The sequence below is a fragment of the Scyliorhinus torazame genome, chromosome 29, assembly GCF_047496885.1.
Source record: "Scyliorhinus torazame isolate Kashiwa2021f chromosome 29, sScyTor2.1, whole genome shotgun sequence".
NCBI classification, from domain to species: Eukaryota; Metazoa; Chordata; class Chondrichthyes; order Carcharhiniformes; family Scyliorhinidae; genus Scyliorhinus; species Scyliorhinus torazame.
In genome coordinates this window covers 23,449,583-23,520,944 of record NC_092735.1, presented here as the reverse complement: position 1 = coordinate 23,520,944, position 71,362 = coordinate 23,449,583, and the positions used below count along the sequence as shown (strand labels likewise).

The window sequence follows — 71,362 nt, the reverse complement described above, 5'->3', positions numbered from 1 at the left end:
TGGTATGGGAAGAGTGGTCAAGATGGCGGTGCTCTTGCCTCAGAATCATAATGTTCTGGATTCAAAACCCCCTTCGGGCCTGGTGTCCCAAGGAGAAAACATTTGACACCAAGTCAGTCACAAAAAGAGACTTGAGATACGAAAGAACTTTGCCGGGGAGTTTTCCAACACATCCTGACGTCGGGATCTTCCACCCTTGGCAGTGGTTTTCCGGATTGCCGGCGAACCACGCAAAGCGGCCTGGACTTCGATGGGCCCAAAAGATTCCACCTGCAGCCCATGGCAAACACACTCCACCTCCGGAAAACACGTCGCATGGGGGCGGTGCTGAAAATCCCACCCTTTGTCAAAGAGTTAGGTTTCAAAGGAACATCCTAAAGGGGGATAGTGAGGTTGTTGGATCAAGAGATTCAGGGAGTGTTGTTCAGAGTTTATCGTAGGATCATAGAATTTACAGTGCAGAAGGAAGCCATTCGGCCCATCAAGACTGCACCGGCCCCTGGAAAGAGCACCCGACCTAAGCCCACACCTCTACCCTATCCCTGTAACCCCACCCAATCTTTTTGGACACTAAGGGCAATTTAGTGTGGCCAATCCACCTAACCTGCACATCTTTGGACTGTGGGAGGAAACCGGAGCACCCGGAGGAAACCCACGCAGACACGCGGAGAACGTGCAGACTCCGCACAGACAGTGACCCAGCGGGGAATTGAACCTATGACCCTGGAGGTGTGAAGCAACTGTGCTAACCACTGTGCTGCCACGCTGCCCCTAAGATACCGCTAAGCTCTAAACAGCTGGAGACATGGCCGCCAATGTTGGGACAATGAAAATCGAAGAAAGGATTGACTTGGAGGCCTATGTGATGATATGTGAACTATCATCTGTGGTTCTAATATAATAACCAAACTGTATATAAACATGAGCGCCTGTATGTATAGCTTGCAATTCTAGCATCCGACCAGAGGTGGAGTGGCGATGGGGGAACGTTACTGAGACACAGCCACATGTGAGGCAGAACGTGGATAGCAGACGTAGAGTCCAGTCGCATACTGAGTAGCTCCTTAGTCAATATTAATTAGTTAATCATAGTTGTATGTATTTAGCCTTAATCATAGTAGACATCATAGCTACCCTTTAGTGTTTTAATTAGTTAATAAACAATTTTGTTCATTTACAAAGCAGTATGCTCTCTGATCACTTCAACTACAAAGACATCGCCATCCGTGCATACGGAGAACATTACAGCAGAAGCAAGATTTTTTAAGAGTCATTTTTATTGTCTTTACTGCGTGCTAAACAATTACGCCATTGTGATCATTCTTTGCACCTTATAATCTCTCCTTTACCAGCCTTTAGCGATAGAAGTTAAAGCCACCATTAATAACGTTGTTTTCCGGTGGCGCAGTGGGTTAGCCCTGCTGCCTCACGGCGCCGGGGTCCCAGGTTCGATCCCGGCCCTGGGTCACTGTCTGTGTGGAGTTTGCACATTCTCCCCGTGTCTGCGTGGGTTTCGCCCCCACAACCCAAAGATGTGCAGGGTAGGTGGATTGGCCACGCTAAATTGCCCCTTAATTGGGAAAATGAATTGGGTACTCTAAATTTAAACAAATAAATAATTTTTAAAAAAACGTTGTTTTCATTCTGTTAAACTGTAAGGTCAACCTGACACCATTCAGCAGTTTCAAAGGTTAAAGTTCAACTTGCCTCTCATGAGGTACAGGTGTGTTTGCTACCATTGAGTCATGGTATGATAGTGACAAGCCTTTGGGTAGTGGAAGAAGGATGTCACCATCCTTAAATATTAAATATTAATATCTCTTAAATATTAGGCGCAAGGAATTGAAATTTCATGTCTTTATTCAGTAGTGTTGGATGTTAGTGGTTTTGCCTGCATGCGTGTACATAGAACATAAGGAACATAAGGGGCGGGATTTTCCCAATGGGAGTCTAAGTGCCGACGGCGGATTAACAACCGGACTGTTTTACTGTGGTGTCGGCGCCCGTTCCCTATTCTCCCCCCTCCATGGGGCTAGCAAGGGCGTTGCGCGATTTACGGGGGTGGGGCCTCGGCGTGGCGTCAGAGGCCCGGCGCATCGTAAAAGGCGCGGCGCCTTGGGTCCCGCGCATGCGCAGTTGGGCCGTCGCCAACTAGCACATGCGCGGTGGCCGTCCTCCCCAGGCCTCACCGCACAAACGCGGCGGATGGATCCAGGCTCGCCGGCGGAAGAAAGGAGGCCCGCCGACAGAGAGGCCGGCCCGCCGATCGGTTGGTCCCGATCGCGTACCAGGCCACTCCGGAGGCCCCCCCCCCCCGGGAACAGAGACCCACCCCCCCCCCCCCCAACAGACCGCCCCCCAAGCCTTCGCGACGAGTACCCACCGGCAGCGACCAGGTGTGGCCGGCGCCGGCGGGAGTAGGCTGTTGACGCGCGGCCGCTCGGCCCATCCGGGCCGGAGAATCGCTGCTCGCCGTTTGCGGCCATTCTCCGAGCGGCCCGGCGCGATTCTCGCGGCGCTGGTTTCGGGGGGGGGGGGGGGGTAGAATCGCGTGCGGGGATCGGGGTGGCGTGGCGTGATTCGCACGGCGCCCTGCCGATTCTCCCACCCGGCGTGGGGGCGGAGAATACCGCCCGGGAACTTGGATGTGATGAGGGTTTTGGCCAAGGGTGGTATCATGACCAGTACAGATTTGGAGGGCCGAATGGCCTGTTCCCGTGCCGTATTGTTCTTGAATGGAAGCAGGATTGGGCCACTCGGCCTCCTCTGTCAGCCAATAAGGTCATGGATGATCTGATTGTGGCCTGAACTCCAATTTCCTGTGCACCTCTCGGCCTCTTGGCTAAGATCAAGCGTCAAGCGTCAGGTCCAGCACAAGATGAGGGGCGACCCCTTTTCTTGTCAGCTTGGATCTTTTGTATGTCCCATGTATTGGCTTCAATTTGAATGTGAATTGTTTTTTGGAGCAAACCAAATGGATTAGGGGTTTGCCCTGTCCTCTCTGGGTATTGGCTTTGGAACTCGAAGGACGGGACAACATTAAAAAAATATATATATGTTTTTATTCTATAATTTTTACAAAACACTCCAAAAAGGAAAATAATACAAAGAAAACAGTGCAATATGCCAACAACACAAAACAGTCTTTATGTTTGTGGGATAAAGAGGCTTACTCAACACAAAACAACTTAACCCTCTTAACGATTAACAATTTAACACCCATCTCAAAGCAAAATGGGGCATGCGCCAAGGGAAAAGGAAATCAGCCCCCCCCCCCCCCTCCGGGTTGCTGCTGCTGCTGACCTCCACCTAACGGACAACATTAAAAAAAAACTCCAATAGAACACAGAACACAGAAAACACAGCACAGAACAGGCCCCTCGGCCCACGATGTTGCGCCGACCCTTTGTCCTAGATTAATCATAGATTATCATTGAATTTACAGTGCAGAAGGAGGCCATTCGGCCCTTTGAGTCTGCACCAGCTCTTGGAAAGAACACCATACCCAAACTCAACACCTCCACCCAACACCAAGGGCAATTTGGACATTAAGGGCAATTTATCATTGGCCAATTCACCTAACCCGCACATCTTTGGACTGTGGGAGGAAACCGGAGCACCCGGAGGAAACCCACGCAGACACGGGGAGGACGTGCAGACTCCGCACAGACAATGACCCAAGCCGGAATTGAACCTGGGACCATGGAGCTGTGAAGCAATTGCGCTATCCACAATGCTACCGTGCTAATGTCTTGCCATTATCCTTAACTCCGCTGTCGACCAGAAATCTAACTTGGCCTTGACTATGTTCAAAGGCCCAACCTCCACTTCTCCCTGTGGATGAGAATTCCAAAGCCTAACTAAGCTCTGAGGGAAGAAATTCATCCTCACCTCTGTCTTAAACGGAAGGCCCCTTATTTCAAAATTCTGCCCCCGCCAGCAGAAATGGCCTCTCAGCACCCACCCTGTCGAGTTCCTTCGGCATGGCCTATGTTTCAATAAGATCACCTCTCATTCTTCTTAACTCCAATGAGTGTGGGCCCAATCTTTCCTCTTCAGTAAGCCTCTTTATCCCACAAACATAAAGACTTGAATGCCCCCGCCCCACCTGTGTTTGGAAACTTGGAGAGAAATTCTTGTGTGAATTCAAACCCATTCACAAGTGGAAATCGGAGGGGGACTCTTTTGGTAAATAAGAGGGAAGAATAATCTAATATTAATGTTGCTTTCCTCCCAACATCGGAAACAGCTTGAAGTGCATAACATGGGTATGAAAAGTGGAGACACCCTGAAGATTAAAGGGAAGATTACGGATGATGCTAACAGGTGAGATTCTTACCCACCCTTATCTGATTCTTGAGAAAATGCCCCTTACGTGCAAAGAAATATCAGATAAATGTATAACTTTTGCATGCGGTTAACACAAACACTGCATATCTACACAGTCAGTGGAATCCTCACATACAATGAAAATTTGCTTCATGTCCTCCAACTATAAGAAGGCTGTGGGGCTATGTCCCATTTCATAAATCTGGGCCTATTAGCTTGGCTGGCACTTCTGGTGCCAGTGCTGAGGGAGTGTAACACTGTAAGAGATGCCAACTGTTGCACATTTTATATCTTTTGGAGCTATGCAAAGATGACACTAGTTTCTAAGTATGCAGGAACCTTGCCAGGAGTTTTATACAATGCTTTAAAATGTCTACTCCATGTGTCAACTCTCAGTTTCTAGTCGCTTCTCTGTGCCTGTTTACTTTTCTGTGAGTCAACGCCCAATCAAATGTAGTGAGCATAGATAAGAGGCGGGAGCACTCAGCCCGTGGCCGGGCTTGAGAATCGGCACGACCGGCGCGAATTGTGCCACGCCGCCCCGATGCCGGGACGCGATTCTCCATAGAGCGGAGAATCAGCGCCATTGGCGTCGGCGTGGTCGGCACGCGCTGGCCGGCGGCCTCTCTATGCGGCCCCCCCCCCCCCCGGAGATTCTCGGCTCGGGATGGGCCGAGCGGCCGTAACAGAAAACCCGAGTCCCACCGGCGCCATTCTAATCTGCTCTCTGCCGGCGGGACCTCGGCGTGGAAGGGTCCCGGGGGTGGGGGGGGGGGGGGTCTACACCAGGAGGGGCCTCCTTCGTGGCCTGGCCCGCGGTCGGGGCCCACCAATCGGCGGGCCGGCCTCTCGGGCTGGGGGCCTCCTTTCTTCCGTTCCGGACCCTGTCGCCCTACGCCATGTTGCGTCGGGGCCGGCAGGGAGAAGGGAGCCACTGCGCATGCCTGCATTGGCGCCGGTGCCACAGTGCATGCGCGGATCCCGCGGCACCCAGTTGACGCCGGGATCAGCAGCTGGAGCGGCGTGAACCACTCCAGTGCCGTCCTGGCCCCCTCTAGGGGCCAGAAGTGCTGATTCCGAGGCCATGTTGACGCCATCGGGAAACGTGACGGCATTTCCGACTGCGTCAACACTTATCCTCAGGATCAGAGAATCCCGCCCTAGGTATCAGACTCACATAATCATCAAGCACTAAACATAAACACCACGCCAACTTTCAGATGGCCTGTCTGTGCATTCGGATAGCTGAAGTCTACCCAAGAGGTGCAGGCTTCTCCCAGTGTCCTGACCAACATTCAGCCCTCAGTCAGCATCGCTACCAAAACAAGTCATTTGGCTACTCCCCTATTGCTGATTGCTATTCTTATTGTGTCCTGGTTCCCCTGCGAACGAGCCGCAAACGTGTGGAAATGCATAACACCTTTCCAGATTGGCTGCAACCAATGGCTCAAAGGTTTGAATCTCCTCCTTTCCTCCGACTACAGATTCATGGTGAACCTAGGGAGCAGCGAAGGCCACATCGGTCTTCACTTCAACCCCCGCTTTGACGAGACCGTGATTGTCTGCAACTCGAAGTGTGACGGCTGCTGGGGTACTGAGCATAGAGATGGCGGATTCCCCTTCAGCAAGGGGGTCGAGGTCAAGGTAAGGGGAGCTTGGACAACACATTCAACACCAGCGCTAACCTCACCAATTTGTAGAACCAAAAATAAAATGGTCAGTGGTTATTAATAGGAATGTCGTGTATTCTACTGCATTAACCCACACACTTTCTCTCACAAGTATTCTGTACTCCTGATTATTTAATTTGTTGAAGAAATAAAGTTATTGATGGCGTTTCAAAAATTTCAGGGATTGTTTCCAATGTCAATGTTTGCTCAGAATGTCTATTGATACCACCATGTCAGGCACTGAGCTGGGGATGGTGGTGGGTGGGACTTATAGCAGAACCACAGCAAATAGTCTATTTTACACCAATGTCATTTTAAGCGCAGCAAGCCTGCAGAGTCCAGTTAGGCAACACAATAGTATGACTATTCTGTGGAGTTTATTTAAATAGAATTGTGGGCGGCGCGGTGGCACAGAGGCTAGCACTGTTGCTTCACAGCTCAAGGGTCCCCAGGTTCAATTCCCGACTTGGGTCACTGCCTGTGCGGAGTCTGCACGTTCTCCCCGTGTCCGCGTGGGTTTCCTCCGGGTGCTCCGGTTTCCTCCCACAGTCCAAAGACGTGCAGGTTAGGTGCATTGGCCATGCTAAATTGCCCTTAGTGTCCACAAAGGCTAGGTGGGGTTACTGGGTTACAGGATAGGGTGGAGGTGTTGGGCTTAAGTCGGGTGCTCTTTCCAAGAGCTGGTGTAGACTTCATGGCAAAAATGGCCTCCTTCTGCACTGTAAATTTTATGATTCTGTGATTCTATGAGAACACTAAATCAAATAATCTACAGAGTCTATTTAAACAGAACAGTACAGCAAACAGTCTACAGAGTCTATTTAAACAGAGCAGCATGTTAGCATGGTGGTTAGCACAATTGCTTCACAGCTCCAGGGTCCCAGGTTCGATTCCCGGCTTGGGTCACTGTCTGTGCGGAGTCTGCACGTTTTCCCCGTGTCTGTGTGGGTTTCCTCTGGGTGCTCCGGTTTCCTCCCACAGTCCAAAGACGTGCAGGTTAGGTGGATTGGCCATGCTAAATTGCCCTTAGTGTCCAAAATTACCCTTAGTGTTGGGTGGGGTTACTGGGTTATGGGGATAGGGTGGAGGTGTGGGCTTGGGTAGGGTGCTCTTTCAAAGAGCCGGTGCAGACTCGATGGGCCAAATGGCCTCCTTCTGCACTGTAAATCCTATGATTCTATGAAAAGTATGGCAGTCGACAAAGTCTATTTGAACAGAAAGGTATGGCAAACAGCCTACAATGGCTATTTAAACAGAACAGTACGGCAAACAGTCTACAGAGTCTATTTGAACAGAAAGGTACGGCAAACAATCTACAGAGTCTATTTAAACAGAACAGTATGACAAATAGCCTACATTGTCTATTTAAACAGAACAGTACGGCAAACAGTCTACAGAGTCTATTTAAACAGAACACTATGGCAACTTGTCTGCTGTGTTTATTTAATCAGAGTCTCTACAAACTATAGCAAACAGAACTCATGACCAAAACTGCAGCAACAACCCCCCCCCCCCCCCCCCCCCCCACATTAAACGACTTGTGTGAAAACTAACAAGCAATTAGGGCAGCCCTATGATGGTTTGGGAGGGAGGGGAAGGGATGAGAGCAGAGGTGCGGGAGGTGGGTCGGGTATTGTTAAGAGGCCTGACACCAAGAGTGGGGGGGGGGGGGGGGGGGGGGGCGTGGGGATGCCCCAGCTCAGGAAAGAGGGAGACATGGCAGAAGTTCTGCTTTGGAAGCTAGGAAATTGGTCTGCTTAGCTGAGATGCAAGACTCACCCAATTAGGTCCAAGAATCTATTTGTCTTCCAATTGGTGCGGCAAGGCGGGTTGCCAGGCAACCAGGGTCTACAATAGGGACAAAAGCCGATGCGATGAAACCTCCAGGAATATGGTCCACCAGAGTTGGGAACAATATTGCGCGGGTCCACTGAGAGAGAGAGAGAGAGAGACAGGACTCTCGAGCTCGCAAAATTCTTACCCAAGCAGCAACATCAGTTCATCCTAAGGCCTCGCCGCAGGTTGTTTGGCGCATTCTCAGAAGTAGGCTGCAGGCCCAGTCTGACATTTCGGCCTCTTAACTCTTTCTTTCCTTCATCCCCACAGCTGCACATCACTTTCGAGGGAGATGGCTTCAAAGTCAAACTCCCAAACGATCACGTGATCGAGTTCCCCAACAGGTTGTCCCTGGATGAAGTCAACTACATGTCCGTGCACGGCGACTTCAAAATGGCCTCCTTCAAATTAGATTAAAATGGCGGCGGCGGCCCACCAAAGGAAGATGGAAAAAAAATCCACGGAAATCTGAAAGAAACCTCCTGGAAAATGCTGGAAACGTGCAACAGGTCTCTCGACTTTCTGAATGAGAAAGATCGATTTGGGGTGATGGGTGGGTGGGGTGGGGTACAGGGGTGGGGGGGCGGGGGGGGGGCGGGAACATCGACTTTCCAATCAAATCTAGCGGGTGATAAAGTGATTAAACATTTGCGGAGTTTGGAATTTGAGTCCACTCGAGATTTATCGGGTGGATCTCACTGTGGACTGTAAGGGTTTTGTACTAAATTGGTTTGAATGCTGTTAATTCAGACTCCTATACGTCGAGAAGTGTAAAATGGCCCCCATTAAGGCAAACCAAAGGATGGTCCGCGAAAAACAGCCGCGACCCTGCAGGTTGAGTAGAGGGAATGCAAAAGGAAAACCCGGTAGAACTGAGAAATGAACGGTACCAGTAAAGCTTGTCCGAACTGGTCATGCATATCTTAATATGGAACTCCAGTATGAGACGGTGGCCTAGTCGTCATGCCACTGGGCTAGCAATCTAGAATCCCCGGCTAATTCTCTGGGGGCATGGGTTCAAATCCCATCCATGGCAGCTGGTGGAATTTTAAGCCAATCAATAAAAGTCTGGAATTAAAGCCAAGTTAGTTTCTCAGCAATGGCCGCCATTGTTGTAAAAACCCATCCGGCTGTTGCCCTCCAGGGAAGGCAATCTGCCATCCTTAGCTGGCCCTCAGGTGACTCCAGGCCCATAGCAATGGGGTTGACTCGAAGGCAAAGGCCCAGCAAGCCACTCAGTTCAAGAGCAATTAGGGATGGGCAATAAATGGTGGCCCAATCGGTGTCGCCCACATCCCATGATGGAATAAAGCTTTCCTGGGATCTGAAAGTTCAACACTGGTTTTTCCTTCTGCTCGCCTCTGCCTATTGTGCACCTGATCAGGGAGTGACCCAAAATGGAAACTGTTCCTAATATTCCTAGAACAAGGAGCCCAGCACGTTTATATTCCGGCAACATAAACCTCCTGAACCAGATTCGATCACCTGTGTCTGTTCCGCTTAAGGACTTTGTCGATTGAAAGCATCAACCCACCTTTCTCTTCTGAGTGACATATGTATTTTCCTTATTGATAGAAACAACATTTCCTGTAAGCCATTTGTCAATAAAGCCTTTCTTTGTGAGTCTGACCAGTTTACTGATGGGTCTAGTTCTGAAATATCAGGGTTTGTAATTTCAAAGTGTTGTATATCATAAAATTTGAGGAAGTGTGGTCTTTCCACATCGACTAGACACATGGCGCAATATTTCAGAGTGTTATAGTTGGTGGGGACAGACTCGTCCGTGTTCTAGCTAAAGGTGTGGTATATCAGAGTGCAATAGTTAGGGGTGTGGTATATCAAAGTGCTATAGTCAGGGGTGTGGTATATCAGAGTGCAATAGTTAGGGGTGTGGTATATCAAAGTGCTATAGTCAGGGGTGTGGTATATCAGAGTGCAATAGTTAGGGTGTGGTATATCAGAGTACTTTAGTTAGGGTGTGGTATATCAAAGTGCTATAGTCAGGGGTATGGTATATCAGAATATTATAGTCAGGGGTAGGTATATCAGAATATTATAGTCAGGGGTGTGGTATATCAGAGTATTATAGTCAGGGGTGTGATATACAAGAGTATTATTGTCAGGGGTGTGGTATATCTGAGTACTTTAGTTAGGGTGTGGTATATCAAAGTGCTATAGTCAGGGGTATGGTATATCAGAATATTATAGTCAGGGGGTGTAGTATATCAGAGTATTATAGTCAGGGGTGTGATATATAAGAGTATTATAGTCAGGGGTGTGGTATATCTGAGTACTTTAGTTAGGGTGTGGTATATCAGAGTGCTATAGTCAGGGGTGTGGTATATCGGGGTGCTGTATCACATAGCATAGTGGCTAGCACTGTGACTTCACAGCGTCAGGGTCGCATGTTCGATTCCCAGCTTGGGTCACTGTCTCTGCGGAGTCTGCACGTTCTCCGCGTGTCTGCGTGGGTTTCCTCCGGGTGCTCCGGTTTCCTCCCACAGACCAAAGACATGCAGGTTAGGTGGATTGGCCATGCTAAATTGCCCTTAGTGTCCAAAAAGGTTAGGAGGGGTTATTGGGTTAGGTGGTAGGGTGGAAGTGAGGGCTTAGGTGGGTTGGTGCAGACACGGTGGGCCAAATGGCCTCCTTCTGCACTGTATGTTCTATGTTCTATTAGAGTGTTGTAGTTAGGGGTGTGTGGTATATCAGAGTGTTGTAGTTAGGGGTGTGTGGTATATCAGAGTGTTGTAGTTATGGGTGTGTGGTATATATGAGTGTTGTAGTTAGGGGTGTGTGGTATATCAGAGTGTTGTAGTTAGGGGTGTGCGGTATACCAGAGTGTTGTAGTTAGGGGTGTGCGGTATATCAGAGTGTTGTAGTTAGGGGTGTGTGGTATACCAGAGTATTGTAGTTAGGGGTGTGTGGTATACCAGAGTATTGTAGTTAGGGGTGTGTGGTATATCAGAGTGTTGTAGTTAGGGGTGTGTGGTATATCAGAGTGTTGTAGTTAGGGGTGTGTGGTATATCAGAGTGTTGTAATTAGGGGTGTGTGGTATACCAGAGTGTTGTAGTTAGGGGTGTGTGGTATATCAGAGTGTTGTAGTTAGGGTGTGCGGTATACCAGAGTGTTGTAGTTAGGGGTGTGTGGTATATCAGAGTGTTGTAGTTAGGGTGTGTGGTATATCAGAGTGTTGTAGTTAGGGGTGTGTGGTATATCAGAGTGTTGTAGTTAGGGGTGTGTGGTATACCAGAGTATTGTAGTTAGGGTGTGTGGTATACCAGAGTGTTGTAGTTAGGGGTGTGCGGTATATCAGAGTGTTGTAGATAGGGGTGTGCGGTATACCAGAGTGTTGTAGTTAGGGGTGTGCAGTATTTCAGAGTGTTGTAGTTAGGGGTGTGCGGTATATCAGAGTGTTGTAGTTAGGGTGTGCGGTATATCAGAGTGTTGTAGATAGGGGTGTGCGGTATATCAGAGTGTTGTAGTTAGGGGCGTGCGGTATACCAGAGTGTTGTAGTTAGGGTGTGTGGTATATCAGAGTGTTGTAGTTAGGGGTGTGCGGTATATCAGAGTGTTGTAGTTAGGGGTGTGCGGTATATCAGAGTGTTGTAGTTCGGGGTGTGCGGTATATCAGAGTGTTGTAGTTAGGGGTGTGTGGTATATCAGAGTGTTGTAGTTAGGGGTGTGTGGTATATCAGAGTGTTGTAGTTAGGGGTGTGTGGTATACCAGAGTGTTGTAGTTAGGGTGTGCGGTATACCAGAGTGTTGTAGTTAGGGGTGTGCGGTATATCAGAGTGTTGTAGTTAGGGGTGTGCGGTATACCAGAGTGTTGTAGTTAGGGGTGTGCGGTATATCAGAGTGTTGTAGTTAGGGGTGTGTGGTATACCAGAGTATTGTAGTTAGGGGTGTGGTATACCAGAGTGTTGTAGTTAGGGGTGTGCGGTATATCAGAGTGTTGTAGTTAGGGATGTGGTATACCAGAGTGTTGTAGTTAGGGGTGTGTGGTATACCAGAGTGTTGTAGTTAGGGTGTGCGGTATATCAGAGTGTTGTAGTTAGGGGTGTGCGGTATATCAGAGTGTTGTAGTGTTACAACACCCTGGGCGAGTGCGTCAACTCCAGTCCCACAGACCCCGGAGTTCCAACATAAGTGAATTAACCAATCATTTGTGTTTTCCAAAGATCGTTAACCCTTGACTGCTCCAATGAGTTACACACTCCAGATTTATAAGTAAAACATTGCCAAACTGTTTATTAATAAGAGGAAAAGGTGAGTAGACATTAAAAAATAACATAACAATGGCCTATCAGTCTACCTAATCCCAAAACCCCGTCCCACCCTCTCCCCACACACAAGACAGAAGTGGGTATGGGTTGGTGGGGATAAAAAAAACGAGGATTAAAGGGTAGTTTTGAGATGAGTCTTCAATGCTGTGGTCTCCGGGAAGTAGATTTACCCAAGATGTTCCGGGTTGGCGCAATCCCATTCCTCGGCCGCCAGGTGGCGTTTTACCCAAGAGATCCAAGTCGGTGCAATTCTGCCTTTTGACCACCAGATGATGCTGTCCACAGAATGCTCAGATCGGTGCCCTGCTGCTTTCCTACCACCAGGTGGAGCTTTCACCTCGCTGTGAGATTAGTACAGCTTTGAGCCTGGAATTTGCAGTTTTTACTGGCCTGCTTCCTGGCCAAGACTCTGGCGGCTTTATCAAGAAAACTCCCACCTTAAGCTTCAATTTAGAGCTCTTCCCAGCCCTTCAGACACCGAGTGAAAAGGTCAGAGACCCGGTGAATGACATGCTTGTTTTCTTGCTCCAGAAACATTCAACGACTTTGAGTGCTGTCTGCCTTATCCCTCGGAGAACTGGCTGGCGGGTTTAAATATCACCTGGCCCAGAGGGAGCAGGAGAGAGTGATTCTTGAAGGTGCCTACTAGCTTGTTTTCTTTCCAGAATTGAACAAAAGAAAAACACTCTCCAGAAGACTCGCCTTCTTTCCTGAATGTTTCTGAGTGGCTTCACCAACCACCGGCAACGATAGGAGAAGACTGAAAATTCCACATACACCGATTGGCTGCTTGCTCAAACAACATCACAGGTTCTGCCACAGCACCTAGAGGGGACATCGTGGCCTGGCCCACCAGGACAGGGGTGTTCCAGCCCGGCCTAAAATCTGGGGTGGGATTCTCTAATCCCGCGGCAGAGTGTCTACGCCGTCGTAAACGCCGTCGCTGCCAGTTCTGGCCGGAAAAGGGGCCAGCACGACGCTGGAGCGGTTCACGCCGCTCCAGCTGCTGATCCCGCGCGAACCGGGCACCGCGGGATCCGCACATGCAGTGGCACTGGCGCCAACGCACACATGCTCAGTGGATTCCTTCAACGCGCCGGCCCTGATGCAACATGGCGCAGGGCTACAGGGACCGGCACGGAGGAAACGAGGCCCCCAGCCAGAGAGGCCGGCCCGCTGATTGGTGGGCCCCAATCGCGGGCCAGGCCACATCGGAGGCCCCCCCCACCCCTGGGGTCGGACCCCCTCTCTTCCCCCCCCCCCCACAGGCCGCCCCCCCCCCCCCGACCGTTCCACGCCGAGTTCCCTCCGGCTGAGAGCAGGTGTGAACGGCGCAGGTGAACCTCGCCGTTTTCTCGGCGGGGGGGGGGGGGGGGGGGGAAAGTGTTGAGCAGCCCCCGACCGGCGCCGCGTCAACCACGCTGGCGCCAATAGTGCGGAGCGGAGATTCACGTGCTGTCGTCGGGGCGGCGTGCCGCATTTCGCGCCGGTCGCGGGGATTCTCTGGCCCGGCCCCGGGCTGAGAGAATCCCGCCCCTGTCGTCTAAACAGAAATCCCAAAGGTGGCAGTAATGTTGTAGCAGCTAACCAGAAGAGGGTAGATCAAAGCGGGCATCAGGGCAGGGGTTAAAAGGTGGACATAGGACAGACAAAGGGTTTTACAACATTACAATAATAATCTTTATTGGCACGAGTAGGCTTACATTAACACTCCAATGAAATTGTTGGGCTCCCGGACGGATCCGAAGTAGCGGATGCTGGGTCACAAATAGCAGCCATGTTCGAGAAGCTGCTGGGGGATGGGGCATTCCTCCGACCCTTGGAGGTGACAGGGCTCACAGAGCGCTTGCGGGGAAGCCGCGAATGGGAGACCCCCCTCCCCGAGGGTAATGGTGGTGAGATTCCACAGATATATGGATAAGTAGCGTGTTTTACAGTGGGCCATGTAGATACGGAGCTGCAAGTGGGACAACAGTATCCTACGGATCTATCAAGACTTGAGTGCGGACGTGGCCAGGAGAAGAGCGGGGTTTAACCAGATCAGGTCGACCCTTTTCAAGAAAAAGGTGAAGTTCAGGCTGTTGTACCCGGCCCGCCTCTGGGTCACATACGAGGAACAACATTTCTATTTCGAGTCGCCAGAGGAAGCGCTGGACTTCGCGAAAAGGAAAGGACTGGTGTCGGACTGAGAACTTTGAATTTCATAGATAGAATTTACAGTGCAGAAGTAGGCCATTCGGCCCATCGAGTCTGCACCGGCTCTTGGAAAGAGCACCCTACCCAAGGTCAACACCTCCACCCTATCCCCATAACCCAGTAACCCCACCCAACACTAAGGGCAATTTTGGACACTAAAGGCAATTTATCATGGCCAATCCACCTAACATTCACATCTTTGGAGGGAACCGGAGCACCCGGAGGAAACCCACGCACACACGGGGAGGATGTGCAGACTCCGCACAGACAGTGACCCAAGCCGGAATCGAACCTGGGACCCTGGAGCTGTGAAGCAATTGTGCTATCTGCAATGCTACCGTGCTGCCCCTGTAGCGTTTAGGTTTTGCAAAGAAAAAGTTTTTTGTTTCTTGATTTTTGTTGCCGGACATTATTTGTACTGCCTGCTGTATGGATCTGGGACCAGCTGCAGAGCTGAGTGAGGTAAAAGTTTGTATTTGCTCTGTTTGGGGGCTGGAGGTGTGTTTGTTCAGATGCTGGATCTTTTGCTTGACCTTTTCCTTTGAGTTCAACTGGGGTTTTTTTTCATCTCTGTCGGACAATTGTGTTGGGATTGTTTTTCATTTGAATATGTATGGATGAGCGGGGGGTGGGAGAGATGGGGAAGGGACAATAGGTGGGAGATTGTCTGGTGCCAGGGGCGAGGGCCACCAAGCTAGCTGGGCGGGCTAGCTTACGGAAGCGTAGTGGGGGGGTGAACAGATGTTAGGCTTATCAAAGGGGTTGATTTATTTAGTGCTGTTACTTGGGGGGGGGGGGAATGTTCTGCTGACGAGGGAGGGACTTGGGCCAAGGGACAGAGAGGAGGTCGGGGGCGGAGGCTGCCTGGGGGCGGGCCGCTGGAGGCGCCGGGCGTGGGCTGGTGACTGGCCCAAGAGAGGGGATGGCTGATCGGCGAAGGGGGGAGGGGGTGTGATGAGCTCATCAACTAGACTGATCACCTGGAATGTAAGAGGGCTTAATGGGCCGGTCAAGAGGGCACCCGTGTTTGCGCATCTGAGGGGACTGAAGGCGGACGTGGTAATGCTGCAGGAGACGCACCTTAGAGTAGCTGACCAAATTTGGTTAAGGAAAGGTTGGGTCGGACAGGTTTTCCACTCGGGACTGGACTCAAAGACCAGAGGGGACATTACAGACAAAATATGGCATGTTAACAACATCAATATTATTCGTGATGTTCTATGCAGTTAAATCAAGAAAACACACTAAACTACTACTATTCCCCCTCTATTAAAACAGTTTAGAAATGCTGATCAAGTTCTTGAACGGCACACATACCCCAATTATCATATATACATAACAATGCCTAACAATTTACATGACATTTCTTCCTTAATAACTATTGCAGCTCGTCAATGCAATATTGTTTGCTGCATTGGTAATAATTTTCCCGCCGTGGCATCAACTACAACAATTCTTAAACTACTTTCATTTATCATATTGGGGTTCCTCGTCAGTCGCTGCTGTCTGCCGAGACCCTTAATAACTCCACCATGTAGTACATACCCCGTGGAGACCACAGATCATCCATCAGCTGATGTCCAGTTAGAGATGTCTGACCAGAGGTTTCATTGCTCAGTAATAATTTGATATTTTGATTTGTTTCTAACCCGTAAAGTTTTCCTCCGGGTTCTGTCATTTAATTCTCTCAAATATGTAGCCAATTGTATCATTAGTTTCCCCCAATCCTGTCTGAAACATTCTTCTCTGGAGTGCAGTTCTCTTCCTTCTTGTGAACTGGTTAGTCTGTTATTTATTTTTTCCATCTGAAAAATCAAATGAACAGGTCAAGGGTGGAGAGGACATTATTCTTTAATTTGTACTTTCTATTTTTGTTTGGATATTCCAGAAGTGTCCTCTCCAGGACTTCCGGATTTCCTTTGCCACCATTTCTTTCCTTTTTCTTTTTGAACTGGTTTATTTGTACATCATACAATTAAGGCCTGTTAAGCCTCCTCCTTCTGTCATTGCACCCCTGAGTGAGATTCGAAGAATCTCAAACTCCTCCTCTTGTGCTCACTCAGTGATCCAATCTGGTCGAAACCTAACCCTGATACATTCCTGATATTGCTACTGCATTTACTTTAATTACTTTATTTTGATTACGGACGGATTTGTATGAAAGGTAAGTTCCAAACATGACATTTTAACTTGATCATCTGTCCTATCAATGCTGCTGACGGGTTTCACGTCACTGTCTTCCCACCAATTGGGTCATGTGACTCACACATCGACCAGAAACTTCTAATATTCTAGCCCCCACTAAAGCTCCCCATTCTGCCCAGCTAGAAACTTCTAATATTCTAGGCCTCCACGCTGGGTGCCATGGAGAAAGCAAAACAACTGGCTGGGCGTAATTAACACGGTGTTAACATGTCGGGTGCCATGTAGAAAATAAAGGGTTTTATTTTCCGCGAGGCGTAATTAACAGGGTTTTAATTAAACGTTGGGCGCCATGTTGTTGAAAACTCACCACTTTTCTTAGAATTCCCGCTATACCAAAAAGGGTCGATATTCTAAATGGTGAACAGGGATTCCCACTCCCTGACTCCGATGCAGGCTTCGGTGGGTGCTATTCAGGTCAAACTATATTTTCAAGTTATCCCCCGGTATAACCCATAACTTCACCGAAGAATTTTACCTACTTACCCTTTAGTAGCATCGATATCCTGGGTCCTGCGTTGCTAAGTAAGTAAAGTAGGCTAATAACCACTGTTTCAGGTTAAAACTTTTAAGTTATTTTATTATTATATTTTTTTTCTTTTAAAAGATGCAATTACTGTCTTTACAGAAAAGCAAAAGGATCTTGCTTCTGGATCCTTCTAGTTGGTTGAAGGGACCTTCAGGCCCAACTTGACAATCAATCTTCTTTAAAGTCTGGTCTTCTTTAGATGTATTCGCTGTTCTGCTTGGTTGCTATGTCCTATCTTTCCCATGTACCGAGCTGTGAGAGCTGGCTCTGCTGGCTATCTCTGAGCTGACTCTGCCTACTCTTTAAATTCTAGTCTTCCTTAGATGTATTAGCTGTTTTAGCTTGGCTGCTATGTCTTATCTTTCCCATGACCGAGCTGACTGTAAGCTGACTCTGCTTGCTTCTCTTGTCCCTTCTCTGCCTCTCTCTCTCTCCCTCTGAGTTCTGGTAGTTCCTGCTCTGGTCTCTGGGTTTATATTCTATTTCTAATATTTATTAAGCTTTTATGGCTTTATTGTAAAGTAACTTTTATTTCACTTTGATTTTAGTATCTTTGATCTAAACATTCTAATACGACTAATTATTCATTTTGACATGGCCTCACCTCTCAGGTCTCTGATTACATTGTTTCCTTTGTGATGTTCAAAGTTCCTTTGTGATATTCAAAAATGCTTCGGTTTCAAGAGGGGTGTGAAATTTGGTTTGGTTCCTGTCATTTCAATAGTTTTATTTTCCAATTGTGTCCCCAGCTCATAATTTTGACTTTGATTTTGGCTCTAAATTATGTTTCTCGTAGACTGATAGTCTCCAATTTTCTTTAATTTACCTGGTGTTAGCAGAATTTCACACCTATATATTTACCTCCTTAGTCATTCTTTTCTATCTGCTGATTTTATTTCAATGAAGGTGTGAATCATTGCTTTTAGCGTAATGCTAAAAATCCACTTGGTTATAACATGAAAGGTTTACATTTATCACTAACTCAAGTGAAACCCTCATCCATGCTTTTCCAGATGCTTACTAAGATGGTTAATTTCAATGAAGATGTGAACCATTGTTTTTAGCTCCATACAAAAGTCCTGTTTGGGAGAAGGAATCTGCATTTTATAATCCTGCTCTTTGCAGCTGCTGTTAACCCTTTGTGGGATCTTGCCCTGTATCCCCTCATGTTTCTCTCAGACCAGATATTGCCAACTTCCATGTTTCAAATTACACATCTTTCCATATTATCAATTACAGTATCTAGGCATTCAAGTGGCGCAGGAATGGGAACGGTTACACAAACCTTATCTGGCCCGTCTGGTGGACCAAATGAAGGCCGATTTTCGGAGGTGGGACGCGCTCCCGCTGTCACTAGCTGGGAGGGTCCAGACGATGAAGATGACGGTCCTTCCGAGATTCCTGGTTGTGTTCCAGTGTCTCCCCATTTTATTCCACGCTCCTTCTTTAAACGGGTTAACAAAGTTATCACGGGCTTTGTATGGGCGGGCGAGTAAAAAAGGGGATGATTGTGCGGAGCCGAGGAGAGGGCGGGCTGGCGCTACCAAACTTCAGTACCTACTATTGGGCGGCGAATATAGCCATGATCACAAAGTGGATGGTGGGGGAGGGTCGGCATGGGAGCGTATGGAGGTGGCTTCATGTAAGGGCACTGTCATAATATCCACTCATGTATATAATGAGATGCAGACAGGCAGTGATTGACACACAGGATGACCAGTAAGCACACAACACAGTGCAGCCAATCACCAGACAGGACACTACCACTATAAAGCCAGAGGGCACTGGGTTTCCCGTGCTCTCGGGACCCAGTCACTGAGACAGTCAGAGTCCACGAGCTAGCACAGTGCAAACACCATGCGGTAGCTAGTAAGTCTGGTCAGGCTAGTACAAGGTCTCCAGTCAGTTCAGTGTAGTGTCGACCCACAGCTGAATATGTATATCAGTTCTATCGTTGAATAAAACAGTGTTGGATCTTTTCCAGTGTTGGACGTCTGTTTCTAGCTTCCCTGCATCGAGTGCAGTCCACATCGAACCTACCTGCCTAACACATCAGGCACCAGTCTGGGGCGCTGATAACGGCGCCTCTGCCGTTCCCGCCGGCACAGTACTCCACCAGCCTCGTGGTGGTGGAAGCCCTGAGAGTCTGAGGGCAATGGAGGAAGCATGTAGGAGCGGAGGGAGCATCAAAACAAATGGTCATTAAAGGAGTCAATAACTCAACCCCAGTACCCCACCCCTCCCCCACGGTGCCCATGGGGTAGGGAATGCCCTGTGGCACCAGCAGACCCCAGAGCCCCCTCTCCAGGAACATCCTTTTCAGCAATATAGGCAGAGTCAGGCTAGATGACCCCACTCAGCCACCGGCAGCCTGGTCATATTAATGGCACAGGGTGAAACTTATTTTACTCAAGGGGCAGCATGGTAGCACAGTGGTTAGCACTGTTGCTTCTCAGCTCCAGGGTCCCAGGTTCGATTCTCGGCTTGGGTCACTGTCTGTGCGGAGTCTGCACGTTCTCTCCGTGTGTGCATGGGTTTCCTCCGGGTGCTCCGGTTTCCTCCCACAGTCCAAAGATGTGCAGGTTAGGTGGATTGGCTATGCTAAATTGCCCCTTCGTGTCCAAAAAGGTTAGGCGGTGTTACTGGGATAGGGTGGAGGCGTGGGCTTGGGTGGGGTGCTCTTTCCAAGAGCCGGTGCAGACTCGATGGGCCGAATGGCCTCCTTCTACACTACAAATTCTATAGTTCTATGGATGTGGGCATCGTTGGCTGTGCCAACATTCAATGCCCATCCCTAATTGCCCTACAATGAGCAGCTTACTGGGCCATTTTAGAGGCGACTGGAGTCACATATCACCAGAAAAGAATGACAGATTCCCTCCCTAAAGAGGCATTCGTGAAGCGAACCAGATGGGTTTTTTTTCCAGGCAATTGATCGACGAACATCAATTAAGTCCAGGATATTTTTATTGGATTCGAATTTCACCATTTTCCCTGGTGGGATTCGAAGCTCGGAGCTCTCCCCTGGATGCTTGGATCACCAGTCTAGTGACACCACTGTGCCACCGCCTCTCCATTCCTTTGCTTAGCCCGACAAAACCTGCTCTCTGCAACCTCGGCATGCAAGTATTGGGACAGAATTGGTGAAGCAAATCCCCTCAAAACTCTTGGAAGGAAAAAGGCCCCGGGCAGGATTTTCCGGCCGGAAGCCTGAATTCCAGGCCCGAAATCAACCGTCCTCTTTTCTGGCCCGTCCCGCCTCCTGACGATTCCCGCGGGGGGGGGGGGGGCAGGACCGGAATATTTAGGCCCCCTTACCGGCAAATGAGGAGTGGGAGAGCAGTTTCAGCCCCTCCTCACCTGGCCAGACCATTGGCATGATGGCATCCTCTGAGGTGAAACACTTGGGGCAAAGAATGGAAAATCGGCCAACACACAGGAAAGAAAGAATAAAAACTTTATTATTGATAATGGGTAATAAATGCACAAGGTAAATGATTTAAATATAGATTTGTATTGGTTTGTTTGCAAATATACCGCACACATTATGGAATACAATACACACAATTAAGGATTGAATGATGTTGCAAGATGGAATACTGTCATTATCCCCAGGAGAAAACCATTATCGATCTCACTGTGGGGCTCTTGGGATATGAGCTTCCCAGGTAGAGAGGGGGGCAGATGGTCACCCAGCTGGGTCTCGTTAGAGCCGAGCCTAAAGGCCGGCCCGAGCAGGGACCGGCATGTTGGTTGTCTCGACTGTGGGGACTGTGATTGTGGACACCTACTGCCGTGGGCAGAAGATTGTTAAAAGTAAAATATTGCTTCCCACCGCTGGTCATTGAAAATACAATGAGTGGCATTCTGTAGTGTTTTTCAGAACTCTTGTGAAGCATCAATGGAATATGGGGTCAAGTCACGGGCGGCGCCCCTCCCTCAGCAGAGTCTGCCAATGAGACGACCGTGAGGTGACTGCCAGTCTCCAAGTCTCAATTTTGCCCCCCCCCCCCCCCCCACCCACCCCCAAATCACCCTACCGTGAGCCGGGCTTGGTATCACCCTCTTTTTAGTGTCACCAAATGGAATATGGAGGTGGGATGTTCCATTTCTGCTGAGGGGGTGTGAGGCCCACTGCAGTGTACAGGTAGTTGCTGCCGGGGGCTCTTGCAAACTGCATTGCCAAATGTACCCAATAAAATGCTTAAAAACATGAATTGACCAACGGTGCGGTGTTTACCACACTATAAAGATAGTGTACAGAATCCCAAATGGGAGGCCATTTTGCTGGTGTTCTGTTTAGAGTTGGTTACTTAACAAGTCAAAATGAAAATGCTCTTTGAGCCTCGACGTGCTTCTCCAAACACCCAAAACCGTGTCGATTAGACACTAACCGACATGTCCCATTTCCTCTCAAAACCCTGCTTTCAAACACGTTTATAGTCACCCCTCATGACCTCTGTACTGGCTTAGTGTCTGTCGCTTTTACCCAATTTTTAATGCCCTAGCCATGAAGCCTCTTGAGATGTCTTCTCGACTGATAGTGTAACATAATCGTAACCCACTGAAGTCTAAATCGATCCATATTTAAACAAAACTGGAATACGTTCACCCTGAGGCAATGCCAAATCCTGAGGGAAGGTTGCTGTTTTTCTGATGTCTGTCATATCATCTTGGAGCAGGTACGAGGGAGGTGGAGTCCATCATGGGGCACATCCATGGCTTAGGCCCCTTCAGTTGAGATTGGGGTGTAAACTCTTTACCCTTGTTTAATGGAGGAACCTTTGTAGTGGAAGACAGTAGCAAGAAGGGGCCTTAAAAGAACAATAAGAACTTGCTGGAGTTTAAATTCTTTGGCTTTACAGAGATTGCTTGATATCTCATGACCCTCTTCCAGGGACAGAGAAAAATATTTGAGCCCACTGTATCGAAAGACCATCCGAATCGGAAGCTCCTGGATTTAGGATTATGTCCATCAATTCAATGGACCCAACATTGATGCTCCATCCAGTGAGGGAGGGAGATGTTTAAGAGAATTCGCTATGGTATGGTAATGCTCGTAAGGCACAGCTTAACAGAGGTGAATATGTCAAAGTAGCAATGTAACTCCAAAGGCTTTGGTGTGGAAAACTCTTTCAGGCTCCATAGAGTGGGGAAAAAAAAGCCACGGTTGTGAGTTGGTTTCAACATCCATGTCCCCAAGACCCACAGGAGCCCAACTAACCGCTGGCATTGTTCAAGTAGGAATGCATCAACATTTGTGTTCAAAATTGGTTCATGGACCATGGGGTCTCTCCCTTTTGCAAGTGAAAAAAGCGGCTTAAGAACAAAACAGGATTAGAAATTGGTTCCTCAACACCATCCTCCAGCACCCGCATTAATCCATTTCTTTTCTGTGTTCACCAAGATGTTATTATTTAGAATGTGGAACCAGGTATCCAGAGTCCATATCAAATCCTTCCTGGCCAGCTGGAGACAAAAGCTTCTCGTACCCTGCCCCGATAACCGGCCTTCACCCTTGACCTCAAAGGAACGCCCACCCGTGTACCTGTTCCATTGGCTGCACCAACCACTCTTGGCGCAACGTAATCGAATTGTGTTCACTATCACCAAAGTGCTCACCTACCTCCAAATCTAACACCTGTCCTGGTTCATTACCCAGTACCAAATCCAATATGGCCTCGCCTCTCGTAGGCCTATCTACATACTGTGTCAGGAAACCCTCCTGCACACATTGGACAAAAACGGACCCATCTAATGCACTCGAACTATAGCGTTTCCAGTCAATATTTGGAAAGTTAAAGTCCCCCATAACAACTACCCTGTTGCTTTCGCTCCTATCCAGAATCATCTTTGCAATCCTTTCCTCTACATCTCTGGAACTTTTCGGAGGCCTATAGAAAACCCCTAACAGGGTGACCTCTCCTTTCCTGTTTCTGACCTCAGCCCATACTACCTCAGTAGACGAGTCCTCATCAAACGTCCTTTCTGCCACCGTAATACTGTCCTTGACTAACAATGCCACCCCTCCCCCTCTTTTACCACCTTCCCTGAGCTTACTGAAATATCTAAACCCCGGCACCTGCAACAACCATTCCTGTCCCTGCTCTATCCATGTCTCCGAAATGGCCACAACATCGAAGTCCCAGGTACCAACCCATGCCGCAAGTTCACCCACCTTATTCCGGATGCTCCTGGCATTGAAGAAGACACACTTTAAACCACCTTCCTGCCTGCCGGTACACTCCTGCAACTTTGAAACCTTACTCATGACCTCACTACTCTCAACCTCCTGTATACTGGAGCTACAATTCAGGTTCCCAAGCCCCTGCTGAACTAGTTTTCACCCTCCCGAAGAGCATTAGCAAATTTCCCCCCCCAGGATACTGGTACCCCTCTGATCCAGGTGTAGGCCATCCCGTTTGTAGAGGTCCCACCGACCCCAGAATGAGCCCCAATTATCCAGAAATCTGAAACCCTCCCTCCTGCACTATCCCTGTAGCCACGTGTTCAACTCCTCTCTCTCCCTATTCCTCGCCTCGCTATCACATGGCACGGGTAGCAACCCAGAGATAATAACTCTGTTTGTCCTCAATCTAAGTTTCCACCCCTAGCTCCCTGAATTCCTGCCTTACATCCCTATCCCTTTTCCTACCTATGGTAGGTGGGGTGGGGTTGGGGGATAAGGTGGGGGAGTAGCCGAGGTGTTCTTTCAGAGGGTCTGTGCAAACATCAGATAGGCCTGATGGACTCCTTCTGCACTGCAGGGGTTCTACGATTCTAAAGAATTCCACTGGTTCACTACCCTCCGAGAGAAGAAATTCCTCCTCATCTCAGTCTTTGGGCGACCCCTTACTCTGAGATTATGCCCTCTGGTCCTAGACTCTCCCACAAGGGGAAACCCTCTCAGCAGCGACCCTGTCAAACCCTCTGAGAATCCGATACGTCTCAATAAAGTCGCCTCTCGTTCTTCTAAACTCCAATGAGCACAGATCCAACCTACTCAACCCCTCCTCATAAGAAAATCCCTCCATACCCGAGATCAACCTAGTGAACCCTCTCTGGACTGTATCCAATGCCAGTATATGAAATGAAAATGAAAATCGCTTATTGTCACAAGTAGGCTTCAAATGAAGTTACTGTGAAAAGCCCCTAGTCGTCACATTCCGGACCCTGTTCGGGGAGGCTGGTACGGGAATTGAACCGTGCTGCTGGCCTGCCTTGGTCTGCTTTCAAAGCCAGCGATTTAGCCCAGTGTGCTAAACCAGTATATCTTAGATAAGGGGACCAAAACTGTTCACAGTATTCCAGGTGAGGTTGAACTAGTGCCGTGTATACTTTTAACAAGACTTTCCTATATACTTCATTCCCTTTGAAATAGAGGCCGATATTCCATTAGCCTTCCCTGTCCCCCGCCTAACTTGCAAGCTAATGTTTAGTGATTTATTCATGAAGGCCCCCCCAATCCCTCCGTGCCGCAGCTTTCTACAGTCTTTCTCCAATCAAATAATATTCAGCTTCTTTATTCTTCCTACCAAAGTGCAGTAGCTCCATTCAGCGAAATTTGTTAACAATTGATGACATCCCCATGGAGGATGCACGGAACCTCCCTCCCTTTCCGTCCTCTCCTAGGCCTGTACGTGTCACTATTCTGTCGACAATAGATATCAGTAAATATTAAAACACATCTGTATGATACCTCATTCCCCCCCCCCCCCCCCCGCCCCCTTTCAGCTACGTGGCAAGTCTCCTCGAGAACGAGCAACAAAATGAAAGCCCGTTGCCTCTGGGAGAATCAGTGCTGTTCAATCTGGAACATTAGAAGCAACTCATGAAATGAAATGAAATGAACTCATGGAAGGAAATCAGCCATGATTGAATGGTGGAGTGGACCCGATGGGCCGAATGGCCTTACTTCCACTCCTATGTCTTATGGTCTTAAGGTTCACGAGACGAATACCAGGAATGGATGGGTTGTCTTATGAAGAAAGTCTGGAGAAGTTAGGTTGGATCCACTCGAGCTTTGAAGAATCAGAGGCGACTTGATCAAACCATGAAGATCCTGAGGGGTATTGTGGGTGTGGAGAGGATGTTTCCTCTTGGGAGAATCTAGAACTAAGGGGTCACTCTTTTAAAATAAGAAGGTCCCTCATTTAAGACGGAGATGAGGGGAACTTTTTTCTCTCAGAGGCTGGCGAGTCTATGGAACTCTCTTCCGGAACGGGCGGCAGAAGGCGAGTCTTTGAACATTTTTCAGGCCGAGCTGGATAGATTCTCGATTGACAAGGTGGGGTGAAAGGTTATCGCGGTCGAAAGGTTATCGGGGGTGGGCGGGAATATGGGGTTGAGGTTACAATCAGATCAGCAGTGACCTTATTGAATGGGGGAGCCGACTCCTGCCCCTAATTCGTCCCTTTGTTTATCCGCCAAGGCTGCCACACGGCACTGCAGTCATCTCTTCTGAAAGATGGCACCTCTGACAGTGCAGCACACTCCCAGTGCTGCGTTGAAGGGTCAGGCTAGATTACCCAATTGTGAGTTTTTTTCCAATTCAGGGGCAATTTAGCGTGGCCAATCCACCCGCCCTGCACATCTTTGGGTTGTGGGGGTGAGACCCACGCAGACACGGGGAGAATGTGCAAACTCCACACGGACAGTGACCCGGGTCCTCGGCGTCGTGAGGCAGCCGTGCTAACCACTGCATCACCGTGCCCGCTCTGTCAGGCTAGATTAAGTTCAGGATTAAAGTTGACCACCTGTTTTCCCAGAGACAGGGGGCGGGATTCTCCCGCAATCGGCGCGTTGGCCCGACGCCGGCGCCAAGAACAGAGCGAACCACTCCAGCGTCGGGCCAACCGGAAGTTGCGGAACCCTCTGCACTTCCGGGGGCTAGGCCGGCGTCGGAGGGGTTGGCGCCGCGCTAATCGCGGCGAAGGGCCGGTGCGATTTGGCGCATGTGCAGAACCGCCGGCGTGGCTCCGCGCATGCGCAGTGGGGGTTCTTCTCCGCGCCGGCCATGGCGGAGCCCCACAGAGGCCGGTGTGGAAGGAAGGAGTGCCCCCACGGCACAGGCTCGCCCGCAGATCAGTGGGCCCCGATCGCGGGCCAGGCCACCGTTGGGGCCCCCCCTGGGGTGGGAACCCCCTGCGCCCCTCTCCCCCCCCCCCCCCCCCCCGAGGACTCCACTAGACGGCCTACCAGCCAGGTCCCGCCGTGTGGGACCAGGTCCATTTCACGCCGGCGGGACTGGCCAGGAACTGACAGCCGCTCGGCCCATCGGGGCCTGGAGAATTGCCGGGGGGGGGGGGCCGCTGCCAATGGCGCTGGAGTACGGCAGCCGGCGTCGGAGCGGGATTCACGCTGCCCCCCCCGGGGATTCTCCGATCCGGCGGGGGGGGGGGGGTCGGAGAATCCCGCCCAGGATTACTTTGGAGCTGCTAAGTGGCGCATCAGAAATAAAATCAAAATCATGTGGGGGGACCGGACAGAGTAGACGGGGGAGAAACTGTTCCCGCTGGTAAAAGGATCGAGAACGAGAGGGCGCATATTTAAAGTGATTCGCGAAAATATGATGAGAGGAAAAGCTCTCACACAGCCAGTGGCTGAGGTCTGGAATGCGCTGCCTGGGAGTGTGGTGGAGTCAGGTTCAATCGAGGCGTTCGAGAGGGCAGTGGAGGATTATTTGAACAGAAACAGTGCGCAGGTGTTACGGGGAAAAGGCAGGGGAACGGCACTGAGTCACGATGCTCGTTTGGAGACATAATGGGCCGAATGGCTTCACTTTGCGCGATAACAATCCTGCAGGGAAGGATGTTGCAATTTAGCACCTTTGTGACATGAGGCTATCTCACAGTGACTCACAGCCAACGAAGGACTTTCTGAAGAATAGTCACCATTATGACGTAGGAAGCACAGTGGCCGGTTAGCAGACACCAAGCTCTCAGGTCACAATCAGATCAGGCATAATCCAACTGACTGGTGGAGTAGGTGCAGGGAACTGAACGGCCCACTTCTGATCCTAATTCGTGTGTTTTCATTCTTTGACGTAATGTGGGCGTCGCTGGTGAGGCCAGCATTTGTTGCCCATCTCTAATTGCCCTTGAACTGAGTAGCTAGCGAGGCCATTTTCACCCGAGGAAGGAGCTGCGCTCCGAAAGCTAGTGATTCGAAACAAACCTGTTGGACTTTAACCTGGTGTTGTAAGACTTCTTTTCAGAGGGGCAACTAAGTGTTAACCGCATTGCTGTGAGGATCTGGAGTCACCTGTAGGCCAGACCGGGAAAGGAGGGCAGATTTCCTTCCCTACCGGGGGGGGGGGGGGGGGGGGCGTTAGTGAACCAGATGGGTTTTTACAGCAATCGGTGATAGTTTCACGGCCACCATTACTGGGACAAGCTTTACATCCCAGATTTTATTGATTGAATTTAAATTCCAGCAGCTGTGGTAATTGGCAAAAGACGCAATGCCGACGGCGAGGATAGTTTTCTCACGCTGGTCCCACAGACAACCAGAATCGTTAAACTCATTTTCGCAACTTACCCCGGGGGCAGATTTGATCTCACACTCTCTGGTCCCAGCGAGTGGTCAGGGATCTGGAATGCGCTGCCCGGGAGTAGTGTGGCAGAGGCGAGTAGTGCGGCAGAGGCGAGGTCCATCGAGACATTCCAGAGGTAATTGGATTATTATCTGAACAAAAGGAAAGATGTGCAGGATTACGGGGAGAATCGGGCTGGGGTTAAGAGTGGCACTGGGTAAATTGCTCCTTCGGAGAGAGACCGCGCAGTCTCGACGGGCCGAATGGATTCCTCCTGTGCTGTGTCCGTTCTGTGGCTCTGCATTCCCCCCCCCACTAAGCTGGGTAGTATTGGAGACGAGGAATGACCAGACACAAAAGGGGTGTTCCCTCCTTTGCACCTAATGGGGCTCCCAGGGATTCTCAGAGTCATCGTGCCTTGGGTCCCAGGTTCGATTCCCCGCTGGGTCACTGTCTGTGCGGAGTCTGCACGTTCTCCCCGTGTCTGCGTGGGTTTCCTCCGGGTGCTCCGGTTTCCTCCGACCGTCCAACGATGTGCAGGTTAGGTGGATTGGCCATGATAAAATGCCCTTAGTGTCCAAAATAGGGTGGGAGGAGTTATTGGGTTACGGTGGAAGTGAGGGCTTAAAGTCGGTCGGTGCAGACTCGATGGGCCGAATGGCCTCCTTCTGCACTGTATTTTCAATGTTCTATGTCTCAGGGTAACAATCGGTCACAGTTTGCCTGGCACTTTGCAGGTCCCCATTCATTGATTCCAAACATCCCGCAATTCTGCTTTCCTGCCAGACGGTGGTGGTGTCGAGCAGCAGTCAGGCCCTTGTGCTGCGTCATGAGACCCTACACTCTTACAGAGGCCATTCCCTCCCACTGAGGCGTCTGCAGCAGGGAGGGAGGATTCCGAAGGGCAGGCAGCCATTCGACTTGGATTTTACGACAAAAGTAGCTGGATCGGCAGGGCCTGCCGGTAACACACATTCGAGGCTGGCAGTGTTGCCGCGCTGAGGGAATGCTGCACCGCCCCGGAGACTTTCAGCCAACCCGCTCTCTCGGCGCCCGTCAAAGGCCCTGTGAAAAAGGACGGCGGAGTTCTCCCCCGATATCCCGGCCAACATTTTTCCTTCCACCAACACCACTGCAACAAAACAGACAACAAAACAAGGCCAGAAACACGGTTCAATTCCTGTACCAGCCTCCCCGAACAGGTGCCGGAATGTGGCGACTAGGGGCTTTCCACAGTAACTTCATTGAAACCTACTTGTGACAATAAGCGATTATTATTAAAAACAGAAAACGCTGGACAATCTCAGCAGGTCTGACAGCCTCTGTGGAGAGAGAGATCGGAGCTAACGTTTCGAGTCTGGGTGACTCTTTGCTGGAACAGATCACCTGCGCCATTATCACATTGCCGTTTGTGGGTAAAAACGTTTGGACCAGGATCCTGGTTTCCCTGTTTTACTTCCTTCGGGGGAGCTTCCTGTGCGCAAATTGGCTGCAGTGTTTTCCTACATTGTAACAGAGACCACACGGGCGGCGTGGCGGAGCAGTGGTTAGCACTGCTGCCTCACGGCGCCGGGGACCCGGGTTCGATCTCGGCTCCGGGTCACTGTCCGTGTGGAGTTTGCACAGTCTCCTCGTGTCTGCGTGGGTCTCACCCCCACAACCCAAAGATGTGCAGGGTAGGTGGATTGGTCACGCTAAATTGCCTCTTAATTGGGGGGGAAAAAATTGGATACTTTAAATTTGTATTAAAAAATAAACAGTGAGCACGCTTCGCAAAGTACTTCATTGGCTGTGAAGCACTTTGGAAAATCTGCAGGTGGTGAAATCCAATCCCTTCTCTTCCCCCTAAGGCAGACTTTCGTCCGTTCCCATAGCCAGTAAATCCCGGAACAGGGAACAGGTCGCTTGTCGGGACAAGGCAGGGGAATGGGAATGAGAAACATTTCAACCATGATTGAATGGCGGAGCAGACTCGATGGGCCGAATGCCCTAATTCTGCTCCTATGACTTATGGTCTTATAACCCGAGATCGGGCCCAATAAAAATCTGGAGTTCAAAGTCGATTGATTACCTTAAAACCCATCTGGTTCACTAATGACCTTCAGGGAAGGGAATCTGCCGTCCTTACCCGGTCTGGCCTACATGTGACTCCAGACCCACAGCAACGTGGCGGACTCTTAACTGACCCTCTGAAATGGCCGAGCGAGACCCTCAGTTCAAGGGCAATTCAGGATGGGATTCTGGGATAGTCGTGCTCAGAGCAGAGGATTCTGGGATTAATCTCAGAGCAGAGGAGGCTAAAAGGGGATTTAATAATCACTTATTGTCACAAGTAGGCTTCAATGAAGTTACTGTGAAAAGCCCCTAGTCACCAAATTCCAGCGCTGTTCGGGGAGGCTGGAACAGGAATTGAACCCACGTTGCTGGTCTTCATGGAACATAGAATGATACAGCGCAGTACAGGCCCTTCGGCCCACGATGTTGCACCGACATGGGAAGTCAAAAAACAATATCCAGCATGACAGTGACCACGGTGTGGTGAGCAGAGTGGAACCCTAGTCAAGTTTTCCTTCCCTAATCTGGAGTGGTGTGGCCAAACCTAGAGCCCAGAATCTCCAACTAAGATTAGCTAACACAGCAAACACCCAAAAATGAACCTGGTGTATGCTGCTAAGCCTTATTTCAAAGGTATGAGGTCAGCTGAGCACCTTCTTCCAGGGTCATTTGGGTTTAGAATAAAACTCTCATGAATTAAAAGTTTGCTGTGAATCGGCAATTTAAAATATCCTGATGGTGCTGCAAACTCCAAGCAGGACATCCAGCAGAAATGCCACCGGTTCCTTACTCAGACACGGGACATTTCATTGCACAATTGTAAAAAGCTGCGCGAGAATGATTTTGATCAACGGTTATCAGACATCTGCACTTTCCAAAAACATTCAGAAGCAAAGTCCACATTTAGAATTGACAACCTCTATGGTTCTATTTTGAAATAACCTTTGCTGCCATCTGATCGATGAGCGGTAAATATATCCCAGACATTTTGTTCACCATTTCCCTTCAATAGTACAGAGAATAGTAAGAGAAACATAGAAATAGAAGCAGGAGGCGGCCATTCGGCCCTTCGAGCCTGCTCCCCCATTATGATCATGGCTGATCATCAAGTTCAATACCTTGATCCCGCCTTCCCCCATATCCCTTTAGCCCCCAAGAGCTATATCTAATTCCTTCTTGAAATTACACAACATTTTGGCATCAATTACTTTTTGTGGTAGCGAATTCCACAGATTCACCACTCTCTGGGTGAAGAAATTTCTCCTCACCTCAGTCCTAAAAGGTTTGCCCCTTATCCTCAAACTATGAACTTCCCCGCCATTGGGAATCTTCTTTCTGTATCAGTTTCCAATAGAACATAGGCACAAGAGTGTGAAACAATGAGTCTGACCAATCTCACCCGAGCTTCTCATTGTTGCAATTTTACAAAGCTACAAAACCACTTCCATTCACACAGGTCTTGTTCTGCATTCCAAGCCAGCTGTCTTAACCCACTGTGCTAAACCAGCCCTTAAATCGAGTTGTTTCAAAATAGCAAAAGGTTTGACAGGGTAAATATGGAGCACCGGCTTCAGGGCAGGAGGGTTGGTGATCCGAGAACACAGATTGAAGATCATTCACTGACGAACCAAACAGGGAAGATGAGGAGAAAGATTTTTAAGCAGATGTGGAATAAGGAACAGAAGGGATACAAGAAAAGCCAGCAGTAATGCTCAAGTGGCAAAATACTTTACAGGGCTTTAAGAGAATGAGCAGGGGAACTTGATTGGATAGTTCCACCAAACAGGGGTGACTTGTCGTGCAGTGGTAGCGTGTCTGCCCCTAGAAGATCTAGGTTCCAATCTCACCTCAGGGCTTTATGGCTTTGGAAGGTGTGTTCACAGTGCAGCCCGACAGGTTGCAAATCCTTCCAGCACGGGTCAAAGGCGGGTGAGATTTCTGGTCAACTTAGAGGAATTGGGGTCTCTACCATCCATACCCATAGCTCCAGACTACAGCACGCATGGAAAAGTGCAGGTCGCCAAGGCAACTCGGACTCACGGAGTAAATTGCAACAGACCACCGCTAAAGAGCTAGCACAGGCACGGTGGGGGCTGAGCGGCCTCTTTTTGTGCTTGAATGACCCCTTAGTGCAGGGTTTTTCAAACTTTTTTCCAGAGAACCATTTTTACCAACCGGCCCACCTTCGCGACCCACGCCGGGCCACCTTCGCGACCCACGCCGGGCCACCTTCGCGACCCACGCCGGCCCACCTTCGCGACCCACGCCGGCCCACCTTCGCGACCCACGCCGGCCCACCTTCGCGACCCACCATTTTCTCTTACCTGGTTTGTTGCCGACAAAAATGGACGAAATGTTTTTGGGTCCCTTTGGCCCCAATGGTCCATTTGACCCCACGTACTTGAAAAAAAAGGCTGCGACCATATAAAAAATGCGGCCGCACTGCGCACGCGCTCCCGATCATCGGTGCGCATGCGCATCGCAGTGCGGTAGAATTTTTAAAAAATCTTATCCTGGCCATTTTGAAGGCCGCTCGCAGCCGGCATTATCAAAAGCCGGCTGCTGCGCGTGGATTTGTGCGATCGGGAGCGCCAAGACTGACCATACCCCGACCCCCGCCTGCGACCCACCCGCGGGTCGCACCCCCGAGTTTGATAATGCCTGCCATAGTGTTTAAAAAAAGATTAGGCGGGGCTACTAGGTTACCGGGGTAGGGTGGGGGTGTGGGCCTAGGTAGGGTGCTCTTTCAGGGTGTCGATGGGCCAAATGGCCTCCTTCTGCACTGTAGTGATTCTATGACACAGAGCAGGTCAATCAGCATCTGGGCAGAGAGAGCAAGTGTGACAGTGACCAGGGCCCACCTGGAATATCGCTCTTTCCTGTCAGTCGCTGATGCACCTACCCTTGCCCCCACCACCCGTTTTAAGGTAGCACAGCGGTTAGCACTGTTGCTCCACAGCTCCCGGGCCCCAGGTTCGATTCCCGCTTGCGTCACTGCCTGTGCGGAGTCTGCACCTTCTCCGTGTCTGCGTGGGTTTCCTCCGGGTGCTCCGGTTTCCTCCCACAAGTCCCGAAAGACGTGCTTGTTAGGTGAATTGGACATTCTGAATTCTCCCTCTGTGTACCCGAACAGGCGCCGGAATGTGGCGACGAGGGGATTTTCACAGTAACTTCATTGCAGTGTTAATGTAAGCCTACTTGTGACAACAAAGATTCTTATTATTATTTTGGATTCTATTTGTGATTTTTAGTTGTTTTAATAGAATTTTCAACACCAATCAGGAGGACAGGAGAGACCTTGGCTCAATACCTTGTTCCAAGATGTTCTAAAAAGGCTCCCGTGTAGACTCAGTGATCACACACAGCGGCCTCAATGAGAAGTGTTCCTGGCAGTGAGACAGGGGAGCAGATAAAAGGGAATTCTTGGTTTATGCAGGCGACTGCAAAGTCTCCGGGCGAGAGGCTGATCATCGCAATGTGGGCGCCACCGACAATGCTCAGGATGGGCCGAGAGGGTCAACACGGGCACAGCCGCTGGCCACCTCGGGCGAGGAGCGAGGGAGAGGCAGCAGGGCGAGGGGGGAAAGGGAGAGGGGGAGCAAGGAGGGAGCCGGCGTGGGGGGGGGGGGGGGGGGGGGCGGGGGGGGAGGAAAGAGAGGGAGAAGGGATAGAAGAAGGCTGAGGAGAGAGAGAGAGAGGAAAGGGAGAGAGTGAGAAGGAAGAAGAGAGGGGAAGGCGAGAGATGGAGATGGGGAAGGGGAAAGGTAGAGAGAGGGAAGGGGAACGGGAGGGGGTAAGGCAGGAGAAAGGGGGTAAGTTAAAGAGACATGCAGGTTAGGTGGGGTTATGGGGATATTGCGGGGGCAAGGGCCTAGGTAGGGGGTTCTTTCAGAGGGCCGGTGCAGACTTGATGGGCTGAATGGCTTCCTTCTGCACTGTAGGCACTCTATGGATTCTCAAGATACAGGGGCGAGAGAGAGTGGAAAGGAAGAGAAGGATGAAGGCGAGAGGGGAAAGACAGGAGGAAGAGGATAGACAGAGGGTGTAGGGAGAGACAGAGGAGAGATAGATGGGAAGGGGAGAGGAGAGGGGTGAGAGCAGGGAAAGAGGAGAGACGGGGGGGAAAGGGAAAGCGAGAAGGGATAAGGCGAGGGGGGGGAAAAGAGGGGTAAGGCAAGGGGGGAGGGAAGTAAGGGGAGAGAGAAAAAAAAAGTGGGATGAAGGAGAGACACAGGGAGGGGAGAGATGGGAACAGGGAGAGAGAGGGAAGGAAGGAGGAAGAGTCAGGAACAGAGAGAGGAGAGCAAAGAAGAATGAGAGTGGGAGAGAGGAAACAGAAGGAGAGAAAAGCAAAGGGGGGAAAGAGAAGAAGAGGGAGAGAAACATTTGTAGACAGGATCAGACATGAAAACATTGCAGAGAGATGTTGGAATAGAGGCAGACACCAAGACGATGATAGTGATCTTGTTTTGTCAATGGAAGATAGAAACTTGAATTGGCATACTGTCAATGCTGCTACAATGCATATTGTCTTCGGTTATCAGACTGCACGGATCGTTGACAGAAAAAGTTACAAGACCCAAAGGAGGCAACTTCCTGCTGCTTCGAGAAGCCCTGCGAAGAAACTAGAACCTTCCGGACAACCTCAATCATTGAAAAATGACACTGAAACTAAAAGAAGTTCATAATTAAAAAATCTTACGTGACGGTGGGGTTTGGGGTGGGTGGGGGGGGGGGGGGGGGGGGGGGAGGGGCAAACCTCTTCTCTCCAAATAAAAACAGCAAATGCTGGACACCGTAGGCAGCGTCTGTGGAGAAAGAAACAAAACCAAAGTTTTGAGTCCGTGCGACGAATTGGACTTGAAACATTAACTCCGTTTCTCTCTCCGCCGACGGGGCCAGACCTGTCGGGGTTTTTGAGGCACTTTCTGTTTTCATTTCACATTTCCAACATCCGCAGCATTTTGCTTTTACCCTTTCTCCCGACCGCGCTAACTCGGTCATGGTTCTTTTTTGCCCCCGCTTTGTGGCCCACATTACCCGTTCAATTTTGCCAGGTCAACTGTCACGGAGTAGTTGTGACGTTTGGTCACTAGATGGCGCAGCATAAATTAAAGCAAGAACTCATTTTCACCAATTTACGGAAGCGGTCTCGCAGTTACACGCTGGTGCCGTCGTAGGGTCATGCAGCACAGAACGAGGGCCTTTGGCCCATCGTGCATGCGTCGGCCATCAAGCACCTATCCTAATCCCATTTTCCAGCACTTGGTCCTTAGCCTTGTACGCTATGGCTAAATGCTTCTTAATTGCCGTGCAGGTTCCTGTCTCTACCACCCTTCTAGGCAGCGAGTTCCAGACTCCCAGCACCCTCTGGGTGAAAAATATTTTCCTCACATCCCCTCTAAACCTCCTGCCCCAGACCTTAAATCTATGCCCCCTGGTTATTGATCCCTCTGCTAAAGGGGAAAGGTTCCTTCCTATCCACCCCATCGGTGTCCCTCATAATTTTATACGCCTCAGTCATGTCCCCCCACCCTCAGCCTTCTCTGCTTTAATGAGGACAACCCCAGCGTAACCAGCCTCTCTTCCTAGTGTTGGCAAACGTGGCCTTTCGAGTCACAGAGCGGATGCAAAGATTCTTCTGCAAGAGGAAACATCCTCTCTGTAGCCACCCTGTCAAAAGCCCTCAGGATCTTATATGTTTCGATCAAGCCGCCTCTTATGCTTCTAAACTCCAGCGTATAGAAGCCCAGCCCTCTCCAAACTTTCCTCAGAAAGATAGCCCACCCATTCCAGTTATTAGCCTGGTCAATGTTCTCTGAAATGCTTCCAATGTATTTACATCCTTCCTTAAATGAGGAGACCAGTTCTCCGGGACGTGACACATTACACCGGCTGATAACATGACAGAGAGGCCCCATGAATCCGGGCATTGAATGTGGGCAGGGTATTGGTCCAGGGTTCCTCCCCGGTCAGCTTCGGTGCAGAGAGTCACCTGGAGCAATTCCTGGCTCTTCCTCCCCATCTACCTTCCCAAAAGCCCCAAGGCATTGAGACCGACCTTTAACTCCGTGGCCAACTAACTCAACACGGTCCAGGAATCTTCCCATTCTGTCGGGTGTTGTCCTCACCACCGGGGCTCCTTGCAATTTGGGAATGGGTCTTAAACTGGCTTTCCCGGTATTATATAAAGGCAATAAGAGGACGTGCTGGTGTGCCCTTGTTGAAGAGGTTCGATTAATAATAATTAGTGAATAATGAAGTCTCTATTAATAGGGCTGAGAACTTAAACACGTATTTCGTCGTCCTCATCAACAAAAGCAAAGGCCTCGGTCTTCATCGGGCTGAAGGCCATTTCCTGCGCCGGGGACAGACGCCTCTCTCTATAGTCCTCCCTGTGTCGCTCGCCTCTCAGCTGGGCGCTGGTCTCCTCGCCGTCCGCTGGGACACGTTGCCCTGACGACAGCGAGTGCGCTCTCCAGCTCCCCGGGGCCCTGCTCTCCACTTCCTGGGCGGCCAGGGTTCCCAGGTACTGACCCGACTCAAAATGGCCACCGAGGGTGCGGGGGGCATGGCTGTCCATTGGCGGGCTGCCCTCTTGACCGCCAACTGCCTCCCTGTGGGTGAACAGCTGCTGGGAGCCAGTCCGGTACTGACAGGCGCCACCCCTCTTGGCACCAGGCTCGGTTGAATCCGGGTAGCTTAAGGATCCACCATAACGCCGGAGAACATGTCTCTCTGCTGTGAAGTTCTGCGTCTCCCTCAAACCATCCACATCCTCGGGGTGCAAGTCCAGGCCCCCATCCTGCTGGCAAAGGCTCTTTAACGCAAAGGGCGAACCCTCCCTCAACACTCCTGGCTGGCTAACCGCACTCGCCAACTCTGGGTGACCGTTTTGCTGGGGTCCATTTAAATCCCCCTGGCCGAAAGAACCTTCCAGATTGAACTTCACGGGGGGTGCGTCCTTTCCTGGGCTGTCGGAGGTCTCCTTTGCCATGACCCCCAGAACCTCGGCCATCAGAGAGGGCCCCAAATCCAGGCTGAAGGACAGTAAGGAGTCTGTGCGGGGAAGGTCAAAATCCGTCATGTCCGCATTGTCCACCATCTTCTCCAAGTCGGCCGCCATCGAGTTCTCCTTTGGTTTATCCAATCTGGACCATCTCGGAAGGGTGCAAAATCCCGAATCCAATCCTGAAGAAGAACAGGCAGAGTACCGTCAGGGAAAGAACTTAAATATTTGCAGATTGGAAGGGAAGATCAATCCAGCTACCCTCCCTTCCTGCCCCTTTGACAACAACAACTGGGAGGTTACATCGAACTTGAAAGACTGAACAGATTGGGGCTTTTTTCCCCAGGAAAGGGAAGGCAGAGATGGGTCACCCGACAGACGTCTTTTAAGATTGCGAAAGAGCCTGTTAGAATTATAGAATCCCTACAGTGCACAGAAGGCCATTCGACCCATCGAGTCTGCACCAACCCTCCGAAAGAGCACCCTACCCAGGTCCACTCGCCTGTCCAATCTCCACAACCTAATCTGCACATCCCTGGACACCAAGGGGTAAATTTAGCGCGGCCAATCCACCTAACCTGCACATCTTTGGACTGTGGGAAGAAACCGGAGCACCCGGAGGAAACCCACGCAGAACGGGGAGAAGGTGGAGACTCCGCACAGGCAGTCACCCGAGGCCGGAATCAAACCCGGGTCCCTGGCGCTGTGAGGATGTAGAGAAATTGGGCGGGATTTTCCCTCCCCGCCATGGGTGCCGGAGGGGGTCCGTCATTGGCCAGCGGCAGGATCTTCCAGTCCTGCCGATGTCTTTGGGACTTTACACGCTCCGCTCTCTCCACTGCCAGGGAACCCGCCGTGGGGGAGCGGTGTTTACGGTTGCCTAAAGAGTCCAGAATCCCTCCTCCACCTCCCAGTTCCTGGCACTAAGAGGACTTTGGTGACCAATGGGCATCCATTGGATTGTTCCCCGATTCCTGCAGGAAACCCTCTCGCTTTTACTGCCTGCCTTCAGGCGCATTGGGAGAGATTTGCAGGCCGAGAATCAACCCCTTTGGTCAGGTCATGAGCACACCTTTTGTGACCATCAAATCCTGACGTGGGGCCCGAACCCGGAGCCTCCTGACCTAAAGGGTAAGGATGCTCCCCACAGCATCGCAAGGCCTCTCCAATCCAATTCCGGTACCGTAAGTGTAGGTTTGTCACGAACAACTCCTCCAATAGGGGGGGGGGGGCTCGGGAGAACCCACTGTCCCCAAAAGCCAGACGATACAGAGTTAAGGTGAAGCAGAGGCAACACAGGAACGTACCTGTTTCTGGAAGGCGCTGCTTGAGAGAATGGAGGAAAGAAATTAATCCGGAACTTCCAGAAGGGAATTGGAAAAAAAACTTGAAGTGGGGAAAGATTTATCGGGTCAGGGAAAAAAGGAGGGATTGGGACTAATTGGAGATTCCCAACGATTCATAGAATCACTACAGTGCAAAAGCAGGCCATTTGGCCCGTCAGGTTTGCTTCGACCCCCTGAAAGGGCACCCACAACCCAGGCCCTCTCCCCCGCCCTATCCCCACAACAACTAACCGTTGGACACTAAGGGGCAATTTATCACGGCCAATCCACCTAAACTGCACATCTTGGGACTGTGGGAGGAAACCGGAGCACCTGGAAGGTGGATTGGCCAATGCTAAATTGCCCATAGATGTGCAGGTTTTGGAGCTATGGGGATAGGATGAGGCAGTGGGCCTAGGTAGGGTGCTCTTTCAGTGGGTCGGTGCAGACTTGTTGGGCCAAATGGCCTCCTCCTGCGCTTTAGCAAATCTACGGTTCTATGGTTCGAAGAAGAAACATCCTCTCCTAGTCCACCCTGTCGAGACCCCTCAGGATCCCGTATGTTTCAATCACGGGGATGACAGCGGGAGAGATAGGAGAGGAGGGGCGGTTGGGGAACTAAAGTTCGAGCGTGCGGGGAACAAGGGAGTGGGCAAGATGAGGGGGCAAAGGAGAGGATGGCGGGAGGTTGAGAGGAGAGGGTAGAGGCCCGTGTAGAGGGTGGAGAAGAAGACTGAGGTTGAGTAAGATTTAAGTTGAATTTACCATATGACCCGTCCATCACGTCCGGACTCGACACCACACTTTTGAAGTTGAACCGCTCCACGGACCCATTTTTTGTCTCCAACAGATGTGGCAGAGAGACAGCATTCTTGATGATGGGCGACACGACTGGCGGAGGCGACATCTCCCGGCTACTGTTGCGGCTCCTGGTGGGTGGCTTCCTGACGTTCCTCAGTGCCCGGACCAGCGGGTTGGACTTGGCGCTCTCGCGCGCCTTCTCCCCGCCGTGATCGCTGAGAAAGGAGGTGTCGCCAAACACGTCTCCACCCCGGCCCACGTGCATGGTGTGGCGGAAGTCTCCCAGCGGAGAGCTAATCATGTCGGTGGTCAGCTCGGTCTTGAACCGCCGCTTGCCGTGCGTGTTGGTGACCAGGTTCTTAAAGACGGGTAACTTTCCAAAGCTCATTTTTCTATCCGTCCCGGTATTCGCTGCGCTTTATCTACTGAGTAAACGTGCGGGGACGGGAGACTGACATAGAGTTTGTGGCAGAGAATACGGCCTTGCGTAAGGCCCGACCCAACTTGAACCTTATCGCAGGAGCCTCGTAGAGGAATGACAACTTAAAGTGACAATTAACCAATTTCCCTGAAGTGTTTCTGGCGCAATAATGGTCCTGAAAATAAATTTTAAATGTCAAATCATTTGTAGTGATGATATTTTTTAAAAAGCAAGAGAATTAATTTGACACTTTTCAGGACTCAAAGGCTGGTGCTGTGCTGGGAGAGACAGCGCAGGTGGTCAGTCTGAAAGAGGACATTTTCTTTTCTAAGTATCTTTCGCGATTGCTAGGGGGGCAATCAAAAAGGTACAATCCCCTATCTTCATCCAGTTTCTGGTGTTAAGTGCGGGACTGGGTGCTGGCGTTTCCACGGCAACCCTTCTCAGTTGAACTCCATCGGCAAGAAGGTGTTGCCTGCAGGGGCTCTCTGACGAGGCGTAGAGCAATGGTCTCTTATCGGAGCCTCCCTGTCAATTAAGGAAAACAGAATCGTCCTTGTTCTTTTTTATCCTGGTTCACTGCCGAGGGTCGTTCAGCTAGGCCCGACTTCCTGGGTGCGGAAGCTTGGGCAGGAAATGCAAAGAAGTCACGTTTCATTCCTCGGGTGTCAGGATCTCCCTGAGCAGTGATGGAGCTGGAGATGAACCCTGATGCGTAGCCAGTAAAAGCTCTCCGTGTGCCGACCGTCCCCTCAATGGATGCACCAAAACGATCAAAGAGTCTGGTCTTTGGAGAACTCCAGCTTTAGACTTCAAAGGGCCTTGCCTGGAAACGAAACAGAAAACAGGGACTCACTATCAATAGCAGCAAAAGGTGTGAAATCGAACAGCATCACCTCTGGTGTATTAAATATCTGATTATCTCATTGCAAACCTTCCCGCTCGCTCGAGGTGAGACACTTCCATACCCATTGTCTGCAAACAAAAGGGACTTGCTCAAGCCTTGCATCTTTTTTGACTTACCCGGGGCATTGGGGATTCTAAAGATTCGCAATCCCTTGAGTGAAGAAATTTATCAATCCTAAATGGTCAACCCCTTATCCCCAGACTGTGCCCCCCCCCCACCCCCCCCCCCCCCCCCCACCCCCAGTGTTTTAGACTCCCTGACCAGCATGGACGTGTCTAATGGGAGGGCAGGAGGTGAGAGAGAAGAGGGAGAGGAGAGGGAAGTGGCAGGGGGCGAGGCGAGGAAACTATAGGAGTTTGGAGCAGGCCTCAGGTTAACACTGCAGCCTAAATACTTCAGCAAGTTCATGATCTTTTTTGACATGGACGAGGTTTAATTCTTTGATAGGATGCAGGTGTTGCCCTCCCCTAATTGTCCCCAAACTGAGTGGCTCAGTAGCATCAGAGGGCAGTTGAGAGGGGGAGACGGAGAAGAAAGGAATAGAAGGATAGGAGATGAGATGAAAAGCGTTTCATAGGGAACGTAAACGCCAACGTACAACGTGCAGCTGAATCGGTTGTTAAATTCTACGTGGGCATCTCTTAGCCAAGCAGCCAGGAGTTTGAAACCCTCCCATTAATTTTCCGGATATTTTAAAATATTTCGGATTCTGTTTTGCGGAAGGGTCTCCCAGGGAAAGGCCTGCTTTGCAGGCCCGGAACCATCATGAGGAGGGGATATTTCCTGAGACCTGCCCACCAACAGCCCCCCGCCCCTCCCCCGCGAATAAAATATCACATATCACACACCAGGGCCCAAGGTTAATATTCTGTTTTACACTAACCTCCCACCTTTACCGCCCCCGGGGGGGAAACAGGCCTGGTTTCCAAGCCTGCGGTCAGCTCATCTTTCTCCCACTGTCTGCAAAGGACTGAATCACCTCTCATCACTGACTTGTCAGCCGCGACATCATTTCTGCAGCATCAGGCAAGATTTCAGCCCATTGTACATCCCCGGAACGTCAAGCCTTTTTAATACCAGCGATCCGGCGTGCTCTCAGTGCACAGGGACATCCGGATTGTCATTCAGGAAACCCCTCAGCCATTTTGAAATGGGCCCCCTCCATTAATTTGAAGGGGGGAAAAGAATCATCCTGCGCTGGCATTATCTACCTTTCCGAGTGTTCGACAGGAGGGTTTCCTGCAGCCCTGGTCAGAGCGCTCAGTGACAACTTATGCAGGCTCCATGGTTGCCACGGCAATATTTGCCTGCAATGGGGTTAGCTCGGTTGGCCAGGTGGGCAGAGAGCGGCGTAGAAAGATGCCAAAAAGCACTTGTCCAATCCCTGCTCCAGCTATGGCGTTCAAAAGGCATCTTGACAAAGACATGGATAGGGTGGGTATAGAGGGATACAGCACAAGGAAGTGCTGAGGGTTTTGGCCAAGGGTGGTATCATGACCGGTACAGGCCTGAGGGCCGAAGGGCCTGTTCCCGTGCTGTATTGTTCTTTGTTCTCTGAAGGCAATCATTCCCACCCCATAAATCCCACCGTGGCAGCTGGCGGCATTAATAAAATCTGGAATGTAAAGCTAGCCTCAGGAATGGTGACCAGGCCTACTATCGTCGATTGTTGTAAAAACATATCTGGTTCACTGTTGACCATGAGCAAAAGAAATCTGCCCTCCTCACCCGGTCTGGTCTACACGTGACTCCAGACCCCACAGCGATGTGGCTGACTCTGAACTGCCTCCCTGAAGCTAGCAAGCCACACAGTTCAAGGCCAATTAAAAAATATATATATTTTTATTCGGGTATTTGCAAGTTTTTATAATAATAAGTGACATAAACATGGTACAATAAACATTTCCACCCCCATCACAATCTTCACACACCCCAACCATAAAACAACAGTGCGGCCCTCTCCCCCCCCCCCAACCCCACTTTGGAATTCTGTTTCTGCTGTCATTTTAATTTTCCCCGAGAAAGTCGACGATCGGCTGCCACCTCCGGGTGAACCCGACCATTGACCCCCTTGAGGCGAACTTTATTTTCTCGAGACTGAGAAACCCAGCCATGCCACTCACCCAGGTCTCTGCACTCGGGGGCTTCGCGTCCCTCCACATTAATAAGATCCGTCTCCGGGCTACCAGGGAGGCAGAGGCCAGGACGTCAGCCTCTTTGGCCCCCTGAACTCCCGGCTCTTCCGACACTCCAAAGATCGCCACCTCCAGACTCGGCACCACCCGTGTTTTGAGTACCGTGGACATTGCCTTAGCGAAACCCTGCCAAAACCCTCTAAGCTTCGGGCAATTAAGGGTGGACGGCAAATGCTGAGCTTGGAGACAACATCCCATCATAGCATTTATTAAAAAATTAGCCTCATCTACGCCAGAAAGGTCATGGAGATGCAGACGGAGTGCCGCCTTGCAAAATATTTAGGATGTAACATTAAACTAGGGCCTGTTCTGCTTGTCCAAATGAATGGAAAGATCAGCAGACTCTATCTGAAGCGTGGGGAGTTCTGGCATCCAGGGCAATTCTCCTGGACTCGACAAACACCACCGAAGTTGAAATTGCTGGTGTTTTTTTTGGCCTTGCTGCGCACAGATTGGCTGCTATTTCTGCCTGCCTAACAGTGACTGCCCGTCAGAAATAATTGATTGGCTCTGAAGCACTTTTGAGACATTCCGAACGTACGATAAGACCCTAAGCGCTTTCTTTATTCCCATTTAGAGAATAGGTTGGGTGGTAAATATGATTAATATTTTAAATATTTAAAAAATGATTAATATATGATTAATAAAAGCAAAGAAAACTAGATGCCAGAGATCTGAAATAAAAACTCTGTTCTCTATTTTGTATTCCTCCTCCCCCGCCGCCCGCCCAGTCTGCATCCTGTTCTCATTCATTTTTTGCCTTCAGACAGTGCTGGCCTTTATTCTGCTATTAACACCAACTCTGGATCAATGCCTTGTTCCTTTACCACTGCCATTGCCACTCTCTTTGCCTTTTGTTCCATGGCCATCTTTGGAATTCAATGTCCCTCAACCTCTAACCTAGCCCTGATCGTCCATTTGTTTTTGCTTCAACTGACCCTCCCGCCTTTTTCAACGACATAAAACCTTTCATGTTTTAAGGGCAGCACGGTGGCGCAGTGGGTTAGCCCTGCTGCCTCACGGCGCCAAGGCCCCAGTTTCGATCCCGGCCCCGGGTCACTGTCCGTGTGGAGTTTGCACGTTCTCCCCGTGTTTGCGTGGGTTTCGCCCCCACAACCCAAAGATGTGCAGGGTTGGTGGATTGGCCGCCCTAAATTGCCCCTTAATTGGAAAAAATGAATTGGGTACTCTAAATTTATTTTAAAAAATAAAACCTTTCATGTTTTTGCCCTCTTCAGCTCAAAGAAGACGTTCCCCCGGACTCGAAACATAGAACATAGAAAATACAGCACAGAACAGGCCCTTCGGCCCACGATGTTGTGCTGAACCTTTGTCCTAGATTAATCATAGATTATCATTGAATTTACAGTGCAGAAGGAGGCCATTCGGCCCTTTGAGTCTGCACCGGCTCTTGGAAATAGTGCCCTACCCAAACTCAACACCTCCACCCAACACTAAGGGCAATTTTGGACACGAAGGGCAATTTATCATGGCCAATCCACCTAACCTGCACATCTTTGGATGTTAACTCTAAGCTGGATTCTCCCGCCCTGTCCGCCGCAAGATCACCACGGGCGGGACGCGGACATTGACCTCGGGCTGGAATTCCTGGTCGCTGGGCGAGCACGGCCGGAGAATCCCGCCGACTGTTTCTCACTCCGGGGATGCTACCAAACCTGCTGAGTTTTTCCAGCACCTTTGGGTTTAATTTCCACCCTTTCCGCCATTTCACACTGAAGCACAGAATTGTTACGGCTCAGTAGGAGGCCATTCGGCCCATCGTGTCTGCCCCGACTCTCCAAACGGGCATCGTGACTTAGTGCCGTTCCCCTGCCTTCTCCCCGCACCCCTGCACATCGATTCTATTCAAGTATCATCGAACGCCCCCTCGAATTACCTCGATTGAACCTGCCTCCCCCACACGACCAGGCAGCGCATTCCAGACCCCAACCACTCGTTGTGTGAAAAAGTCTCACAGCACCGGCCTTGGGTCACAGTCTGTGTGGAGTCTGTACGTTCTCCCCGTGTCTGCGTGGGTTTCCTCCGGGTGCTCCGGTTTCCCCCCACAGTCCAAAGATGTGCCGGTTAGGTTATGGGGTTACGAGGGTAGGGGGGAGTGGCATGGGTAGAGTGCTCATTCGAAGGGTCAGTATCGACTCGATGGAGCGAATGGCCTCCTCCTGCACTGTTGCGATTCTATGGTTTTAAAATATAAGCGCCTGCCGTGACCACCGGATGCCTCAATACACCTTACAGCCAATGAATGAAGCTCTTTCTGAAATAGCCCTGTTGCAATGGAGGAAACGCAGCAGCCAATCTGCTCGTAGATTGGTCCCCCCAACAGCAATGGGGCAATGGTCCGATAATCTGTCCGCTCGTGGAGTCAGTTCAGGGCCAGGGCACTCGGGAGGACTCCGCTAATTGTCTGTGAAATATTTGTGGAATCTTTTACGGAGGCGGGAGGCTCCGTTTTGCATCTCACGAGAAAGGCAACAATCTGCGGCAGTGCAGCACTCCCTCGGCAGTACATTGAGGGCGGGGGTGGGGGGGGGAGAGACTTACCTTTTGTGCTCAAGCCCAGAGTCTGGTGGCTCAGAGGCGGGTGTGCCTCGGACTGAGCCACAGCTGATTCTAGGTCATTATGTAGTACAGAGTGACACAGTCAAGCCCCGAAGCTGCTTTTGCTTTATAACCGTGCGCAGAGAGCTACATAATGCCAGACTCTGTGCGGTAGACGAGGCAATGTCATTTATAATCCTGTATCCCACTTATCTTTATTCGGCTGCGTCACAACCCAACCCCAGCCCTCAACGTCCTTGCTGTGTCATCAGAAAAGCCGGTCAGAACCATTAGCTTGTTTTAAATAAACAGAACACAATTTTATTCTTAAATACCAGAGAGGTGACAGTGAGCTAGAGTTAGTGCTCGAGGAGGTTATTCGAGTCTTCACTGACGCTCTGTAAGAGGCTCCTACCCAGGCCCACTCCCCCACCCTATCTCCGTAACCTTTTTGGACATTAAAGACAATTTAGCATGGCCAATCCACCGAACCTGCACGTCTTTGGACTTTCTTTGACGATTTCAATTCAAGTCTGGTTGAAAGTAATAAAACGCTCAATGAAAGTCAATTAGAATTGCGTCACCCAGGGACTGGGACTATCTGCGATCACACACCTCGGGCGACATCTTCCGGCTGGTCATGACGGCTGGATGTTCCAGTCCCTCCGAAGACGCACCCCCCTGGCCGCTAAGGGTGAATTCAATGGGAAATCGCATTGAAAATGGCGGAATCGGAAGATCCCACTCTGGCCAGCGGGGTGCGCCACCTCCCACTGCTGGGAAACACGCCGCGGGAAAGGCAAAGAATCCCGCCCCGCGTGTCAAAAAAACACATAGATACCGGCCGGCATTCCCCGCTGCGAGTCCGCCCCCGCTGTGGGAAAGCAAACCACAACAATTAACCTTCTTCCAGTCAGGTTATTCTCACCAATGCCAGCCTTGTGACAACGCACCCCTCACCTGCCCGTTACACCCTCTCCCCTGTGTCTTCGGGCTACCCCAGCCTGGGAGAGTTGTTATCATCATTAGTCGGACATTACCCGTGAGGGTTTGCCACATGACCTCCCATCGCCCAACCGCCCCCTCCTTTCCCCCGTCAGTCAAACGACGTTTTGTTTTCCATCCACAAAATGTCTTCTGAAAGTAATTCTGGCAAGAAAATTAATTCCTTTTAACCGCCCCCCCCCCCCCCGATGGTTTTCCTTCCTGGCTTTGTTCACAGCAGTACCTGGGAACTTCATATTCAATTCCTGGAGACATTAGACCAATCACGGAGTGGGGGGGGGGGGGGGGCAGGGTGCCACCTTTTTCCTGCCCACTGGGGTGGATGTGAAAGATCCAATGATACGATCGCACAGAAAGGCAGGGCAGTTTTCGCCTGGGATCTTGGCCAACATTCATCCCTCAATCAACATCACAAAATCAGATGATCTGGTTGATATCACATTGCTGTGTGTGTGGGATATTGCTGCGCGCAAATTGGCTGCCGCGTTTCCTAAATTGCAACAGTGACTACACGTCAACGTCCACTTCATTGGCTGTGAAGCGCCTTGAGACATCGAGTGGTCGTGAAAGACGCCACATGAATGCAAATCTTTCTTTTTGTTCCAATAGTTACCCAATTGTATTTGAATCTCTGCCTATAGCACTGATCTCTGACCTGTGACAGATTAGCAACAAGTCCTGGCTGAGATGGTAATCTGTCCGTTGACAGCTGGAGGAAGAGGCTGTACTGAAAGTATAAGGCCAGGGGCGGGGTGTCCGACCTCCAAGTACAGAGAAGATTTAGGGTCCTGGTTATGCAACAACTGGTTGCAGTATTGTTGTCAACTGCGACCAACCGCATTCCTGGAGATTTAATCACGTGACCTGCCCCCTCAGGCTACAGCATTAGTTGGTCAACACGTCCATCCTTGTGACGCACCTGCCGTCCTACGGCCAATCTTAAAGCAAAAAGACTCCTTACCCAATTAAGTGGATTGGCCATTCTAAAGTTGGCCCTTGGTGTCCAAAGTCGTGCAGGTTAGGTGATGTTACAGGGATGGGGCAGGGGAGTGAGTATGGCTAGGGTGCTCTTTCAGAGGGTCGGTGCAGACTTGATGGGCCAAATGGCCTCCTTCTGCACTGTAGAGATTCCACATTCTAATTGGATGATAGTTCACTGTCAGTCCAATGAAATGTTCAAAGAAAATACATACGAACATTCAAATTCGGAGCAGGAGCAGGCCACTCAGCCTTCTGGCCCTCTCTACCATTCAATAGGGGGCCGGTTTAGCTCAGTTGGCTGGACGGCTGGTTCGTGATGCAGAGCGAGGCCAACAGCGGGGGTTCAATCCCGTACCGGCTGAGGTTATTCATGAAGGGCCCCACCTTCTCAACCTTGTCCCTCGCCTACGGTGTGATGAAAAGGTTAAATCACCACCAGTTAGCTCTCCCCCCTCATAGGGGTCATCGGGGACTGTGGCGACTTTACCTACCATTCAATAAGATCATGCCTGACCTGACTGTAAAATCAACCCTATGTTCCTGCCCCCCCCCCCCCCTGATAACCCCCGTTAATCAACAATCTGTCTAGCCTTGCCTTAAAAATATTCAAAGATTCCACTTCCCTTCTGAGGAAGAGAGTTCCAGACCCTCCGAGGGAGAAAATAATTCCTCCTCACCTCTGCCTTAAGGAGCGACCCCTTTGTTTTCGAAGAGTGACCCCCTAGTTCTCGAGTGACAAAATGGCAATTTTCTTTTCAATGTCCCGATGTTTTTTCTCCAGCGTCGAATACACAGCAGCGACCTGGAGATTGATTGTCAACTCCTGGAGTCTCCAAGCCCATCCTGGAGGGGTTGGCAATGCTAGTTACAAGGGGGTGGGGGGGGGGAGGGGGGAGTTTTTAAAAAATGAACCACGGCCCAGAATGAACTCAACGAAACCACAAAAATTAATCATCAGCTCAGCCAAACTCTGGCGGTTGATGAGATCATGGGAATGAAGTGTGGTGTGTCGCAGCCTCGTCAGGAACTGCAATTCAGTTTTCCTGCCTCACCCAATACCTCAGACTAGATAAGCCATTCCAGATGGGAACGTGTTCTCAAACTGGATTTTTTTTTATTTAAAAGGAGGGGGGAAGGGAGCCGGAATGTGCATGCCTGGAAGGCTTAAGGAATGAGGTCAGGCAATCTGGCAGGTGACCTTTGAACCATGATGGATATGAACCCCCATCTCGTACCAGGCCTCTCCAATCTCACTCCCATGCTGCAGTCTCGTTCCTGTTTGCTTTGAGTTGGTCACTAATTTTAACCTGCTCCACGACGGGCGTCTTCACACCTTAAGCAGGCACCATTGATAGGGCGGCACAGGGGTTAGCGCAGGTTGTTTCGCAGCTCCAGGGTCCCAGGTTCGATTCCCGGCTTGGGTCACTGTCTGTGCGGAGTCTGCACGTTCTCCCCGATGTCTGCGTGGGTTGTCCTCCGGGTGCTCCGGTTTCCTCCCACAGGTCCAAAGACGTGCAGGTCAGGTGGATTGGCCACGCTAAATTGTCCCTTAAGTGTCCAAAAAGGTTAGGTGGGGTTACTGGGTTACGGGATAGGGTGGAGGCGTGGGGTGCTCTTTCCAAAGGTCGGTGCAGACTCGATGGGCAGAATGGCCTTCTTCTGCACTGTAAATTCTATGTCAATGTCTAATTCATGAGAAATCAATTGGGTGAGATTGCAGAGAAATTGCAAAATGGAGGTTTTCTGTTTATTCTTTCATATCGCTGGCCGGATGAGAATTTGCTGCCCATCTTCAACACCGTTGAGTGGCTGACGTGGCCAGTTGAGAGTCACCCACATTGCCGTGGTTTTGGAATCACATGTAGGCCAGACCAGGTCAGGCCGGCAGATTTCCTTCCGTAAAGGACATGAATGGACTACATGTTCTCTTATAACAATCAGCTATTAATAAGACTAGCTTTCGATTGCAGGCTTAATAATTGACGCGATTTTCCCAAAAGGGAACAAAGTCCCATCGCGAGCGTGTTTTGCCGGCGCTCGCAACACCCATTCAATGTGACTCGCGTTGTATAAGGGGTCTGAAACATTGCACGCGAGGCCGAGGCCACACAGAGCCCCGTTTTGTACAGTGGGAGCTCCGCTCGCCAGAAATCCCCGTTGTAGCGAGAGAGTGGGACGCCATCACCAACACCACCCCAGCCCAAACGCATTATGGGAGGGAGGGAGGGAGGGAGGGAGGGAGGGGAGGGAGGGAGGGAGGGAGGGAGGGGCCCTCCCACCCCCCCCCCATCCCACCCCCCCCCCACCTTTCACCCAGGTGACACCAATAGTGCCAGGGCTCCATCCTGCCCAGAGAGCACAGAGCTGGGGGCCTCCAACCCCCTAGGAGAGCCCCACGAGTGCCGTTCCATCCAGTCCCCATTTGGGGCCCAGTGCTGAACGGCGCTCACCCAACATTCCTCAGGCTAAGAGCATGAATCCCAAAGCCTCAGATACGTCGGGAATCAGCACATTAAGGTGAGACTAGCCACCTCGCTCTAATATACAGATTGGCCGGAAAAAAGAGACCTGCCCACAATGGGCGGCATTTACATCGCAGCGTCTCGTAAGACCCGCGTTGGGTCTCGCGCCGTGTTGCGGGCCGGGTAGATCCCAGAAGCGGGGTCTCCCGGCTTCTGTCGCCCACACTCTGCCACGGCGAGCTGCTTTTCTGGACGCGGTGAGGCCATTGGATCGCGCCCATTGAGTTTAAATTCCACCAACTGCCGTGATTTGAGCCCATGCCCACAACCCCCGTCCCCTACCCGCCCCCCCCCCCCCCCCCCCCCCCCGCCAGCCCACCCCACCACCCCCACCCCCATTACACTGAGCCTCTAGATTGCTCGACCTCTGCCATCACTGCCTCCCCACTGAAGCTTAACAATAGAAAAAGGATAGAGAGATGATGGAGGAGGAACTGGCAGGCACAATGAGTGGAAGTGAAATGTTTGTAATTGTTATTTTGGACGGTATTTTTCACTATCCTCGCTTGGCGAGTGTTTACAATTGGAGGGTTGTTCAGACGCCGGCCGCTGGTTGAACAGGTGGGTGTGATCATTTTAACCCACATCCCCCCCCCCCCCCCCCCCCCCCCCACCCCCCGATGGCAAGCAGGCAGGGCCAGATTGGCCATCCAGTATACAGGACGGTTGATGTTGTGGAGTCACCACATGACAAGAGGAGGCTATTCGGGCCTTCAATCCCATGCCAGCTCTCTGTAGAGCAACCCAATCAGTCCCATTTTCTGCTCTTTCCCCATTACACCTCTAATTCCCTCTAGTGCCCATCCAATTTCCTTTTGAAGCCATTGATCTTCTCCGCATCCGCCAACCTTATAGACACCGAGTCCCGATCTATCACCACTCGCTGTGTATAAAGGTTGTTCCTCCTGCCCAGAGCCTTAAATCCATGACCCCTGAACCTCATACCATCAGCTAACAGGGGCAGGGGGGTTAGAATTCCAGTGCATACGGCCCATTGAAGGCTACTACTCCATTAGTGCAGCATTCAATATCTGGGAAGCTCGTGAGGCCAGAATTAGAAGAGCACAGATATCTCTGAGGGTTTGGGGGCTGGGGGAGATTAGGGGCTGGTTTAGCACAGTGGGCTAAACAGCTGGCTTGTAATGCAGAGCAAGGCAGCAGCGCGGGTTCAATTCCCGTACCGGCCTCCCCGAACAGGCGCCGGAATGTGGCGACTAGGGGCTTTTCACAGTAACTTCATTGAAGCCTACTTGTGACAATAAGCGATTATTATTATTACTATTATTATTATTACAGAGGTAAGGAGAGGCGAGGAGTAGGGGGAGAATTAAAAAAAAAAAATTTCGAATACCCAATTATTTTTATCCAATTAAGGGGCAATTTAGCGAGGCCAAACCACCTACCCTGCACATCTTTGGGTTGTGGGGGTGAGACCCACGCAGATACGGGGAGAATGAGCAAACTCCACACGGACTGTGACCCAGGGTCGGGATCGAACCCAGGCCCTCGGCGTTGTAAGGCAGCAGTGCTAACCACTGTGCCACCGTGCTGCTCATAGGAGGAGAATTTAAAATTCGAGGTGTTGACTCGAGGGAGCCAATGTGGGTCAGGGAGCGCTGGGGTGATGATTCCAAGGCGGTGCTCAAAGGAATACTGATACACAGCCAAGAGCAGAGCCCTCCTCTGGATCTGGGCTGACGCGATCGGCAGCACTGCCTTATGAAAAATGAAATGAAAATCGCTTATTATCACAAGTAGGCTTCAATGAAGTTACTGTGAAAAGCCCCTAGTCGGCCACATTCCGGTGCCTGTTCGGGGAGGCTGGTACAGGAATTGAACCGTGCTGCTGGCCTGCCTTGCTCTGCTTTCAAAGCCAGCGATTTAGCCCTGTGCTAAACAGCCCCTATCTTCGTGAAACAAGCCAAGCAGCGGCTAATGGCCAGTAATTATGAGAAAATATGAGACGGGCAGCACGGTAGCACAGTGGTTAGCACAGTTGCTTCACAGCTCCAGGCTCCCAGGTTCGATTCCCGGCTTGGGTCACTGTCTGTGCGGAGTCTGCACGTTCTCCCCGTGTCTGCGTGGGTTTCCTCCGGGTGCTCCGGTTTCCTCCACAAGTCCCGAAGATGTGCAGGTCAGGTGGGATTGCAGGGGGAGTGGGTCTCGAAGGTCGGTGCAGACCCGATGGGCCAAATGGCCTCCTTCTGCATTGTAGGAATTCAATGGACTCTTTGGGCTTCCATTCGGACAGTTGGACAAAGGTTTGGCCGAAGAGGTAACTTTAATCAAGGGCGCGGCTTTACGGCCACGCTGCGTCTGAAAGGCAGCTCGCCGCGGCGCAGCATGGCCGATAGAAGCCGGGAGACCCCGTTCCCAGGATCTACCCGGCTTGCAATGTCAGGGGAGATCCAACGTGATCTCACGAGACGTTGCGATCACATTTTAGCAAATCTGCATATTAAAGCGAGGTAGCCAGTCCCACTGTAATGTGCAGATTCCTGAGTTACCTGAGGCATGGGATGTGTCCCCTTTGCAACGGGGGGTCTTGGAAAATGCTGTCCGTGCTGGTCTCCACAAACAGGGACCAGGTGGAACGACACTTGTGGGGGGTTTCCCAGGGGATTGGAGGCCCCAGGTGCTTTCCCATGGGGCAGGGTGGCACTCTGGCACTGCTGGTGCCACCTGGCGCACTGGCAGCGTCACCTGGGTGGCAGCTTGGCACTGCCAGGGTGCAGGGGAGCCCTGGGGACCCTCCCGTGGTGTGTTGGGGGGGGGGGGGGAGGCTTGGCTTGGCTACACGGAGATGTTCCGGTGAATGGAGCTCCTCCGTGCACACAAAAGGGACGATGTGCGGCCTCAGCTAAACGTGTTCGCTATGGGTCTTTGTTCCCATTTCATTAAATCGAGCCCATGTACCTTAAGGGAGGAAAGAGAGGTAGAGAGGCTAAGGGAGGAATTCTAACGCCGCAGCTGAAAGCAGAGCCAGTAACAGTGGAAAGATTAAAATTGGGGAATGCAGAAGAGACCAGAGTTGGAAAGGTCTGCACGGATTGAGGAAAATTCATTCATGGGATGCCGGGCCCAGCATTTGTTGCCCATCCCTAATTGCCCCTTGATAGGGTGACGGGAACCGCCGCCTTGAACCGCTGCAGCCCATGTGGTGTAGGTACAACCACAGTGCTCTTAGGGAGGGAGTTCCTGGATTCATGGCCCAATTGTAGGGTTGGAGGAGATTTCAAAGATAGGGAGGGGGGGCCAGGCCAAGGTGGGATTTGAAACTGAGGTTTTCCCAGTGGTTGGTGTAGGTCAGAGCATATGGTTGACGAGGGGAAGGGGGTGGAGGGGGCGGAAGGGGGTGGGGGCGCATGGGTCTTGAATTTGCAATAGATTTTTAATCCACAGATTGTTAGCAGTTACCATGAAGTGGCAATATCGCTGGTCCAGCCAGTTTTAAAGGCATTTTGCTTGGACACTATAGCACTGAATTAAATGCCAATATTGCAGCGATGTTACCCCTGTGCGCAGCATTGTGAGACATTTTTCTAAATTACAGGCCTGATGAAATGAACTGAAAATCGCTTATTGTCACAAGTAGGCTTCAGATGAAGTTACTGTGAAAAGCCCCTAGTCGCCACATTCTGGCGCCTGTTCGGGGAGGCTGGTACGGGAATTGAACCGTGCTGCTGGCCTGCCTTGGTCTGCTTTCAAATCCAGTGATTTAGCCCTGTGCTAAATAACAGCGAAAATCTGGCCTTTGGCAAGTGGGCCATCTGCGAGGGGATGGTTTAGAAAGTTTTCAATTGAAGCATTAAAAAAATCAACATAAGCCCATGGACATGACTGCTGGTCAGGTCACCGACTGACTGAATGTATATCCAATTAGTTACAACGACAGAGTTGCGCATTGATATAGCGCCTCACACCCCAACATGCTAGAATGGCTGAGTTATCCGTGATTATTCCAACGCACTCCTGGCTGGCCACCCACATATCAGCCGCTGTGAGATTGAGATCATCCAAAACCCTGATGTCCATGTCCGTACTCACACCAGGGCCCTGTCATAGAATTGTAGAAGAATCGTAGAATTTACAGTGCAGAAGGAGGCCATTCGGCCCATCGGGTGTGCACCGGCCCTTGGAAAGAGCACCCGACCCAAATCCACACTCCCACCCCATTACCCAGTAATCCCACCCAACCATTTTTGAACACTAAGGGCAATTTAGCATGGCCAATCCACCTAACCTCACATCCCAAGACAGTCACCCGAGGCAGGAATAGAACCCGGCTCCCTGACGCCGTGTGGCAACAGTGCTAGACACTGTGCCGCTTTCCTTCATCGATAAATCCGAAGACATTGAAAAACTTTTTTTGTACCTCGTAGGAAGGCAAGTGCCTTACCCGAGCCTACTCCAACCTCGCTGGCTGGCCGTACCCGACCTTTAGTGCAGGAAGCCTTGCTGTTTGTCGCACTATTTACTTTGTGAGCAGAAGTGCAGATAACACTCCTTACAGGTTCCCTGTGTTTATTATTCAGTGGTGACATTACTTTTCGAACCATTTTATTTACCGTGAGCTACAGCTAGCCTCGGCCTTGGCTGTTGCAATGTAAGTAGGCCGATATGCGACACCTAGAAACCGAAATCCGAAACGCAATCAGATAATGGATTTCGCGACCTGCTTTTCCTCGTGTGGTGTGGAGCCAAACTTGGTTTGATAACGGGGTCCTCTGAAGTGCCGTGAATGGTTTACTACCTAAGGCGCACCACGCTGACTGGAATGGTTCTGAGGATGAGGGATTACAGCCATTCAGACAGACTGGAGCTGGGGTTGTAAAGCAAAGAGAAGTCTTTAAAAATCATGATTTAGATTGGGTGAAAAAAGACAGAAACCTGTATCCCGTGGCCGGACAAATCCATTACCAGGGGGCACAGATTTAAGGAACCAAAAAGGTGCGTGAGGAAAAACATTTTGCAGGCAATTTAGGATTTGGATCACGCGTTGCCCAATGGGGAGGTGGATGCAGATTCAATCGTGGCTTTCAAAACGGGGACTCTTTCCGAATTATCGACTACCCGAAGGAGTAAGAATTGCAGGGATATGCGGAAATAATTGGGGAGTGGGGCCAATGGGATTGCTGCTGCTTCTGTGCTACAGGAAAGTGGGTCTGAGGAAGTTGGGCCGTCCCAACGGCAGACAGGTCATGGCCCAAGGACCAACTGTGTAGTCTACATATTGCTACTCGATCCACTGCAGGAAGTCAGCAAGGTTCCTTCGACAGCACCTTCCAAACCCATTACCGCCGCCATCTAGAAGGACTGGGGTAGCAGGCACTTGGGGACGTGACCACCTGGAGGTTCCCCTCCAAGTCCCTCACCGTCCTGACTTGGAAATATATTTGGCATGCGAGAGTACCTTTAAGAAATGGGTGTTTATAAATGGGTGTGTATATAAATATCTGTAGTGAGAGTACCTTTAAGAAATGGGTGTTTACTTCTGCAGTGATGTCAGAGAGTGGGTGGAGCTGGGCTGTCTTTTACTTTTGTTTTAGGCTGTTTGCTGCAGGGTGTGTTTTAGTTTTGTTTTCAGTGTTGGAGCTGAAGCCAGACCAAGCAGGTGTACAGCTGTTCTCTCTGCCATCAAAAGACTATCTCTTGATCATTTGATGAATTCAGAATTATAAATGTTCTCAGTAGTGAATGTAAACCTAATGTGCTTCTGTTAAAAGGTGTTTCTTGGGGTCTTCTGGATGTTGTTTGGGAATTTATTAAGGATTACTTAGTGTTGTATTCTTTGGGGGTTGTATTTGAATTAATGGTGGCTAAGATGTTCATTAGGTTTTAAAAAGGTTAACTTGAGTTCATAGAATAAACATTGTTTTGCTTTAAAAAATACTTTTCCATTTCTGCTGTTCCACACCTGTAGAGTGGGCCGTGTGCTCCCCATACCACAATCTAGTAAAATGTTGTGGGTCAGGTGAACTCCATGATTTGGGGTTCTCTAAACCCTGGCCCATAACAAATTGGCCATTCCTTCACTGTCGCTGTTCCAGAATCCTGGAACTCCCTGCCTTAATAATGCTGTGGATGTGCCGACACCACATGGACGGCAGCAGGTCAAGAAGCCACTCACCTTTCTGAAGGGCAATTAGGGATGGGCAATATATGGGGCTTTTCAAAGTAACTTCATAAGCCTACTTATCATAGAATTTACAGTGCAGAAGGAGGCCATTCGGCCCATCGAGTCTGCGCCGGCTCCTGGAAAGAGCACCCTACCCAAGGTCAACACCTCCACCCTATCCCCATAACCCAGTAACCCCACCCAACACAAAGGGCAGTTTTGGACACTAAGGGCAATTTATCACGGCCAATCCACCTAACCTGCACATCTTTGGACTGTGGGAGGAAACCGGAGCACCCGGAGGAAACCCACGCACACACTGGGGAGGATGTGCAGACTCCGCACAAACAGTGACCCAAGCCGGAATCGAACCTGGGACCCTGGAGCTGTGAAGCAATTGTGCTATCCACAATGCTACCGTGCTGCCCTGCTAACCACAATGCTACCGTGCTGCCCTGCTAACCACAATGCTACCGTGATAATAAGCGATTATTATTATTGTTATATGCTGTCCTAGACAGTGATGCCCACATCCCGTAAAAGAATTTTTAAAAAAATACAGTTGTAAACTCAATACGAATGTGGCATATCGTGGGTCAAGATGTCCAATGATGTGCAGGCTAGGTGGATTGGCCATGCAAAATTGCCCCTTCATGTCCAAAGGTTAGGTGGGCCGACTGGGATAGGATGCGGGATTGGGCCTAAGTGGGATGCTCTATCGGAGGGCCGGTGCAGATTCAAAGGGCCGAATGGCCTCCTTCTGCACTGTTGGGATTCTTTCTGTAGGGCAGAGGTGGGAATTATAGACCTGCAGCCCAGCATTTGCCGTTCTCCGACCTTGCTAGCCCAGCCAAGCAGCCCAATACGTTTTTGAGTTTATGAACCTTACTCACTGATTAGTTATGTTTGAAGTATCTGGGGGCAGCACGGTGGCGCAGTGGTTAGCACTGCTGCCTCACGGCGCCGAGGTCCCAGGTTCGATCCCGGCTCTGGGTCACTGTCCGTGTGGAATTTGCACATTCTCCCCGTGTTTGTGTGGGTTTCGCCCCCACAACCCAAAGATGTGCAGGCTAGGTGGATTGGCCTCGCTAAATTACCCCTTAATTGGAAAAAATGAATTGGTTCCTCTGAATCTTTTTTTTAAAATGATTGAAGTACGTGGGACTGGTGCTTTGGAACTGGCTGTTTTTAGTGGCAGACTAGTGGACAACTTGGGAAGATGTATGGAGCAGCTTTCAAAGCGCACAAGCATTACTAAGAACTGTAAAAGCCATACACTTTGGGAGGAGAAACTAAACATTACAAGATGTTTGTAACAAAGTAGCCTGGTGGTTCACATAACTATTACTTAAAGGGCCCAAGACAAGTTTTTAAAATGAAATGAAATGAAAATCGCTTATTGTCACAAGTAGGCTTCAAATGACGTTACTGTGAAAAGCCCCTAGTCGCCACATTCCGGCGCCTGTTCAGGGAGGCTGGTACAGGAAGGTGTGCCGGCGTCTTCACTTTCGCAACAGGGGCAAACAGAATAAAGTCATACTAACTCTTTACAATGAATTAGTTAGAACTCAGCTGGAGTACTCTATTCAATTTTGGGCACCACACGAGAGGGAGGATGTCAAAGCCATTGGGCGGGTTAGAAGGAGATTCACCGGAATGACACCAGGGTTGACGAAGTTCTGATGTGTAGAGAAATGAGAGAAGCCAGGTCATCCTCCTTGGAGCAGGGAAGGTTGAAGGTGGCTTCAATGGAGGTGTTCATGATGATGAGGGGTTTTGGCAGGAAGATTAAGGAGTAAATAGTTGCCATCAATGAAGGGGGTGGGGGGCTAATAGCCAGAGGATACTTTGTGGACAATTGGTGAAAAGAAAAGCCAGAGGGGAGATAGGACATACGTGCAGGTTTGCGATGTTTTGGAATGCACTGCCCGAATTGGGGGAAGCAGTTTCGATAGCAACTTTCAAAAAGGATTTGTACTTCCAAGGCTGTGGAGGGAGCGCAGACTGTCACTTCCTCGGTAGCATTGTGGTCACTATCCCCGCCTGTCACGCGGGGGACCGGGGAGAAAGCAGCACAAGGAGGGAGCGCAGGGAATTAATTGGATGAACTCTTCGAAAGGGCCAGCGCAAACAAGATGGACCGACTACCCTTCACCTGTGCTGTCTGATTGTGAGATCCTATGAGAAGCGCTGTGGCCCTGCCCTCGGAGACTTTAGTAAGAGGCAGGAAGCAGGTTGGGCGGGTTGCCAGGCCAGCAATGCAGGCTTTCCTGTGCAGGGGCTCAAATGGGGGGGGGGGGGGGGGGGTCAATACTAATATTAGTTGCGGCTAATATTAGTTTCTTGTGGAGCCAGGTCCAACACAAGAGATTTCCGGACCCTGGATGAGTGGCTGGAGAATGTGCAGAATCCATTGAGGTGATAACAGGTGAATGAGGTAGAACAGCGCCACCTAGTGACAGGCAGTCTGTCACTGTAACGTGACCAGGCAAATGTTGACATGGCACTTCCTCACTGCAAACATTATCACCATCACTGAACTTCTACATTACAAACATTGCAGAAAATTGTAATGTCAGATGTGGTGGGTAATATGCACAGTGTAAGCCACATACAAGACTACGAACACGAACATAGCATAGGTTGCTGAAAGGTATCGGGGGCGATTCTCCGAGCCCAGCGCCGGGCCGAAGAATCGCTGCAACCGTGCCATGACGCCCTGACGCCGGCGGGCGATTCTCCGAGGTGCGGAGAATCGGCGCCATTTGCGCCGGCGCGTTTGACGTGGCGCCGGCCGCGGGCCGCTGGAATCGGCGGGGCCGTCGATTCTCCGGCCCGGAAGGGCCGAGTGGCCGCGCGGATACGACAGAGTCCCGCCGGCACCGTTCACCCCTGGTCACTGCCGGCGGGAACTCTGCACAAAGAGCCGGGGGGGGGGGGGGGGGGGGCGGCCTGTGGGGCGGGGGAAAAGCGATCCTTCACCGGGGGGGGGGGGGGCCTTCGATGGGGTCTGGTCCACGAACAGGACCCACCAATCGGCGGGCCGGCCTCTAACCCCCCTGGGCCTTCTTTCCTGCACGGCCAGCTTCTGAGCCCTGACGCCATGTTGAGTCGGGGCCGGCGCGCAGAAGAGTCCCCCACGCATGTGCAGGTTGGCGCAGCCCAACTGCGCAAGCGCGGGTTGGCGCGACGCCCAGTTGGTGCCGGGGAGGGAGGCTGGAGCGGCTCCAGCACCGTGCTGGCCCACTGTGGGGGTCAGAATCGGTCATCCCCGTGCCCGTTTCGCGCCATCGTGAAACGCGACGGCGTTCACGACGGCGCGAACACTTCCGCTCCATATTGGAGAATCGCCTCCCAACATTCCTGTTCAGCAGAATGGAACAACAGCCCGCATTTATATAGCCCTTTTAGTATATACACATACGTAGGCACAGAAGGAGGCCATTCGGCCCATCATGTCCACACCAGCTGAAAAATCAAACCAGCCTAATTCTACATTCCAGCTCTTGTTCCACAACCTTGAAGCCTATTGGCACCTCAAGTGGAAAATCCAAGTATTGTTGTAAACGTGATAAAGGCTTCTGCCTCTATCACCTTTCAGGCAGCGTTTTAAGGAGCAAAAACAAGGGAGACACACTCAGGAACAGGAAGAGGCCATTCAGTTCCTCGAGCCTGTTCTACCATTCAATTAGAAAGGGTAGATCTGTATCGTAACTCCCTTTATCTGACCTGGTTTTGCCACCTTTAGTGATCCTGCCTGACCCAACTCTGTGAATCTCAAATTTTTATATTTGTCAACTGGCAGTACAATATTCCCGTCTATAAAATCCAAGGAAAGCGCTACCAAAATTATCATTGGGAACTTGAAATGCTACTATCTCCTACTATTTTACCCTTTCTGGTCTCTTTGTTAACATGTCTGCAACCACACCATGACCTTAATTCTGGAGGATGGTCAGGGTTTGGACCAGCAGTGCCGCCTCTGCTGTTCCACGCTCGATCCACCAGGAGTCACAATGGAGCAGAAAATGAAGAGCCCACCCACAGCCCCTCCGACTGTGCACAAATTTTCTTCACCCACCAAAGGAATGAACGTCACGCGCAGCCTGGAAGAGGGAATTGGGTAAATTGGGATTGGGAGTTAGACTAGACTTTCCTGCCAGAATGCCAACGTTGTAACACAGCAGACTAATCCTCCGCTACCAATGCAGTGCAGACATCGAGACTCACTGACATATAACACACAGAATGGAAATCCCGATTAGATTCATGTTTCCCGACAGATTCTCAGTCAGACTCATAAATACCAGTTTTCTGTCTGGGCCTAGCCAGTAATCTTAACAAGGCTTCACTGTACATGACATTTGTATAGAATTAACCACTGTGCAGAACCTTTCACTTCGAGTAAACTGCTGATCATTACATTAGAAAGCTACAATAATAGCTCCACAATCGTTTACTCTTCACCACACCTTCACTGACAGGCGGGATCCAGTCATGTTTTATTAAAACTAATTTATCGGGTGTGGGTGTCGCTGGTTAGGCCAGCATTCGTTGCCCATCCCTAATTGCCCTTCAGAAGGGGGTGGTGAGCTGCCTTCTTGAACCGCTGCAGTCCCCGAGGTGTAGGTACACCCACTGTGCTGTCAGAGAGGGAGTTCCAGGTTTTTGACCCAGCAACAGTGAAGGAACAGTCAATACTTTTCAAGTCAAGGCAGCACGGTAGCACAGTGGTTAGCACTGTCGCTTCACAGCACCACTTTCCCAGGTTCGATTCCCGGCTTGGGTCACTGTCTGTGCGGGGTCTGCACGTTCTCCCCGTGTCTGAGTGGGTTTCCTCCGGGTGCTCCGGTTTCCTCCCGCAAGTCCCGAAAGACATGGGGTGCGATTCTCCGAAATGGAGACAGAGTGTTTGCGCCGTCATGAATCCCGTCCCGTTTCACGGCGGCGCGAAATGGACGCGGGCACTACCGATTCTGGCCGCCACAGGGGGCCAGCACGGCGCTGAAGCGGTTCACGCCGCTCCAGCCTCCCTTCACGGCACCAAATGGGCGCCGTGCCAACCCGCGAATGCGCGGGAGACTCCCTCTGCGCACCAGCCCTGACGCAACATGGCGCGGGGGTTCAGGGGCCGGCCGCCTAATGAAATAGGGCCGGGGCTGGAGAGGCCGACCCGCCAATCGGTGGGCCCCGATCGCCGGCCAGACCCCATCGGAGGCCCCCGCCCCGGTGAAGGAGCGCCTCCCCCCCCCCCCCCCCCCCCCCCACCACAGGCCGCCCCCTAACCCTACGCGCAGAGTTCCTGCCGGCTGAGAGCTGGTGTGAACGGCGCCGGCGGCACTCTGCTGTTTCCGCGCGGCCGCTCGGCCCATCAAGGCCGGAGAATCGGCGGCCCGGCCGCGGACAGCGGCCCGCGACGCGCCAAACGCGCCGGCGCAAATGGCGTCGATTTTCCGCTTCTCGGAGTATCGCCTGCCGCCGTCGGACCGGCGCTGTGGGAACAAATGGCGCGAACGGTGATTCTCCCAGACGGCGCGGCACGGGAGAATCCCGCCCATGCTGTTCAGTAATTTGGACATTCTGAATTCTCCCTCAGGGTACCCGAACAGGCGCCGGAATGTGGCGACTAGGGGATTTTCACAGTCACTTCATTGCAGTGTTAATGTAAGCCTACTTGTGACAATAAAGATTATTATTTTGTTTTTAAATTTAGAGTGCCCAATTCATTTTTTCCAATTAAGGGACAATTTAGCATGGCCAATCCACCTAACCTGCACATCTTTGGGTTGTGGGGGCGAAACCTACGCAGACACAGGGAGAATGTGCAAACTCCACACGGACAGTGACCCGGGGCCGGGATCGAACCTGGGACCTCAGCGCCATGAGACAGCAGTGCTAACCACTGCGCCACCGCGCTGCCCAACAATTATTATTATAAGTCAGGATGGTGAGTGACTTGGAGGGGAACCTCCAGGTGGTGGGGTTCCCAGGTATCTGCTGCTCTTGTCCTTCTAGATGGGAGCGGTTGTGGTGCTGCCTAAGTAATATTGATGAGTTCCAACTTCATCTCGTAGATGGTACACTCGGCTACCACTGTTCGCTGGTGGTGGGGGGAGTGAATGTTTGTGGAAGGGGGAGCAATCAAGCGGGGCTGCTTTGTCCTGGATGGTGTCGAGCTTCTTGAGTGTTGTTGGAGCTGAACTCATCCAGGCAAGTGGGGAGTATTTCATTACACTGCTGACTTGTGCCTTGTAAATGGTTGACAGGCTGTGGAACGTCAGGAGGTGAGTCACTCACCACAGGATTCCCAGACTCTGACTGCTCTTGTAGCCACAGTATTTATATGGCTGGTCCAGTTCAGCTTCTGGCCAATGGTAACCCACAGGCTGTTAATAGTGGAGGATTCAGTGATGGTAATGTCGGTTACAACACTGGAATCTATCTGGCAATGTGGAAAGTTGCCCAGGTATGTCCTATCCGTTGGCCAATTTCAGCCCCGTCAGTCTACTCTTGATCATCAGGAAAGTGATGGAAGGGGTTGTTGATAGTGCTTTTGGTAATACCTTGCTCCCTGACGCTCAGTTTGGGTTCCAACAGGCCCGAGCTCAAGAGGTGAGAGTGACTGCCCTTGACATCAAGGCAGCATTTGACCGAGTGTGGCATCAAGGAGCTCTAGTAAAGTTGGAGTCAATGTGAATTGGGGAAAACCTTCCGCTGGTTGGCGTCATACCTGGCACAGAGGAAGATGGTTTTGGTTGTTGGAGATCAATCATCTCAGTCCTGGGACATCACTTCAGGAGTTCCTCAGGGTAGTGTCCTAGGCCCAACCATCTTCACATGTTTTATCAAGACCTTTCCTCCAACATTCTGTCAGAGATGGGGATGTTCAGTGGTGATTGTGCAATTCTCAGCAACATTTTCTACTCCTCATATACACAAGCAGTCTGTGTCCACATGAAGGAACTGAAGGAACAGCCAATATATATCAAGTCAAGCGGCACTGCAGCACAGTGGTTAGCACGGTTGCTTCACAGTGCCAGGGTCCCAGGTTCGATTCCCGGCTTGGGTCACTGTCAGTGTGGATTCTGCACGTGACCGCGTGGGTTTCGTCCGGGTGCTCCCACAAGTCCCGAAAGACGTGCTTGTTAGGTGAATTGGACATTCTGAATTCTGCCTCCGTGTACCCGAACAGGCGCCGGAGTGTGGTGACCAGGGGATTTTCACAGTAACTTCATTGCTGTGTTAATGTGAGCCTACTTGTGACAATAATAAAGATTATAGATTATCATACGGAGGGACTTCCTGGTTTTTGACTCAACAACAGCAAAACCTAAACTACATTCAGGCTTGGCAAGTAACATTCACACCATACAAGTGCCAGGCAATGACCATATCTAACAAGAGAGAATCTAACCATTGCTCAGCAACATTCAATGGCATCACCATCACTGAATCATCCACTGACAACATCCTGAGGGGTTACCATTAACCAGAAACTGAACTGGACCAGCCATATAAATACTGTGGCTACCAGAGTGGGTCAGAGGCTGGGAATTCTGTGGTGAGTAACTCACCTCCTGACTCCCCAAAGCCTGTCCACCATCTACAAAGCTCAAGTCAGGAGTGTGATGGAATACTCTCCACTTGCCTGGATGAGCGCAGCTCCAACAACACTCAAGAAGCTCAACACCATGCAGGACAAAGCAGCCTGTTTGACTGGCACCCCATCCATTCCCTCCACCAACAACACACAATGGCAGCTCATCGACAAGGTGCCCTGCATCAACTCACCGCGGCTCCTTCTACAGCAGCCAAACCCACAACCTCAACACCTAGCAGGACCAGGGACAGCAGACACATGGAAACGCCACCACCAGCAAGTCCTCTCCAAATCCTGCACCATCCTGACTTGGAAATATATTGGCCGTTCCTTCACTGTGGCTGGGTCAAAATCCTGGTGATCCCTCCCTAACAGCACAGTGGGTGCACCTACACCTCAGGGTCTGCGGCGATTCAGGGAGGCAGCTCACCGCCACCTTTTCAAGGGGTGATTAGGGATGGACAATAAATGCTGGGCCTGGCCAGCAACGCCCACATCCCGTGAACGAATTTTAAAAAACCTCATTGAATAAACAGCCCGAGCCACAAAAACTGAATTCTCACAAAATTAAAGTTTTAAAGAATGTTATTGAAAAAGAAAGTTTTACATTGATATAGCACTTATCACATAGGCATTCCCACATTTGGGTGGGAATGGAAGGATACGGACCCCGTAAATGCATACGGATTTAGTTTAGACAGGTACCATGGTCGGCGCAGGCTTGGAGGGCCGAAGGGCCTGTTCCTGTGCTGTATTGTTCTTTGTTTATTCCAACCCGCTTTGCTGCCAATGAAGTGCAGTCACTGCTGCACTGTGGGCAGCACAGCAGCCAATGTGTGCACAGCAAGATCCCACACACAGCGATGTGATAATGTCGTACCAGGGACAACCATTGGCCAGGGCAAGAGTGGGAACGTTCGCTTGGAAACTGCGCCTCAGTAAATTGTACGCACACCCGGGAGGGCAGGCAAGAGTCTCGTTTTACATCCCACCTTTTGTACGCTGGACACCTTCGACAGTGCAGCACTCCCCCAGCACTGCACTGGACTGTCAGTCTATCAGGATTTATTCAAGTCGCTGAAATGCGAAGAGCTATCTGCACAAGAGGCAAGATACCAACTAAGCCACGTGGTTGATACTTGCACCTCTCTGGGGGAGATGGTGGCGTAGTGGCATTGTCACTGGACTAATAAACCAGAAACCCAGGGTAATGTTCTGGGGTCCCAGGTTCGAATCCCGTCACTGCAGATGGTGAAATTTGAATTCAATAAAAATCTGGGGCGAGATTCTCCGACCCCCCCCCGCCGGGTCGGAGAATCGCCGGGGGCTGGGGTGAATCCCGCCCCCGGTGGTTGCCGAATTCTCCGGCACCGGAGATTTGGCATGGGCGGGAATCCCGGATGGGCCGAAGTCCCGCTGCTAGAATGCCTGTCCCGCCGGCGTGGATTAAACCACCTACCTTATCGGCGGGACAAGGCGGCGCGGGCGGGCTCCGGGGCCCTGGGGGGGGGGGGGGAGCGGGGCGATCTGGCCCCGGGGGGGTGCCCCCACGGTGGCCTGGCCCGTGATTGGGGCCCACCCATCCGCGGGCGGGCCTGTGCCGTGGGGGCACTCTTTTCCTTCCACCTTCGCCACGGTCTCCACCATGGCGGAGGCGGAAGAGACTCCCTCCACAGCGCATGCGCGGGGATGCCGTGAGCGGCCACTAACGCTCCCGCGCATGCGCCGCCCGGATATGTCATTTCCGCACCAGCTGGCGGGGCGGAAATCAGTCCAGCGCGGGCCTAGCCCCTTAAGGTTGGGGCTCGGCCCCCCAAGATGCGGAGGATTCCGCACCTTTGGGGCGGCGCGATGTCCGACTGATTTGCGCCGTTTTTGGCGCCGGTCGGCGGACATTGCGCCGATACCGGAGAATTTCGCCCCAGGAATGAAAAGTCTAACGATGACCATGAAACCGATTGTCGTAAAAACCCATCCGGTTCACTAATGTCCTTCAGGAGAGGAAATCTGCCGTCCTTACCCGGTCTGGCCTACATGTGACTCCAGACCCACAGCAATGTGGGTTGACTCTTAACTGCCCCTGAAGGGCAATTAGGGATGGGCAATAAATGCTGCGATGTCCACGTCCCAGGAACGGAAAAAATAATTGAGGTGACTAAGAGGCTCAGGTCCAATTGTAGAGGGTTAATTGGAAATACAATGTGGCGCAGTGGTTAGCATGGCTGTCTCACGGTGCCGAGGACCAGGGTTCGATCCTGGGCCCTGGGTCACTGTCCGTGTGGAGTTTGCACATTCTCCCCGTGTCTGCGTGGGTCTCACCCCCACAACCCAAAAAGAAGTGCAGGGTAGGCGAATTGGCCACACTAAATTGCCCCTTAATTGGAAAAATAAGAACAAAGGAAATACACGATGTTCATTCACTGTAGCTGGGTCAAAATGAGGAACTCCCACTCTAACAACACTGTGGGTGTACCTACACCACATAGAACATACAGTGCAGAAGGAGGCCATTTGGCCCATTGAATCTGCACCGACACAATTAAGCCCTCACTTCCACCCTTTCCCCGATAACCCCTCCTAACCTTTTACACTGAGGGCAATTTTAGCATGTCCAGTCCACCTAACCTCCACGTCTTTGGAAGGAAACCGGAGCACCCGGACACAGGGAGAACATGCAGACTCCACACAGTGACCCAGCGGGGAATCGCACCTGGGACCCTGACACTATGAAGCCACAGTGCTAGCCACTTGTGCCCATGGACTGCAGCGGTTCAAGAAGGCGGCGTGTCCCCTCCTTATCAAGGGGCAATTAGGGATGGGCAACAAACGCTGGTTTAACAGGGACGCCCTCAGCCCTTGAGTGAATAACAAAATCACACCAGGGACTGTGACCTACCGACTAGGCAACCCTTTTCCAAATCACCACTACTCATTGGGGTCCCTTCCAACTTTGAACAAAGGGCAGCTCGTACTTTCCAAATGGCAATGTCGCCAAGACCGCCCAAAAAACACATGCTGTTGGGGAAGAATTTACTCTTCTAGCTCTATGTGTCTCATGAAGCAAATGCAGCAAACTGATCTCTCATTTTTAGAAGAAATGAAATGTCCAAGTTTATCCCTGAGCATAACAACGCGGCAGAGTCATGTGAAACAATTTTATTAAAACAAAAGCACAATCCGGAATCCGCCATGGTTCTTTCACAGAGGAGAAACCGAGTTATCGTGGTGAGGGAGGGAGGATTTATTTTTTCTCCTCCTTAAACAGAAAAAAGTTACCAAGAAAAGTTAGAGAGCCCAACTCGTTTCTGTACAGCAGATTTGGTCAAGCCCTTGCTCTCAAGGGTGGGGAGGGAGAGAAAATAAACAATGCAAAGCCAAATCATTGCAGGTTCCTGCTCAGAAGTTGGTGTCTCGGTTTGAAGTTATATTCTTAAAGCAGGCAGAGTCGAAAATACTGCGCGAAATGGAAGAGGTTTGAACAGGTCGGTTTAGCCCCCGATGAGAGAGGTCCCAGAGTCTGGATTTCTGACATTAAGGAATTTGCTCCCATCCAACAATGTGGAATGGATCACATTAAACAGAAATGCCAAGAGCTGGGATTGAAATTGCAACCTCTCAATTTCACTCCAGGGGTTCTATAAAAAAAACAGGTTAAAACATAGATTGATGCTAGATGGTACTTTTTAATGAGTGTATCTGACTATATCCATGCACGATCTGTTCAAACAGCTCGATTTATTGCTGGACATTGATTGCAACACTTTCCTGTTTACATACATATATATATTTTTTTAACTTCTGAACCAACTTTAAAACTCTATTTTGTACCAGCAGCATATATATATTTTTTAATCGTTTCTTTCGTTCGATTTTCAACCTGGAGTGACTGCTGTCAGAATATTTTCTTCTCTTGCTTGCACTCAAGGAAAACATGCTCGCGAAAGAATGTTGCACTGAGATGAGAAATGTCCTTACCTCTTGCTTTAGTGCCGGCAAACTTTTTTTTGCCAAAGTTTGAAGGGTCTCTGGCTGATGTGCAGGTCGCTTGCCCTCTGCCTCCTTCCTGTGTGAGTCCCGAACCCTCCTTTCCACTCCCGCCCCCTACTCCTCCTTTTGCCAAATTCCTCTCGTTTTACTGCACCAGAACCTTTTAGTCGACTTGACGTTTGCTGCACTGGTTCAGCCCGAGAGAGGGCTGGAGGTGGGTGGGACAACAGATCAACGTTTGATGGACATCACTGTTAGCCAACCAGAAGAGATCAGTGTGGTTCTAATCTGGCCATTGCGACTGGTGAATGTTTGTCACAGAGTCAGAAGGAGACTCAGGGCAGAAGGAGCCCATTCTGCCCATGGCGCCGGCGCTAGCGCCAGCTCTCTCCGCAATGCTCCCAGTGCCGTTCTCCGGGTTCCCCCGGCGTAACCCCGCGCACTCCACAGTCAAATTCCTTTTTCGGGAGCCTCGATTGGAACCTGTCTCCACCACACTCTCAGGTGGAGCATTCCAGACCTTAACCACTCGCTGTGTGAAAACGTTTATCCTCAAGATGTGCGGGTTAGGTGGATTGGCCATGCTAAATTGCCCCTTAGTGTCCAAAAGGTGGGGTGGGGTCATTGGGTTACGGGAATAGGGTGGAAGTGTGGGCTTGGGTAGAGTAGGGTGCTCTTTCCAAGGGCCGGTGCAGACTCGATGGGCCGAATGGCCTCCTTCTGCACTGTAAATTCTATGAAATCTATGAAATCTAATATCGCTTTTGCTTCATCTGCCAATTACTTTCAATCTCCCCCCCCCCCTCGCTCTCTCTCATTCTCAGTCCTTTCACGAGCGGGGACACTTCCTGCCTATCTACCCCGTCCAGATCCCTCAGGATGTTGAACATCTCGATCAAATCGCCTCTCAGTCTTCTCCTGTTCACGGGGAACAGCCCCGGCTTCTCCAATCTATTCTCATAGCTGAAGTTCCTCCTTCCTGGAACCATTCCTGGTCAACCTTCTCCGCACTCTCTCCAAAACCTCCCCATCCGTCCCGGAGTGCGGCTCCCAGAACTGGGCGCGATGCTCCAGAGTAAGGTCGAACGAGTTACTTATATACGTTCAACATAACCACCTTGTTCTCGCACTTCTACACCCCTATAATAAATCCTCGGAATTGCAATCTGCATTTAGAAAAGCAGAAATTATGTTGATTTCATAATTCGTCAAATGTTGAATCTCTACGGGGATCTCATGCACCATTGCTGTTGATGAGGGGGTTGGTTAACTCAGTTGGTGAGGCCAGCAACACAGCCAGCAGCGCGGGTTCAATTCCCAGGACCGGCTGAATTTATTCATGAAGGTCCCGCCTTCTCAACCTTGTTCCTCGCCTGAGGTGTGCTGCCCCTCAGATCAAGTCGCCACCAGCCATCTCTCAAGGGGGAGAACAGCCTATGGTCCTCTGATGACGATTGCGTTTTACTTTGTTGTTAACATTTATTTCACAATGTGGTTAGTTTCTATTGGTCTCAAGTGATGAGTAATTTTTTTTAAAAAAATCTTTATTGTCACAAGTAGGCTTACATTAACACTGCAATGAAGTTACTGTGAAAATCCCCTAGTTGCCACACTCCGGCGCCTGTTCGGGTACACAGAGGGAGAATTCAGGATGTCCAATTCACCTAGCAAGCACGTCTTTCGGGACCTGTGGGAGAAACCGGAGCATCCGGAGGAAACCCACGCAGACACGGGGACAACGTGCAGACTCTGCACAGGCAGTGACCCAGCGGGGAATCGAACCTGGGACCCTGGCGCTGTGAAGCAACAGTGCTATCCACTGTGCTACCGCGCAGCCAGATAGCACCTCTGCTTCCGGGTCAGGGGGCTGTAGGGTTGAAATCCAACTCCAGGGACATGAGCACAAAACGCTGCGGGTATGCTGGGGGGGGGGCGGGGGGGGGGGGGGGGAGGGGAGGGGGGGGGGGCTGGCAGTGCCGCCTTTTGGATTCGCTGTCGAACAGTCTCCGTTCTTGCCGTCATTTGAGAAGGCGGTGGGGGAGCTGCCTTCTTGAACCCCTGCAGTCCATGTGGCGCAGGTACACCCTCAGTGCTGCTAGGGAGGGAGTTCCAGGATTTTGATCCAAGCCGAGACGGCGAGTGGCTCGGAGGAAAATTTCCAAATGGTGGCATTCCCACCCATCCGCTGCCCTTGCCCTTCTCGGCCGTAATGGTGGTGGGTTTGGGCGGTGCTGTCTGTGGAGCCTTGGTGAGACGCTGCAGTGCATCTTGTGGGTGGTTCACACAGCTGCCACTGTGGGTCAGTGGTGGAGGGAGTGAATGCTTGTGGAAGGGGTACCAACGGAGTGCGATGCTATGTCCTGGATGGTGTCGAGCTTCGTGAGTGGAGTCAAGACTGTTAGTAAACCATGTCTTTATTTGAACATTATAATAGCTGTGTACATTGCAAGGCTTGGCGCGAGGCTTGACATAGGACTGTCTCTCAGCATATTCTGTTACATCACTGATGATGTAGACTATCTATTTACATATTTAACCCTTTACACTACAATTCAAATCACTCTTACCCCATCCAATATCATGTTTATTGCCCCAACTACTGTTACACCCATTGCCTCCGTCCAATATTAATTTATCCAATATCACTTTCATTGGCCCGACCAGTCTTAATCTCAATGCTTCCATCACTAGTACTTACATTGCTCCATTCTGTATCATTTATGTCCTTGAATTTCAAGCTTCAGGATCTATTCTGTTGAGGGGTGCCAGTGGAAGAGGTGAGTGGGTAGGGTACCAAGATTCATCGTATCACACCTGAGGTAGACCTGGAAAGCGTTAAGTGAGTATTTGGAAGGTTGCGTGAGATATTCACTCCTTCCTTTCCACTCAACGAACACACCCATGCACTGACAAACCAGCTCAGACACATCTTCAAACCTCCTCAACATGCTGGTATGAGAAAAACAGCAGAGATCTCGTCATTATTGATTTGTTGCTTCTACCTTCAAAATCGCTGCAACGGGGGTTGGGGGGGGTGACGTTGGCCCGTGATTGACACCCCTCCTGCAATGCGATGTGATGGCCTTCCCCCAAGCCTCTATAGGTGGAGTAAAATCTGAGCCTAACCCCACGCGAGATGGATTTCTGCTTAACAAATCGAATGAATGATTAGGAAAAGGCCATTTTTTCCTGGCTCCCAAATCCGTGAAGGTGGGTGATAGTAATTTAAAGCTGGGACCAAGAAAGTTTTTTAAAATTCTTTCACGGGATGTGGCTGGGCCAGCATTTGTTGCTCGTCCCTAATTACCCTCGAACTGAATGGTGAGGACGGCCACTTCAGAGGGCAGTCATGAGTCAATCCCATGTAGGCCAGACCGGGTAAGGACAGCAGATTCCCTTCCTGAAAGGACACTGGCGAGCCAAATAGGTTTCCGCAACAGCCCACGATAGTTGTCATGGTCACCACTACTGATAGAATTCCAGATTTATTAATTGAACTTAAATTCGACCAGCTGCCGTGGTGGAATTTGAACCCATATTGTCAGAGAGTTCTCCTGGGCCTCTGGATATACTGGGCCAGCGATTCATCCATTCCGCCCTCAGCTGACGGGTTCGAAGGTCAGGACGCCATGTTTAAACACCAGTCCAGCACGCTCATCAATCTCTCTGGCCCACCTGTGCCCACCAGACTCTGCAGGGTGTCAACAACCCGGAGGGTAAAGGTTAGCAGCCTCAAGGAGTAGTTTGTTCCTCGATTCAACCACCTCTGAACCGCCTCTGATTCCTCTGAACCCATCACCTGTGAGGCGCTCATGCCCCACTTGGACCTCCACCACTGCATCTAGAATCTCCATCCATCTCCTTCCAGTAAACAATGTGGTATCCTTTTGACCCCTTGTTTGCCAGCTTATCAGGGTCCAATTTCCTCCCCTCAATCTTCCCTCTGCCTTCCATCGGCCCGTCTTCTTTGCCCACCTCCTTCTGCCCCTCTGTGTGCCATCGTGAGCCCTCGCCCTGCGCAGCCCCTCTTGCACAGCCCTCCTTCCCCACTGCGTACCGTGTCTTCGTCAGATCACCAACCCTCCCCACCCCTCCGCAACCTCGCACTCCATCCCCATGTTGAACACGGGACCGTTGTAACGGGGGCTGTTTGAGTCCCGCAGATGGACACTGGTGTGTGGCGCCCCCCCCCATGGGGGCAAAGGGGACTCCCGTACTTCCAAACCCCAGGAACGGCACTGATCCCAGACGGCCCACATGTCCAGCAGCCTGGTGCAGTCCATGGAAACCAGCT

General features: G+C 50.9%; 2 protein-coding genes across 2 annotated transcripts in view; one reads left to right on the top strand and one right to left on the bottom strand.

Moving 5' to 3' along the window:
• The window catches only part of LOC140403741 (galectin-2-like), a 10,246-nt gene extending 1,857 nt beyond the window's left edge, over positions 1-8,389 (top strand). Inside the window, exons 2-4 of the mRNA XM_072491902.1 lie at positions 4,250-4,326; positions 5,814-5,973; positions 8,106-8,389. Coding sequence (XP_072348003.1) covers positions 4,250-4,326; positions 5,814-5,973; positions 8,106-8,252 — 384 coding nt within the window. The 3' untranslated portion in view covers positions 8,253-8,389. The remainder of the gene's footprint in view (positions 1-4,249; positions 4,327-5,813; positions 5,974-8,105) is intronic.
• A 26,001-nt stretch (positions 8,390-34,390) lies between these two features.
• On the bottom strand, positions 34,391-67,261 carry LOC140403934 (cdc42 effector protein 4-like). The gene is made up of 3 exons (XM_072492200.1): positions 67,057-67,261; positions 38,738-40,020; positions 34,391-36,829 (listed from the first exon to the last, which is right to left on the bottom strand). The coding sequence occupies exons 2-3, from the start codon at positions 39,159-39,161 to the stop codon at positions 35,925-35,927; spliced, it is 1,329 nt and encodes a 442-aa protein (XP_072348301.1). The 5' UTR covers positions 39,162-40,020; positions 67,057-67,261; the 3' UTR covers positions 34,391-35,924.
• Positions 67,262-71,362: the final 4,101 nt, after the last annotated feature.

Bases quoted from the DNA above. Each gene is read 5' to 3' on its own strand.
- LOC140403934 (XM_072492200.1), bottom strand. From the start codon at position 39,161: ATGAGCTTTGGAAAGTTACCCGTCTTTAAGAACCTGGTCACCAACACG. The intron at 36,830-38,737 runs GTAAATTCAACT...GTTCTTCTTCAG, and splicing joins CGTGATGGACGGGTCATATG to GATTGGATTCGGGATTTTGC.